This window comes from Apodemus sylvaticus, chromosome 5, assembly GCF_947179515.1.
Source record: "Apodemus sylvaticus chromosome 5, mApoSyl1.1, whole genome shotgun sequence".
NCBI classification, from domain to species: Eukaryota; Metazoa; Chordata; class Mammalia; order Rodentia; family Muridae; genus Apodemus; species Apodemus sylvaticus.
The window spans coordinates 163,715,635-163,787,409 of NC_067476.1; the positions used below are offsets into that span (position 1 = coordinate 163,715,635).

Consider the following 71,775-nt stretch of genomic DNA (forward strand, 5'->3'; position numbering starts at 1 on the left):
GCCCTGCAGGCCTGACTACAAGGAACAGAAACCTTGGGACCCCACAGAAGAAGCAGGGTAAGTCTCAAAACAAAGGGACCGTTTCTGGTCTGGGTAGGCAGAGGAGAGCTTCTGGCATGTCTTGAAGGTAATCAAAGGGTTAGTGGGCTTCCCCACAGAGGGCATTTGGGAAGAGACTACAGACAGAGACTCCAGATTTATCATAGACCTGCAAGATGACTCAGATAATAAAAATACCAAGCTGTTAAACCAGACAGCCTGAGATCAATTCCTTCCCCTGATCCTACACTGTGGATGGAAAGTACCGGCTTCTCACGCACATATGTGAGTGCACATATGCATGAACACACACACACACACACACACACACACACACACACAAGCACTCTACCACTAAACTACAGCCCAGGTACTCCAAGGCTTCTTTAAAAGAAAAGTAAACATCACACCACCTCTGTTTGTCACTGTGCTCATTATAGACGGATGTACAGTCAAAACATCACATTGAGTACACACAGGAGGGAGGGAAGGAGAAGGGAGGAGGTAGGGGAGGAGGGAGGGAGGGAAGGAAGGAGGTAAAGTGAGCCTGCAAGAGCTTAGATTCCTGCAAGATTCCCCCTAGATCCGGCCATTGTAAAGGTAATGGCGTTTGAGTCTCCTGGGCGTGCACTTGAGAATGTATTGGAGGGAAGAGGTGCGATTTCTATGGGCATCGTAATCTGATTTTGTTTTAACTGCTCATTTATTTGGGAACACAGTTTTCTTAAGCGCACTAATGTTCCTTTTCCCCTCCACGGTGATATTTTTAAAAGCCAGATTGTAGAGCCGGGCGGTGCAGAGCCTTGGGGGTGCACTCAGAGATTTCCGAGGGAAACAGGCAGCCGGCAACAGCATCTGCTGCTCCCCCAGAGAAGGGGAGTTGGGTGGGGGAAGAAGTCTGACAAACCTGGGCTTTTTGGACATGCAACTATCCAGCCCCTTGCTCCAACCAATTTGTTCTTCGTGGGTCTGGAACCAAGAGAGGTCCATCTTGCTCCTTGGCACCGAAAGTGGTCCTGTTTATCCTGCATTGGAAGATGGACAAAAGGATTAAATGGAGAATGTACTGACATAGAAGCTCCTGCTGGCTTGAACCACTCAGTCAGAAGATATTTGTCACTAACCACATGTAGATCTAGCAATAGCTCTGGTAGCTAGCTCCACAGCCCCTCTGAGACTGTCACTGAGAGGGTCTTCTCTGATAAAAACGCCCAAGTTCTTTGTGTCTTGAACAAAGGATTGAGCAAGACACAGAGAAGCAGCAAAAAGGGATAGGTCTTTAAATGTGAAAGCAGACCACGCATTCCATAGAGTGGGGGCTGTGCTCACAAGCGAGTCTCAGGAGTCACTGCTCACCTCTGACCCAGGGACTTGCAATTACACAGGGAAGAGAGTGGATCCGTAAGGGCAGACCTTTCCTTGACTAATGTAGGTGACTGACATCCGTGGATTATATCACATTATATTTACTGTGCATAAACCATCCCATGATTCTGTGTTATAATTCCCTTTTCCTTAGTGTATACGTGAGTCTCAAGGGGAATTCCCCACTGGGCTTCCTAACTGTGGTTGGATGTATTTGTTTGCTGGAGGGAATTTGTACAGTTCAAGGGGAGGTCTTTTTATTATTATTTTGGGTTGTTTGTTTGTTTGTTTCTTTTACTTTTACTTTTCTTTTTTCTCTTTCTTTCTTTCTTTCTTTCTTTCTTTCTTTCTTTCTTTCTTTCTTTCTTTCTTTCTTTCTTTCTTTCTTCCTTCCTTTCTTCCTTCCTTCTTTCTTTCCTTTTCTTGTTTGTTTGTTTGTTTGTTTGTTTGTTTTTGAGACAGGGTTTTTCTGTGTAGCTCTGGCTGTCCTGGAACTCACTCTGTAGACCAGGCGGGCCTCAAACTCAGAAATCTGCCTGCCTCTGCCTCTCAAGTGCTGGGATTGTTTGTTTGTTTTTCAAAACAGGGTTTCTCTGTGTAGCCCTAGGCTGTCCTGGAACTCATTCTGTAGACCAGGCTGGCCTTGAGTGCTTGGATTAAATGTACGTACCTCTGCCACCCCACGAGAAGTCTTTTCCAATGGCTGGGTCCTGGGACTAACTTTCATCTGATTCCTAGTCAGTTGTGTTAGTCTGACCCTTCCATTCCAACTCAAGTCCATCCTGGTTGGTACTGGCCTCCTCACAGCTCTGACCCCATTGGTATAAATATTTTGTGTTTGTGTGCTTGGCTACCTTTGACAGGGAGAATCCTCTAAGGTTGCTGGGTTCTTTGATGTTTCTTTGGTTGGTTGGTTGGTTGGTTGGTTGGTTGGCTGGTTCTGTGAGACAGCTTTGTCCAGCTCTGGGTTCCTGTCACCCTTCTGCCTCAGCCTCTCAAGTGCTGGAATCATATAGATGAGGGATTCTATACCCAGCTTCTTGTGTTTTAAGCCTATCCGACAAGGCCGCCAGCCTTCACTGTGGTGGCCCTGAGATGGTCTCCCAGGAGCTGCTGAACAGTTCCAGTTCCTCAGGCAGCCTGTGTGAGAATAGGTCAGGCTCAAGGAGAGATTTAAAAAAAAAAAAAAAAAAGTTTGGCAGGCGCCAGCAGGGGAGCAGAAGCAGATGAAGCCCTGCCTCTGTTTGGCCCAGTGAGGTCTGGAGTCCAAACTACAGCTCAGAACTTGTTCCGTCTTGAGGGATAGGACTGGGCTTTTGACCCATCCCATCAAAGTTAGTTGGGGACTCATCAGACTAGAGCAACAGACTCCAACCTACTGTGCTAGCAGAACCTCCACACTACTGATGTCTAGAAGCTGTGACTAGCAAGGACGGAGAGCCTTAGTCACATGTCACACAGCACTGTTGCTCATGAATGAGAGGCACGCCTCTTGTTACAGACATGGATCTCAGGACAGAGGGCAATCGCTAATCTTCCCATCATCTTGTGCACTGGATAAAAGAAAAAAGATTGGACAGAGACACAGTAATAAAAAGGATAATATTTATTTATTTATTGTATTTTATGAGTGCTCTGTCTTGCATGTACACCTGCATACACCAGAAGATCGTCAGATCCCAGTTGTGAGCCACCACGGGGCTGCTGGAAATTGAACTCAGGAATTCTGGAAGAGCAGATAGTATTTGAAACTGCCAAGCCTGGAAGATAGTTTATTAAGGGAGAAAACCATTTTTTAACTTGGAATTGGGTCTGCACTAGAGAGAGGCCAAGGATCCAGAGAGGCTGGGTGGTGAGGCCATATGATCTTTCTATGAGCATATTTGAGAACATGAGATGTTCATAGGAATAATATTTGCATATTATTCACGTTTTCTCAGATGTCCTGTTTTGTCCAGCCCCTAGTTATAGGATTATTTCCTAAACAAAGATGCTCCGGTTACTGAGGATGTCACAAAAGCCAAGGCTCCATGTGGAAAACTGGGACCAAAGTTCAAATTTCAAACCAAAGACTCTCCATCACTGGGTAGTTACAGGGACTTAGGAGTTCTATGTCAGGCGCTGTGGCTGGAGACCAAACTCGGTTTTCTTACTGTGTCACAGCACCGTGATGTGTCATCATGATAGAATATTTTCAGCTTACAGTTTGGGAGAGAGCAGCACATCACAGTTGGGAGGCCATGCAGAATTCGCAGCACCCAGTAGCTGCTTGCTACGTGGCTCTGAACTTGGTCCAAAAACCTGCAAGGCTTGACGCCCTCAAGCCCAGAAGCAAACTACCATAAAGTACTACACCTTAATGTTCCACAACCTCCCAAAACACAACCATCAACTGGGGACGATGTGTTCAAACAGAAGAGCCCATGGGGACATTTCACATGCAGACCACAGTGGATGGGTGTCCTGGAGGGTTGGGGGGGGTGGAGGTGGAAGGGTGGGGGATGGGCTCTACAATCACAAAGCCCCTTAAGGTGAAGAGTCTCTTCCCTGCACTCAAGTGCTAGAGGAATCAAAGAGGGAGGGGGAGCATGTCAGTGTGCAGAGTGTTGCAGTTGGCACTGAGCTGGTCCTGGGTCAGGATGGGCGGGGTGTTTGGCGTGGTCATCAACAATAGGCAGAGATAGGATCGCAGCCATGCATCTCTTGAAGCAGCTCATTACTTCTGGAGATACGAACATGACAAGCAGGCGCTGTAAACCCCCGACCGGTGGGCTAAGCAGTTTCAGTCTGCAGCCTGAGCCATATCTGAGGGCTAAAGTGCATTAGCAGATTCTGAAGCACGCTGGAGATGTGTGAGGTGGCTTGTTAGTGGTGGCAAGTAGAACCTTGTGGCTCTGAAGCCTGTTCGGGAAAAGCCAAAGAAGTAAGTATGGGGCTCCCAAGAGTCCTCTTCGATAAGTCACAATTTCCCTTATTATTTTCTGAAGCAACCGTTTCCATGAGAAAGTTCCAGAAGTTTGTCAAATGGCGTGTCTATTCACCTAGAGCCATTATTTGACCATGGCTTTGCAAATGTATCTCATGACTTTCTCTTATCAGTGCCTAGTGTATCCTTCTCTGTCTACATGCCAGAGAGTCTGTCCAGTCCCTCCTTTCATAGAAAGACTGAGGTGTGGCAGGTCATGCTGTCTGCCCAGGCTTTGGTCGCAGATAGTAGTGTGGGTGACAGGGCTCAGAGTTTCCAGGCATTTCATACTGGATGACTCTCAGGACAGAGCTCTCTAGGTCAGGTACCACTCTTAGAGGGAGCAAGATTCATCTCTCCAAAGTTTGTCTAAAGAGTAAAGAAGCTGTGGGAGCACTGCTGTGGTCTCATTTCGGAAATGGTAACACGCCAATGTTCAAATAAGGTGAAATGGAAACAAAGTAGTGTAGATGGATACATTAGGGATTCTGTCAATACCACGTGTCTGACCCAGATCCCTTGTGAAAGGACCAGTCCTTATCCACGCAATTATTACAGTGCCACAGCTTACTTTATCTGCATAGCTGCTGCCTGCACCTTACCAGAAGAACTGGTCAGAAGACTGATGAGCCAGCCAGTTGGGCTCTAAGGACGTTACCTGGCCTGACTTCCCTGGAATCAGCAGCACGGGAAGATGGACCTGGCTTGATGGCATTGATACATAGAACCAACCTTGCCTAGAGAAAGGACGGTCTGGAGCAGACTCCTGGGCGGTGGTTGGGAACCTTCCCTTCCCCACTGTCCCGTCTAATAAGCTGATTCTGGTGTGCTTGGGGTGTCGGACACTGCATCATCTCTGTTAATAGGATGTTGTAGACCGTATGGCATCAGTCCAGCCTCAGAGGGGGTTAGAGACCACAGTTAGCCATATGCATGGTTGCTCCTGCCTCTATGGCTGACCCCAATCAAGACCATGGACACCCAAACTTGAAGCCACCCAGGAGAAATGAGTGCTGTCTAGACTCCACGGGTAGAGGAAAAAGGACTATGTTTGGTCTCCCTGGAACTCTGTCCCTGAGCCCCAAAGACCTGTCCATGTTATGGTGACCTGATTTCTCTGTATATGAAGATTAACATGTGTGATTTGTCCCCCAAGGTCCCTAGCTATTTTAACAAGTGACAGTTGTGACTGGGTACTCCTGGACCACAAAGATGATTCTATTTTAAGTATCAGGCAGAACCCACTACCTTAAACACACACAATGTTGTGTCCAGGCAGGATCCACATCGTGGGCATAACCAAGGCTAATCCACATATACCCCACCCCCAGTCCCCAGACAAGCCCGGGGGCCCTTGCAGTGGGTAGTGTGGATAGTCAGGAAGAAGGATCAAGGGGAGTCTAAGAGCCTGGCCAGACAGCTTCAGACCTTTCTTTCTTCTGGAAGGCATGGGAAGAGGCTGCCTGCAGGGTTTAGCACCTGCATGTTATTTTTAGGGAAAGTTTTACACTCAATTATCTATGTTAACTCAACACAATTTATCCCCTGAAAAGAAAACATGCAAAAACTAGACATACCAGCCCTTGAGCATTGCTTGGGTCAGAGTGAGTCAGTGGAGACCCCAGTTTGTATTCTGGAAGGCGGGAGGCAGTGTCCTCTGGGTGGGGCTGCCATGTTGTGCCAAGAACAGATGCCTGGCACCTTTTTTGTTTATTATTACTTTTCAGCCCAGAGGATCAGAACTCAGAGCTCCTGCATATCAAACAAAGGCTCTGTCACTGAGCCATACCCAGCAGGGCAAACCTTTGCTCTGCTGTCCCACTCTGTCAGGCTCTTTGTCTTCCCCAGAGACTCAGTTTATCCTGAGAACATTCTTAGGTCCCTGTCTCTCCTCATCCTGGCTTTCTCTGTCTCTGTCCCTGTTGGGACTGGTCCTTGAGCTTCCTATCCCCTCTCTGTGCCTACCCCTGGTCCTTTCACTATCACCATGTCCTGGAGCTGACATGGGGATGCTTTCTGTATCCAGCCATCCTGGGGCTTTCTCCTAGCATGTGAAACAAGACTGATAGGCTCTCCAGGATGGACAGAGGCAAGAGCAGGAGGGGCCCTGAGCCCCCACGGACCATTCACCCAGGATCTACTCACCCAGGCTCTTCCAGCAAGGCTGAGGACAGAAAACTGGGGCCTCTGGGCTCATCCTTGCTCTTTTGTGTAATCAGCATAGGAGGCCCCAGGGGAGACCCCCTGTCACATTCTACCCTATCCATGTCCTTTCCCATCCCAGCTATCATCTCATCCAAGCACAACCCCAGCCACACCCCACAGCAGCTGCCCTCCTCTCCCACCAATGGCTCTTTGCCGCTCCCTGCACTTACCATGGCTGGAGACTTGCTGGAGACTCCCAGCAAGACTCTCAGCCTGAAAGGAGAGGCCAAGAAGAGTGTTGTGTGTGTACACAGTTGATTCCATCGGCTCCATCAAAATCTTTCATTGTTGGGGGTGGGGTGTGTAGAATGGAGTCTCTTTTTGTAGCTTAGCCTGACCTTGGTCGCCTGATCCTTCTACCTCCGCCATCAGTGCACCACTCCTAGCTTTAAAGCTCCTTCAGAAGCTTCAGTCTGACTGGAGTGTGTAGAGTGCTTATTGGGCAAGAGCCTTATGGGCTTGCTTTACAACAGTGTCTGTTTCCTTACTCTCAAAAGCAAACTTCCCACTGATGCACCTGCTACTTTGTAACTCTGCAATCATAGCCCCTAATAGACCTCGCTGGTCTAGAACCAGGATGTTGGTGAATATGGTCCCTTCTGGAGGTCCCATTGACTCCCATAGTGGTTGATGGGGGTAGCTTCCACAGCTGTCTTCTCCCACCCACCCCCCAATCCCCGTTCTGTCCCCTTTTCAGCTTTTGGGATTTTTTTGGGGGGGGTGGTGTTTTTAATTCATTTGTTTGTTTGCTTATCGTTTGTTTGTTGTTGTTTTGTTCCTGATGACACAGGATAAACTCTTCCGCTAAGGCAGTTAGCAAGCAGCTGCCTCACAGGTCTTCTGGGTGTCTGGAGCCCATCATTTTCCTGACCACATTCCACTGTCCTGAGATAATAGGGCCAGTCCATGAACACCAGGCAGTTGGCACTGCTACTTTGCAGATAAGGAAACCATGGCTCCAGGTACCTAGAGATTCACCCAGTAGCCAAGACTGAAGCCACTAGGTCAGATCCTGACTACTTAGCCTGACCAAGTAGAGCAGTCTTGCCCAGAAGGCAGTGCCAGCCTTAGGTGGTGAGGATCCCCAAGCTCTAGCCAAGGAGAGACACTCTCCAAAACAGTAGGGGATAAAAAAGGAGGGTGGATATGGCATTCCATGTTTATAATTCTAAAAATGCTAAGGCAGGAGGATTGCCTCGAATTCAAACCCCACTTTGCTTACATGATAAAATACCTTGTCTGAAATAAAAACAAACAAAAGAACTTAAGTATCTGCAGGTGGTCAAAGGGACTCCTCTCCCTCTCCATTTTGGTTATTGTTATGGGCAAAGCCAGTGCCCAGCCCTCATGGCAGGGTGTGGGACAAAGCAGCAGGGTCTCTAAGCAGGCTCAGAAGGCCTTGGCCAGCCTATGTCTACCAACCAAGACCCTGGGAAACCCTGGGCTGAAGGCTTAGCCTGGGACACCCATGTGTGCATAGAGGCAGTTCACAGGAAGACGGGAGTGCTAAGGGGACCAGACACTGGACAAGAGAAAACAGCAGTCACAGAGCCTTGAGTTCAGGGGCCAGAGATGTCTTTGAGAGCATAAAAGGTTAGAAGAAGGTAAGCCAATCAGTTGGGGGTGCTCCCATAAGGTGCTCTGTTAACACAAGCCCTGATGAGGAGTGGGGAAGGGCAGGTGTCCACTGCACACTCCAGGCGGACCTTGGGAAACGTGCTGATTTTGGCAGTCACTAAGCAGAGCAGAGCAGAAACACATGATTCAAGTTACAGGCAGTGAGGGCTGGCTGGACGTCCTCAGGTTTGGACTAGAAGGTTCTGAGTGTTTTAGCCACAGGAAATGAAGACTCTCTGGATGTCTTGGGTGGTAGGAGAGATTCAATCTGACTGGAGGTGTACCTGAGTGCTTACTGGGTATAGTGTCTGTTTCCTCTGAAGCAGACTTCCCACAGATGCACCCGATACCTTGTAACTCTGCAGTCACAGCCCAGACTAGACTTCCCTGGTCTAGAACCAGGGTGTTAGTGAATATGGATATATGCACCCGAGTGTAAAGACCAGGGATGAGTAGAAGGAGAGACCAAAGGGTAAACTATTAGGTCTTTAAGATGGGGGTACCAGTACTTTGTGTGCAGTCCCCCCCCACCCCCCGCTATAGCCTCCCTGAGCTAGCATCCCTGTCTGCTTAGTTCTGAAAGGTATCTGGTACAGCTCTAGAATCAGGATGAGGCAGTCATAAGGACCCTCACTGCTCGAAAGCCAATTCCAAAAGGACTTCAGGCATGACGGGAGGGTGACTTCTGGGTATGTGTATAGGATGGCCACGGCAGCATCCTGGGGAAGAGAAAAGGGGTGTGATGTCTCCCTGCCTGGCTTCTCCCAGAGCAGGTGCTTTGTAAATGCTGGTGTTTCCTCGGAGTGACATTCTGTGTTGTTTGAAGAGTGTGTACTCACTGTAAGACACTCTCAGTGACTTCACAGGAAACACGCCATTTGCACTGTACACACAGGGAAACCGAGGTTCAGTGGGTTTATTTACCTCATCAGAGCTGATCAACAGGACTCCAGACCTCTTGGACACAAATCTCATGACACCCTGCCTGCTGTCAGCAACACTCTATATCCTGTGGCCCTGTAGTAGCATGTCTCCTGTAGTCACACGGTGCACTCTGGGCAGCCACCCACTCCCTCTCCTGGTTCCTACCCTGGAATACAGCTTGTGACTCCAGAGAGCTGGCCAAGGCTGAAAGGTGATCTGGGAATTTGAAAAACAAGGGTGACCATTTTACAGCTTGGAGGACCTGGACCTGGACCTTGGGGATCTGCCAGAAACCCTCAGAGATGCTGTGAGCATTGCCAGACCACAGGGAGAGGCGATGGCTACTCCCCACACGCTGTGAGCATTGCCAGACTGCAGGGAGAGGGAGTGGCGGCGGCTACTCCCCACACATGTACATGTGTTGCTCTATTTTTAAGACTCCTCCTTGGAAGGCAGCAGGCTTTGGAACACGTGCAGTTCCAAACTGTGAGATGGAGCATACAGCTCAACTCTTCAGAGTATTCATGCAAATATCCTCAGTGTGTACATACCCCACCCACCCACAACCATGCAGGACACCAAATAATAGCAATAAACATAGCCCAGGTATGGTATACATACCCACAATGGTGGTATTTGAGAGGCTAAGGCAGGAGGATTCTGAGTTCAAGGCCAGCTTCAGTATCTTTGAGAGACTCTGTCTCAAAAATAGAAAATAGGGGCCAGAGAGATTTCTCAGATGGTAAGACACTTGCCATGGAGCTGGACAACCTGAGTCTCATCTACAAGACTCACAGACTGGAAGGTGAGAACTAACTCCCACAAGTTGTCCTCTGGTCTGTGTGTGCAGACACACACAGACACACACAGTGTAGCACATGTGTGCCTGTGTGAATACATACACACAGTGTCACACATGTGCCTGCACAAATATACACAAACACACACACTCAATAAATAAACAAAATGTTGACCAGGGATAGCGACACGCACCTTTGATCCCAGCACAAGGAAGCAGAAACGGATAGATCTCTATGAATCCAAGACCCATCTTCTCTACAAAGTGAGGTCCAGACCAGCAAGGTTACACAATGAGTCTATGTCTCAAAACAACAAAAATATAATCAAAAAATTTAATGAAAATAACTAAATAAGTGGATTAGAGATGTAGCTCAGTGACAGAGTGCTTGCCTGGCATGTGCAAGGTCCTGGGTTCAAGCCACAGCACTACAAAAGCAGAAAAGAAGCAAATAATAAATAGTAAATAAATATTTGCTGGGTTAAGTATCTGAGCTTTAGAGGTTTCTTAGAAAGCAAAAAACAAAAACCAACCAACCAAACAAAAAAACCCAATGTGATATGATTGTAAATGTATTTACCTTTTAAAAAGAATTCTTTTATGTTTAATTATGCATATTGGGGGCAGGGTATGTGCACATGAATCAGACGCCAGTGGAGGCCAGAAGGAGGGGCCAGGTCCTATGAAGCTGGATTACAAACCATTTTCTGTGTTCTTTGGGAACCAAGCTCCAGGGCCCCTGCAGTTAACAATGAACCATCTCTTTAACTTTTTGAACTCATTAAGAAGCTTCCTATCCTAATAGTAGTCTAGGGGCCAGAAAAAGGAGGCATGGAATCTGAGCAGACATGGCCTCTTTTTACTGGGGCCTGTTGGACACAATGAGTAGGTGGCACTGCTGTTGTCTGTGTCTGTGTGAGCAGTGCTGGGGGTCATGGGGTCAGTCATCAAACACATAAACAAGGATATCAGCTCCTAGGAAGGCGCCTGCCACAGCCTTTCTTTGGTGGCTCTTTGAACTTGGCTTTCATACGAAGATAATAGCTTAAAATTCCACATAATGATGGGACTCAGCCTTCCCCATATCACACAAGGGACTTAGGAGGCTGAAATCATCCTGTATTCTAGCTAAGTCTGGAAACCCAGACCCTGTCAATAGACCTTGACTCTTGCCGCAGAGATGGGTCCGCTCTAGCCCTGGAAGTGGGTCCGGACCAGAGCAGCTGAGACTCCCCACAGCCCACCTAGGTTTCCTGATCTCAATGCAGTAGTAATTCATGCTTCTAGAGCTTAGCTTACCCATAACTCTGTAGTACTTTAATCTGTCAGTGTGCAGTTGGAGCCATTGGTGTTAGAACTGGGTCACCTATGGACACATCTGGATCCAGGCTTGCCTCTCGTACAAGGTGCTCAATGACATGTTATTTAGAGAGGAATCCTGTTGGGAAGCATGGATTGAAAATGAAAACGTGCAATTAAAGGTTCTGCGTGAGCCTTCCTGGCTCAGAGCACAAAGAACAATCTAGAAGTATCCAGAGTGGTGGCCACTGGGGAGCCCCTGTGCGGGCCTGCGCCATCTTTATGCACATCCAGGGCTTTTGGGTGGTATTTTCCTAGCTGGTTTTAAGCAAATACCTTGTCATAATATGTGTGCTAAGTTGCCATTTATGATTTTTTTTTAAAGCTTTGACACTATTGGAAAAGAAAGCTTTGGAGACACAAGGCTGGCTTAGCCGAAAGGTCAGGACTAGAAAACTAAACATGAACTCATGCTACCTTTGAGATGGCCTCTCCCATGAGGCCGCAGCTCCTGTTGCCAAATGGATATACGCTGTGGTCATCGTCTAGGACCCTCCTCTGGGGAACCCCCCTGATGGAGGGGGCCAGATGGCACTTGGTGGTGCTTGGGTCTGGGTGAACCAAGGACACCACAGGGGAGTGAGGCATGGGATTGGTAAAGCCTAGTGCTATATCTTCCTAGCCACATAACGACCAGTAGACCCTCCCCACCCCTCCCCACCTCTCCCCACTTTCCCCACCCTTCCCCACCTCTCTCCACCCTTCCTCACCCCTCTTCACCCCTCTCCACCTCTCCCCATGCTCATTCAGTTGGTGCACAGAATCTGTCAGAGAACAAATCTAGTCTCATCTGGGGCAGTTTTCAAGCCCACCTCACCCTCAGTGGATGGGCAATCAGCCAGACCCCATCAGGGCAGATTCTGAGTTCCCTTCCACAAGGGAAGAAGCTGAGGCTTGCCCAAATATTAAAGACCTGTTCAACCCTTACACCCTCAGCCTGCTTTACTGGCTTCTGATAAGAGGACACAGTTGTTTCCTTTGAAAACTAAGTGTTTTGAGCACTGCTTTTCATGTGTTAAGATTCTCTGGTGAGCACCAGCTTTTGTCTGAGAAGGCACTCTTAAAACAGGTTGAGAGCAGAGGTCTGACGGTCTCTGTGCAGGCTGAGCGGGGAGTCTCCGGACATGTCAGGATCCCTGGTCTGGGTCAAAGCCTCACCCACTTCTCTCATTACCCTCCCCCCCCCCCCACACACACACAGTCCACTCAGGATCCCTAGTTCCAGTGCAGCAGGTACAGCCAGCTGGGTCCATGCAGAGACAGCAATCCCTGCGCCTCCCTTCTCCGCTGCCCTGGGACTCCCCAGGATCCAGGAAGGAGTTTTCTGAAAGAAGAGGACAGGAGAAGGGCCAAGAAGGCCAACTGAGGAAATAGAGGCAAGGGCCCTGGGGCAACCAAGGTGGCAGCAGGCCTGGAAGCTCTTGCCAGGGCTCCTGTCAAGAACAAGATGAAAAGACCTTTGTTCCTGGATCCCTGACTGGGGCAGGGTCCCCTGGGAAAAGCTGAGCTGGGCCTGCAGGGTTTTCTGCAAGGACAGAGGTGGCTCTTTGTCACCCACAAACCTGCCGTGCCTCTCTGAAACAGGACAGGGCACCAACTCTAAGTGTCACTGCTAGTGATCAAATCCAGGTGACTACAAGAGGGCAGAGGGGCCCATCATACCCAAAGGCAGCATAAAACCGTGGGATTGCCCCGTCTGCTTGGAGAGATGGGCTGCTCTGCCTTCCTGCTCTATGCTTTCCTTCACCCGACCCTTCACAGGCTAGAGGACCCCCTGGGTGCTTCTGGCACCCCGCAGGCACCCAGAGGGAGGAGGCTGAGGCAGCTGTACAAAGGCCCTGCCCTATCAGCAGGGTGCTGCCTCCTTCTCCGCCTTCCCATTGGAGTATACCCTTGTGTCCCTAAGGGAGCTGAAGGCGACTAAGGTAGCTTCCTTTTTGGGGTGGGAGAAGTTGGGACCAACGATTGGGAAAGATAAGACTGTGCTGTCCAGGAGAGGTTGAAAGGAAAGATCCAATATCCCCTCATTCTCCCTCGCCCTGTAGGGAATCCTGATTCTTGGGCTACTCATCTTAGCCCAGGTGGTCCCCGGGAACGTGCAGGGGCAACCGTCTGCCAGTATCCGGGTAGGGAGGGGACAGTGGCTGTGGCGTCTCTGACTCTCCAACACCCACCCTCCTCCACTGCTGGGCGCGCCCGCGCAGCCGCCAGCTCAGTGGAAGCGCGAGGAGCCCGGCAGGCTCCAGCGCAGCAGGAGGTGTGCGAAGTCGGGTGCGGGAAGAGCTCCAAGCAGAAGAGGGAGAACAGAACGAGGGTGAGCACGCTGGGCAGCCGTGCGTGCGCTCTGCTCTGCGCCACAGGCTCGCCCAACGAAGCACAAGCCAGCAGGGTCGCGGTCCTGAGGACATTGCTGCCACCCAGGAGTGCAGAGAACCAACCACAGAATCTGGAGGTCGGTAGCAGCCCAGATCTAGGAAGGCTCCGGGCCAGGGGTGTGCGGAGGAAGAGCGGAACCGGAACGCAGATTCCAGACTCTGGAGGAGAAAAAAAGAGTGAAATCCTGAGTCGGCACGTCGCGAGCCCCAGAGCTCCCAGGATCCCCTGGATAGCGCGCTTCGCTGCTGGACGGCACGCCCCCCTTAGCTTCCGCGCCCTCTCCTCTGAGTGCCTCCTCATCTGCTCCTGGAGGAACTCTCACCTGCAAAGGTTCAGGACAAAGCCGCGTACCCAGCGCCCACCATGCACCTCAACAGCTCCGCGCCGCAGGGCGCCTCTGGTGAACCGGGTTCCCAGCCCTTTCTGCAGCCACAGTCCGGACTGGAGGCGATGCTCCTGGCTCTCAGCTTGGGCAATGGTTCTAGCAATACCTCGGAATCCGTCCTGGCAGCGCCCAACAGCGACCTGGACGTGAACACTGACATTTATTCCAAGGTGCTGGTGACTGCTGTATACCTGGCACTCTTTGTGGTGGGCACTATGGGCAACTCCGTGACAGCCTTCACTCTAGCGCGCAAGAAGTCAATGCAGAGCCTGCAGAGCACTGTGCATTACCACCTAGGCAGCCTGGCACTGTCTGACCTGCTCATCCTGCTGTTGGCCATGCCCGTGGAGCTGTACAACTTCATCTGGGTGCACCATCCCTGGGCCTTTGGGGATGCTGGCTGCCGTGGCTACTATTTCCTGCGTGATGCCTGCACCTATGCCACAGCCCTCAATGTAGCCAGCCTGAGTGTGGAGCGCTACTTAGCCATCTGCCATCCCTTCAAGGCCAAGACCCTCATGTCCCGTAGCCGCACCAAGAAATTCATCAGTGCCATATGGCTAGCTTCGGCGCTGCTGGCTGTACCAATGCTTTTCACCATGGGCCTGCAGAACCGCAGTGCCGATGGCCAGCACCCTGGTGGCCTGGTGTGCACACCCACTGTGGACACAGCCACCGTCAAGGTCGTCATCCAGGTAAGAGCATCTAAGTGGGGACTCTCTGTACTATGGCACATTAGAGGGCACACCAGGGCAGCTGGTTTCCCATCTGGCTGTTTCTTTTCATTGGAGTCACACAGAGACTTTTAGCAGTGTCACCTCAGAAGCCCCTGTGACTCAAGGCACCACCTGCAGAGACACAGCAGTGTTGTCTTGTGGAAAGAACCGTGCCTCCGAAGCACTTTTTTCTTCTCCCTTGTCCCAATGTAGGTCTCAGCGACATTGAACAACTTATGAAGAGCACTCTGCAAGGTTGCTCTTAGGAGGCTGGGAAGGGGCAGGGCACAGCCATCAACTCTTCTTCCTCAGCCTTTCACTCCCAGTCACCTGCCCCACCCTGCTTCCTCCCCTCCTGGTGAGCCCCAGTCAGTGACTTCTATTTATTGTAAGCCTGCAGGCACTCTTAGGGAAGAGGGCTGCCATCAGCCTTTCAAGAGGGTACAGGAATCCCTGACCTCCTGGGCTGGCTCCCCAATGTCTTCTGGCTGCCTCTCCTGGACCCAAACCCAGGAGCTGGAGTTTTAATCTTGGACTTGTTCTTAGTTGGGTTACACTTTCTCCATCTGCAAAGGGAGGTGATCACAACATGGTCAGGGGGGCTCTGAGAGGGGTTTGTGGGCCCCCAGTCCAAAGCACTCTAGGCCCTTTCTGCTGCTGGTGATGCTATTTCTGCAGAGCGATATGGAGTGTCTTGGTGTGGAAGGGTATGATGAGGTTAAAAAAGATTGGGATGATGGACCACAGTCCTCTGTGGGTCTGAGCATAGTACCAGGGAACCAGATGGGAGCCCTCCTCTGAAGATATGAGCAGAGTAACTCAACTTTGCAGGGACCTCATGAGGAAAGGACCTTGAGGTGGGAAGGGGGTGTCCACAGGGGCAGCCAGAGCAGAAGTGATATTTTAAGCCAGGCATGGTTGTGCCAACACTCTAGAGGCTGAGGCTGGAGGATTACAAGTTTGAGGCAAGCTTGGGTCTCAAACTTGTGAGACTCTGGAAGTCAACGGCAATGAGAGAGAGAGAGAGAGGGAGAGAGAGAGAGAGAGAGAGAGAGAGAGAGAGAGAGAGAGAGAGAGAGGATTTTTGAATAATTTCTTGACTCTACATCCTGGGCACAGGGTGGGCAAGAAAAGCAGAGAACGAGAGGATCTGTCCGGGGCTCTGCCCTGTTAGAGTGTCCTTCAGGGAAGCTGGCAGGGCCATCTTTCTATCGCTTTCCTCACCAAGCCATCTATAGATTCCCAGATAATCACAACAAGATTGTGTGGTCACATGGTATGTCCAGGTGACACCCAGAAATCAGAAATGCTGAATGAAATCCACATTCAGATGTCAGGCAACTCAAAGTTCATCTCTGAGGTGGGCCACAGAGCCAGAAATAATACACGTGTGCTCCCAGTGTCCCTATATCAGGTCCCCCTGTGCTGTCACTCCTTAGCAGAGCTGACTCAGTGCCTGGCATTTCTAGCAAGGCCCAATGTCTGCATTAAGGCAAGCACACATTCATTGGGTGTTCCACGTGACAAGCAGTAGGATTTAAATGGCTCCTTGCTTCCTTTGAGGCAAAAGGCTTCTCCCTTCAAGCTCCTGTCTTTGATGGGCTTTGTAGGAAAGGGGGCTTTCCAGTCCCCACTGTTCCCAGCCCCTTCAGCTGTAGGACCTGGGCCAGAGGCAAGCACAACTCATCCTCATCCACTAGACAAAACCCTTTCTGAGATTCCTGCAGAAACCCTGTTGGAGCCCCAGAGCCGGATCCACGTATGGCAGGGTGTCTCATCCCCCCCAAAGCTCTCTTGTCTGGGGCTTGTCATTGCTTGGCAGCTTCTGGGTCCATTTGACAGGGTCCTGGTCACTGTCCATCAGCGATGCTTTTTGAGCACCCATCCTGGGCGAGGCTCCCTTCGGTAGCTATTGCAGAGTTGGCTGAGTGTTTACTAAGTGCCCGCTGGTGGCCTTTGTGCCCCTGGAGAACAGAGCTTCCATTTTCCCTTAGAAGACTCAGCCTCATTCTTGGAGTGACTGATTACAGTGTGCTGTTCGTCCGTCTCATTTTAACAGCTGACCAGGCCTCTCTGACTGGGAACACAAGCTGTTCTGGGTAGTTGATGAGGCCATTCCTCGGTAGAGGCATGGACACTCCCACCCCTCCTAAACCACTGTCTGCTATCTAAAGATGTGTTTTGTTGCTGGGATCATGAGTTTTGAGGTACCCACCAAGATGTCTGGGTACACCAAGCAAAAGAGAGTGGCTACCTTCCGTTCTCCTTGTGCCCTCCAGTCAGGGCTGGCTATGCCATGGCTCTTGCATCTTCATGGCCATATTTGGAAGTATTCAAGTGCTGGCCTCTTTCCAAAACAGGGATATCCCTCTGCCTTAGTGCCTTCCGTGAGGACTGCTACTCTACACACTTTAAGGATTTCAGCTCAGGCACTTGTAAACAGAAGTTATTCAAAAACGAGCTGAGAGTTAGGTGGTAAACTTCTAAGCAACTGAGAACAGTTTAGAGGCAGGGTGTTTGGGGCATAGCAGTGCAGGGTAGAACCAGGCAGGTGGTGGGAAACAAAAAACAGTAGGTGAACCCTGATGCCCAGCTCCTTCCAAAGACTCGAGATCTGGCTCTGATACCAGTGGACAGGAGAAAGAGCTGGAGACTCAGAGACTTCATGGTGTCCAAGGGTTCCCCAGTATTGTCCCTGAGCCACATGCATCTCTGTCGCTACCCAGGCCAGCTTCTTGCTCTGACTTTGGGTCTTCTAGTACTCTGTTGCTAACCTTGGAGCTTGTGTCCCAGCTCAGACAGGTCCTGTGTTCTCATGTCCAGATCATATGTACTAATGCATAATGAGAAACAGGTGAGCTCGAGGACTGAGTCTGTCCCCCCAGCATCGTCTGCTGAGTTTCCCTTGGAAAGCCTCTTTTCCAATAAAAATGAAAGCATTCCTCTTGCAGTGAGACCCAGCAGCAGTAGCAGCCCTGGATAACTCCCTCCCAGAGGCAGGAGAGGCTAACACAGGGAGAGGTGGTGCCTGAAGTCTACAGCAGACCAAAAGCAAGGTGTCTGACATGTTGAGCAGCTGCTGGGCATGATAGGGAAGGAGAAGCCTTGGCTTCAATAGAGTTTACAGAAACACAGTCTGGGAGAAAGGCCACAGGTGTGTGTGAGAGAAACAATAGTGAATATTGAATGTTGATCTCCTTTATATATGCTTGCAGTGTTTAATGAACAAAGTTTGAATTTTTTAAGTTACTGTGTATGCACACACTCGGGCACACACTTGAGTGAAGGTATATACGTATGATTTTTTTTTTAAATTACTGTGTGTGTGCAATCTCACAGACAGGTATATGCGTGGAGTTCAGTTCCCTCAGTCTATTTTGGATCCCGGTGTCAAATACAGCTTGTCATGTTTCACAGGGAGAATTTTCACCAACCTGATGATTGAAGTTTTTATTTTATTTATTTTTTAACTTGTGAGAGAGAGAGAGAGAGAGAGAGAGAGAGAGGGAGAGAGAGAGAAGGAAGGAGGGAAGGAGGGAGGGAGGTTGTGTGTGTGTGGGGGGGGGGGTTGTGTGTAGCCATATTCTGGGGCTCGAGTTTCAGAGCTGTGAGCTGCCTCATATAGGTGCTAGGAACCAAATTCCATTTCTCTGGAAGAGGGGAAAGTACTCTTTAATACCTAGCCATCTCCCCAGCCCCTGATCAAAGCTTTTAAAAGCACAACATGCTATATATTCCTGGGCATAGTTGTACATGTCTACACACACACACACACACACACCTGGTCAGAGAGGGCCCAGGGTGGGTGGGGTGGAACTTGGCTTATGAAATCTGGTGTCGAGATGGTAGGCCATGATTGAGCATAATGACCAAGACTCTAAAGCTATGGAGAATGAAGGAGACTGAAATAGTCTTCCAGGAGGAGGTAGGCCTCGCCTTGGGAACAGGGTGATCTGGTCTTGTGACTAGCCTGGCCTAGCAAGATAGGACATGGAGAGTGGGGACATGCAGGCAATTTAGGTGGAGTCAGCACTGGGCCCTTGCTTCTCAGAAAGCAACAGGGGCAGGACCACCTATTTAAGCCAACAAGACATGAGAGAGCCGGAGCCCGGGGTACGTGTTCAATGTATGCAGCTGACTGCTGGTGCTTCTCCTGGGGATTAGGATCAGTTTCTCTGCAAAATAGGTGAAGAAAAGGGGACAGGGGAGCCCAGAGCTGGCAAGGGCCCTGGAGGAAGAGCCTGTTCATCAGGAGCTTGGGGGCTGTACATGTAGCTCCTATGGTAGCCAAGTGCTGGGCTCCCAGGTCTCGCCCTCAGAATGATACTTTCTGAAGACTCATCTGGAGCCCTGCAGTACCAAGGACAGTGGGGATTGTCCTCTGAGCAGAACCTCGTGTCATCATCGTGATATGTTGTACTAGGAGGCAGAAACTCTGGCTGATCAAGTCTGATAATGTGACAGAGATGCCCTCATGGTCACACGTAAATATTGGCCCAGGCTGGCATGGAGGGCACTGTCAGTGTTCCTGACCATGCACCAATGTTGAAGTCTGTCCATCTGCATTTCCAAAGCTATAATTATATAACCTTGCAAGATTTTTCTAGCTGTTTGTGTTTAAAAGGAGGAGAAATTCTCAAACCCCTCCCTCCCCAAGTTGCTATCAGTGTTTTATCACAGCTTTCAGAAGTAATCTAGAACAGGTCAAGCTGTTGGTCAGTGTCTTAGGGTTTTACTGCTGTGAACAGACACCATAACCAAGGCAACTCTTTTAAGGACAACATTTAACTGGGACTGGCTTACAGGTTCAGAGGTTCAGTCCATTATCATCAAGGCGGGAACATGAGCTGAGAGTTCTGCATCTTCATCTGAAGGCAGCTAGCAGAATTTTGACTTCCAGGCAGCTAGGATGAGGGTCTTAAAGCCCACACCCACAGTGACACACCTACTTCAACAAGGCCTCACCTTCTAATAGTGCCATTCCTTAAGTTGAGCATATACAGACCATCACAGTCAAACTGGCTAAATTGAAACTGCACTCTTTAAGCCAGACACCTGTTCCAGGGCTGGTTTAGATGTTAACCAACCAAAACCTGAGCCATCATTCAGGAATAGACAGTTTGGGGCCATCCCAGTGCAGCAGTCCAGGGCTGGGTTCAAATCTCAGCTCTATAGATGTCCTGCCACAAGTCTCAGGACACAGCTTCCTCACCTGCCAACCGCAGATGAGTTAATTCATATTAGATGCTTGCAACTGCCAGAGCCTGGAGTAGCTCTCAATTCACAACCTGCATGATTCCTTCCACTCCAGGGAACAACAAAGAATCATCGGCAGGCGAAGCCTCTTTGTAGAACAGCAGGAGCACAAGACACTATTACCCCAGACTGCTTTCTCTCCCAGAGCCTTAGAGTGCTTCCATCATCCGTCTTTAACACCCCCACAGTTCGCAGGACACTAGGTCAGGAATCTGGCCAGCTGGCCAGCACCTGACTACCTCCTTTGAGAGATACTTGCTGTCTGAGGCAGAGAGTCCAGGACAGGTCTCTCCAACAGCAGCTTGCTCTGAGGAATCTTCCTCTGAGAATGTAGAGGCCTTAAGATTGCAGACACAGTTTGGTAGGTCAAAGGTCTCTCTCAGGCCCCCAGAGAGTCCTGTGCATCTCAGGAAAGAGGGAGGGACAAGCAGAGGCTCTGGGACAGACCTGTGCTGTGTGAGCCTGAGGAACTGGGAGAGAGCTGGGGCGGCTGGAGCCACAAGCATTAGTGGACAGACGACGACGATGTGGCTCTTACTCCAGGAAATGAACAGTGCCAAGCTTCCCAGCAGAACCGTATGGAGGCGTAATGTTTTAAGAGTACAGATCTGTCTTTCTGCCTTTCAGGAAACAATGTAGGGAACAGTAAGCGCAATGAGGAAACAGCTGCCTTATTCCATTATTCCAGAAGAGTGGCTTAGACTGGGGCCGGGAGGGAGCAAACAGAGACCTGACGTGCACCCACAGGGCAGCTCACAGCTGTCTGTTACTCAGTCCTAGGGCATCTGGCAGCCTCCTGGTCCCCTCAGCTACTGCATGCGTAGGGCGCCTAGGTATGCACTCAGGCAAATGCTCATGCACATAACACTTCCAGCCTCCCTGAGTTTCTCTATTGTGTCTTTAATTTAATTTATATTAATGTTTTCATTTCCTAAGTCTGTTTCCTTTGAGTTTAATTTGTTCTTCTTTCCCTAGACTGACTGAGTGCTTTTCTTGTTTTGTTTTTCTGAGATAGGGTCTCACTCTGTAACCCAGGCTGATCTTGAGTTTGTAACAATCGTCCAGCTTTAACCTGGTATTACATTATAAACCCCACACTCCCAGTTTATTAGTCTAGATTTCTTATGATAAAATCTTACATTTATTGTTGGTTTAAGAATTTCACCGTTGTCGTCGTCATTATTATTAATTATTATTATTATTATTATTATTATTATTAGTTATTGGGACATGGCTTTTCTGTGTAGTCCTGGCTGTCCTGGAACTTACTCTGTAGACCAAGCTGACCTTAAAATCACAGAGGTCCACCTGCCTCTGCCTCCCCAGTCCTAGGTTAAAGGCGCAGGCCACAGCATCCAGCATGAACTTCATTATTTATCATATAAACAATTAATGCTCCAAAATTTCTCCTAAATACTGCTTTAGTGGCATCTCTCTCTCTCTCTCTCTCTCTCTCTCTCTCTCTCTCTCTCTCTCTCTGGAGAATGTATCATTTCTTGTTCAAATATTTTCTTATTTCGCTCATGGGTTATTTAGAAGTGTTTCTACTTCCTAGATGCTTGGATATCTCTCTAGAATTTGTTGTGCTACCTCCATTTCTAACCCAACCATATTGTCTTTGACGGATATGCTCACAGGATATAAATTTAATTTGTTAGAGACTGTTTTATACCCAAGGTAATAGATTATATTGGTAGATATTGCACAAGAATGTAATGTAATGTAATGTAAAGCGGCAGAATGTTGTTACCAACAGATTATTCTGTAAGGGCTGATGGTTGTTGCTGGTCTCGAACCACTAAGTTTCTGTTGGTCTTCTAATACAGTCTTTTTCTTTTATGAGCTCTTTTCTTCCCATTCATTGCAGACAGTTCTTTACCTAGGGCAATGTGGTCACACTGCTGGCTTTTTTGTTGTTGTTTTTGTCTTGACCTAAGATCTTACTGTATAGCCCAGGCTATCCCCAAATGAGCATACTCCTGCCCCAGCATCTCAAGTGTTGGGATACCACCATGCCTGCTTCACTCCCCATTAAAGCCTTGGCATTTGCTTCTTTCAGGTCATCCTTTTAGGTTTCTCTGTGATCACCAGATGATACAGGGGATTCTTGGTCTCACTAACAAAAGAATTTAAGAATGGATTCAGATTCAACTAGAAGCTCAAGGATGATTCCATTAAAGTTTAAAGAGAAAAACTCCCAGGGCAGGCCCAATGTCAATCTCAGCAGATGCCTGGAGAAAACAGAGGGGGAAAAAGCCATTTAAGCCTTCAGGGGAGCCAGACAAGTGGCAGACACATGGGCACATAGCTCTCTCTCTCTCTCTCTCTCTCTCTCTCTCTCTCTCTCTCTCTCTGTGTGTGTGTGTGTGTGTGTGTGTGTGTGTGTGTGTGCGTGTAAAAGGAAGCTTTGGTTCTGGCCAGCATCCAAAAGAGACAGAAAAAGGAAAGGGGGCTGGGAAGAATCTTGATTTGAAGCTTCAGGAAACCGAGATCATACAGCTGGACCTTATGGTGGGTTATGGGATCCATGCAATTCTGGAAAGGAAAATTACAGTATCTCTCTAAAGGGAAAAATTATTCCCTCTATCCTTTAGCACAGTTTAAGGTGAGCCCACCTTCCTAACGGTGGTCCCTTGGGCAGGCGATTGATCAGGCCCATCAGGAATTTTAGGTGTTCGCCCAGGCCAGAGATCCCAAGCTTGTGGCCAGAAGGAGTTGGGGTTTGCTGTTGTTTGTTTTTTCTCAATGGGCCTTCATTGTGACTGTAACAATCACATGTATGGATCTAATGATTGTCTTTTCCTTTGGAGGGAATGATATAACTGGCTCTTTCAGTAGTAACTTTAGATTGTTTCCTGAGCATTTTTAACTTTGTTGTGGTATTTTGGATTATGTTAATCCCCTGGAGAATGCTGGTGTTTTCTCAAGGTGGGCAGGCAGTGAGCTGCACCTTCGGTTGTACCATCTGTTGATGATGGTGCCGACATCAGCTCTGCTACTAAGTCCCCAGTTCTTCCCTGGATCAGCTTAGTCTTGGCTCATGGCTGTGGTTCAGTTCTCAGACCCTTTATTGTGTGTTACACGCATGTACCATTTGAAGACAATCCCAGGACTCATGATGGGTCAGACATAGATTCGGTGAGTGTTTCTATCTCCTCTAAGATTTCTTCTCATGATCATCAGTTTCTTGGGCTCCTTTTCTCCATTCTGTATCCAGGTACGTCACAGTCTTTCATCTAATCTTTGCTGGATTTTCAGGGTCACCTCTCTATTTGGTGCTGTGGTAAATGCTCTAGAAGGGCTGTCCTTGCACTTCCCCCAAGCTTCCAGAATCTGGCAAAGACCTGCTGGTGGTGAGGCCCATAAGTGCCTCCCACTTCTACCTTGGTCTACCTTGGGATCAGCTCCAAGTGACATGTCTTCTTGTCAGTTCTTGTCCTTGGGGTCAGTTCCAAGTGACATGTCTTCTTGTCAGTTCTTGTCAGTGGTCACCTTTTTCTATTTCTCTGTGTATTTGATTGTTTTTAAGTTAATGATAAATACTGTAGATGACACATTACAGCTATACACACACACACACTATATATATATATATATATATATATATATATATCATTCAATGAATATATATATATATGCCTTCATTGTGACTGTAACAATCCCATGGATGGATCTAATGATCGTCTTTTCCTTTGGAAAGAATGATAGTTCTGTATCCTTCAATAGTAACTTTAGATTGTCTCATGTATATATATATATATATATATATATATATGCTTGCATATATATGCTTACATATATGTATATGCTTGCTTAAACTTGTTAGGGTAAGGTCCAAGTAGGTAATCAATCCTCTGTTGAAAGATCAGTGTGATAATAGCCCCTCCCCTCTAGTTTTACTCTCTAAGGAGTCTTCTGAGTTCTGTCTGCACCTAAGCCTACACAAAGCAGAGAATCCACAGAGAAGCCCTGTGTGGATTCACAGCCCAGTCCATGAACTCAGCCCTGTCAGCTTAAGGAGCTGTCCTGACAGAGACTTCAGCTGCCAAAGACTCTGACACAAAAGTATCCCCAAACAGAGGGCTGGTGAAGAGCCTGTGGTGCTGGGAATGGTCCACAGCCTGCCAGGACAGGGGGCCTAAGCACCTGGTGATGGTTTATGGGTGTTTAGAGCAGCAGATCTTGTCTAGTATCTCAAACAAAAGCCTTCTCCAGACTTTAAACACTGCCTACATGGACAAATATCCCAGGCAGCAGAGATGCAAAACTTTGGCTTGAAGGAATTAGTACAACAATGTTGTAAAGAGGACATAACAAAGGGACTTCTTTGACAAATGTGCAGCAACTCTCACACTAAGGCTTATAAAAGGAGCAGAATTGTTTGGATTTCGACATGTTTAGCCAGTTGTCTGCAAAAAGGTGAATTTATTGTAAATCCCAGTATCTCTCCTTTGGTGTATTTAAAGGTTAAGAGCATTCTTTGGAGAGCTTTGTTTTCTTGTAACTCAACATCGGTTCTTCTCTTTAAAGACACTACACTTACAGCCCCTCAAGGTTCAGAGAGCCCTGGAGCTGTTTGGGAATAATCTCTCCCTGGGAACTGTTAGGACTAAATGCTCACAGTCAGACATCGGTCCAGCACACAGTTTCTAAGAGTTCAGTAGAACCACACATCCCCAGCCCCTGAGAGTTCGTGAGAATGCTGCAAAGCACATCTGGGTCATGTCATTTGGGAAGCCGAGGAGCCGGTATCCGGACCTTCTAGCTGGTCTGGATCCAGGTGGGACTAGCTCATTTATAAACCTGTCTGCTGCAAGCGGGATCTACACAGTAGGAAGCAACTGTCCAGAGTCTAATTTATGGCCTTGGGGAGAGGAGAAGCCATTCTGCCTGGCTGATAGCCCTCTAGGACCTGCCTCTGGGACCCTGGGTCCAGCTCATTGCAGGACCGCAGCTGCTGGCCTCTGCCAGACACCTTTGAAAACACAAAACAAGGTGAGCAGGACTCTTCCCACCCCGAGGATCCTCAGGCTCGGCTACCTGAAATTTCCTTGTCTGGGCTACCTTCAGTCTGAGAGCTCTGACATTGCCTCATAATCTCCTGTTCTACTGATAATCCTGGAGCCCAGCACTACACTCAGGAAAAGCATTCAGAATGCTATGAAGCCAGCTTTAAAGGCCATTCCACCCCTGCATGGTCCCCAGGGGAGTCCTCCTAAGGCAGCAGGTCAGGAGTAAGACACCAGTGCCCCTTAGATGAAGAGTAAGGAAAAACTGAGGAAGAAGCTTGAAGCAGGGGCCTAGCTATAGTCTCTGTACCAGCTGATGTACTTTTGGGGACAGGAACAGAATGACCACCCCGAAAGCCTCCTCTGTCCCTACGACCTCAAACAAGTTTGAGACCCAAGATTTTGCCTAACTTCAGAATCCATTTCGCTGAGGTGGACTGCACCCCTAAAGGGCCTTCCCTCGTTAGGGCTGAACTAAATTCCAGGAGATGAAGATGGTGATATGCCTTGTACCAGATTCTGATTTGGATACTGCATTTCTGATCAAAGCAGGGGAGGGTTGTCTGGACTCTGCACCTTAGAGGCTCCCAAATTACTCAGATGCTGGAGCAGTGATGTGGGGTCACCAGGGTCACACCCCTAGCAGAAGAAAGCATTTCTGGAGCCCTAAGCACTCCTAGGGCCCCCAGGCTGTCAAATGAGCCTGAACACTGGAAGCGGGTAATTGCAGGGCTCTTAGGCACGTTAGCGCCTGTTAAACTTCCTGCAATTAATTTTCCTGACAGCTTGTTTAAAAGGAGCCATATAATGTATTAAAAATACCTGTGTTTGTGGCAGATCATCCAGGCAGTGCTCACTGAGCTTCTAAAGAAAATCACCAGGGGTAGATGTCCACGCTTTAAACTGCTCTAACCTCAAACAAGTTTGTGCCTGCTGTGAGAGCCCAAAGCCTCCCAAAGCCTCTAGAGCATGCCTGAGATCTGTGGCTGTCATAACCCATGGCTTGGTGACACTGATGACTCACAGCTGTGAGATATATTCTCTTATGGTCCCAGAGACCAGAGATCCAAATTCCATGGTGTCCCTCAGAGCCACGTTCCCTTCAGGGGCTTTAGGAGGCTCCTTCCATTTCTTACAGGAATGATGGACTCAAGCGTCCCTGGCTCACAACCATATCCCTTCAGTCTTGCCTTGGTCTTCACACCACCTTTTTCTCTGAATATCTGCTTTCTAGTAGCATTTATCGTGATATTTAGGACCCACCCTGAGCCAGGACAATTGCATCATCTCAAGATTATATCAGCACAAATAAGTACAACTATAGTCATGTGTACATGCACACACACACACACACACACAGAGCCACCATTGTGTTATCTCAGTGTACCTTAAAGAGAGAGGCAGAGACTGGATTCCAGATCTGGTCTTGCTGGTCCCAGGGCATGGCCACTGCTGATCCTTGAGCTATGCCTAACCAGTACACTAGGGACCTTCATAATAGGAAGAGAAAAACAAACTGGAAGGATCTGGATACAACCTCACAAATTCCTACCTCGGTCCACAAATGTTGAAGATGACTCCTAAGGCCAGCAAGTCAGGGCCTCAAGCTGGACTTCTTTTTAGACTCCCCTGCTAGGACAAGTTGGGACACAGGGAGGGCAAGCTGTAAACCCTTACCATACAGTCTCTGCCTTTTGAGTGACCGCTGGGCTGGAACAGCCCCATTAACTTCTGTTCTGTCGCATCCTGTGCTGAGATGTTAACCACTGTTCTTATTCTCTCTGGGCTTCTGGATAAACGCCAGCGAGCCCCCCCACCCCCCACCCAGAGAAGGCAGGCAGGCTCCTCGCTTGGTTTCATCTTCCCCAGTGCTATCTGACTCCCCACAGCTGCCTCTGGATTCCATCACAACCCACACCTCTCATGGGCCTGGGGTGGAAAGGGCTCCCCTCCACTTGCCTTATCTGTCTGGCTTTCCTAGTTGCCAAGGGGAATGTGCTAGTTAATCCCAGCAGAATCCCGGACCGTGGTATAATAACCAACTCAGGAACAGAGTGATCCTAGTGACAGCATAGAGAGTTGTCACTGCCGCACCATCAGTGGCTTGGGTCCTACCTATTGGCTCCTGCTGTGTTGTAACTTGAATCATGTCCCAAAGAATCTCTGCTAGGGCCCACATCGGTGAAGGTACCACTATGGTGACACTGAAGGCCATCCGTGCTGGACATTACTGGGCTCAGTTCCCAAGAAGGAAGGAAGAAGGAAGAACTGAGGCTGGTCTGTGGTTGGGCTGCTCAGCTTCAGGGTATCGTCAGGCACAGGCTAGAGAGCCAGGCTCTAGGACCATGTAGCAGGGCAGCTGGCTCTGGTCAGGAGGCTGGATGTTCTTTCTTGCACACCTGAATGCAGTTCTGTCTCCTAGGCCTTGTGGCTCCCCAAGAGACTCACTGACCTGTTCCTGTTGTGGGGCAGGACTAGAACATGTTCTGAGTGGTATAAAATAGGCCTACCCAACCCACCCTGTGGCCTGGGACCTGACCTAGACCATTGCAGCATTATCCTACAGACGTCAAGCAGCTGTGATTGACACCAGAAAACATTTCAACCCTCCCCATGCCCTCCCACTGGGTTTTAATGGCATTTTTCCTTGACCTTTGGAACTAATTCACAACACAAATGGGTATCCTGGTGGGCCCTCTGATCCTGGCCAAAACTGTCAGGGTTGCCTTGAGGGCAGTTGAATCTCAAGCACAAGGATACATAGCAATACCCTATCTCAAAAATCAAAATTAAAACAAAATCTGAGCACGGGAAGTGGAGGGAGTCAAGCCAGGAGGCTGTGTGGAGGCCTGGGTTCTCAGGAACCTGTGAGGCAGATTTCTGCTGCAGGAGCTGCTCCAGTTCATTCCTCCTGCTCTAGAAAGGGTCCTGTCAGAGTTTAAAGTGAGGAGGGCAAACTGTTTAAGAAAGAACCTGAAGATGTGCCCATGGGACCCAGCTCTACAGTCCTTGGGCAATGGACGCCATGCTAGCTGCCTGCCTGTAGTTTCCCAAAACCTGCAGGCCTGTTCCTCTCAGAAGTGTACAGGCTTTCCTCAGTACTTAGCTGTTTGGGGGGGGAGGAGGAGGGAGGGATAGGGAAGGGGGGAGGGTTAAGCAGTTCCGTTCTGTACAAAGAGTGGTGTGCTCCTTGCTGCCTTTTTTGAATATGGTACAGACTCTCTAACATGCTTCTAAGTCCAGCTCCATTTGCCCATCAGCACTGGGGCTGTTGGAAACAGATCACTGTCTCTCTGGGTCTGTCTGTCTCTCTGGGTATGTCAGGAAACTGGACTCCTTAGGGAACAAGTAGGTTCAAGAACCAGAGTTCAGCAAGTAGTGAACTTTGGAATTAAACAGGGCTTTCGTTGCCTGGAACTATGGTCCTCCTCCCTCAGAGACAAGGCCCAGCCAGCAGACAGACCTGCTCTCCTGGTGAAGCTACTGAGCACTAGCTGAGCCTCTAATCCCACATGGCAGACCATGCCTCTTCCTTCCTCAGCTGCTTCTGTGTATGCATCCTGAGAATTTCATGAGGATGAAGGACCACATCGACTGAGGGGCACTGGGGTCTGGATAGTAGGACAGGTTTCAGGAGGAGGTGGGAATCTGATCTGAAGGCAGAAAAGCAAATGCCTTAAGGAGTACAATGATCTCAGCATCTGACCCATGATCCAATAATGATCCCAACATCTGATCCATAATCAATAATGATCTCAGCATCTGACCCACGATCTAATAATAACCCCAGTATCTGATCCATGATCAATAAAGATCCCAGCATCTGATCCATGATCAATAAAGATCCCAGCATCTGATCCATGATCAATAAAGATCCCAGCATCTGATCCATGATCAATAAAGATCCCAGCATCTGATCCATGATCAGTAATGATCCCAGTGTTTGGCCCTCACCTGCTCAGAAGGACCCCAGGCTTCCCTCCTCCTCTGCCATGTGTTTAGTGCACTCGTGAGCTTGAATCCATTGTATGTACAAACAGAAAGCACTCTGTGAGCAAGAAAGCCTCCTCTCCAACATTTAGCAGCCTTGGTCCTGAGAATTCTCATGGTTCTGTTTCTAACGAGGGAGAGAGCTCATCCTTGATGTCCCTTAACCAGAGCTGTGTAGATGTGGTACAACTAAGCTGTTGTGCTCTCGTTGAGCTGCTGCCACCAGCCCTGCTCAAGTCCTCTGTGGAAGACAGCACATTCTCAACTGGATCATGCCCCTGTGGCTTGCTCAAAAACAGAAAAGGAAAACGAAACACTGTGCTGCGGAGGGAGCAGCTCCCAGAGAGTTTCCACCAAGCAGAGTTATAAGTGGAATTGAATCCACCCTGTCACCTGGTCAGTCTGGTGAAGACCCCTGTCATGTAGCACCTGCACCCAAAACCAGCCTTCACTGGATCCTTACTCAGGACAGTGGGACTTTGGGGGATACTGAATTGTCAGGTTTATTTTGAAATAACTGTACCTGTCCACTTAGCAGGAGATGAACCCCCCAAGATCTCCTTGGCTCACCTCAGTTTTCCAAACTAGATCCAGAGAAAGCCATATACAAAAGTGAAAGACAAATGTCAGGACCTGTCGAGACCCAGCTGCAGGCCTGTGGGTAACAGAGAATCGGAGGTGCCTGTTGGTCCCCAATCCATACACAGTTTAAATGTTCCTTCCCTGGCCTGTCATCTATAGAGTCACCCTGACCAGCCTCTCTGCTGTGGCCCTGAAAGGACTGTATGCATTTCTGAAGCAGCTGGTTCCAATGAGGGAGGCTGGGAAAGAGGCTAAAACAGAGACGCAGGAACTGAGGTGTTTCTCAGTCCTTGAGGAAAGATGAAACACAGGAAGTACAGGAAGCCAGGCACTCCTTTTGCTTGAGGGGAGGTATATCAGAAGCACACAGTACTGAGGGTAGCCTCTGATTAGAAGGACCTCCAGTTGAGCTCAAAACAGGGCTTGTGCAAAATGCAGGCAGGCCCTAAGACTTCTGTAAAGCAGCAACCAAACAACCCAACAAGCCAAAATCCTGACACACATGCTACTCACAAGGCCAAAGAACAATTGGGATAGCTATCACTGCTAGTGGGATGCAAGAGTACAGCTGGGAAGCTAAGGGGTTGAGAATTACAACATTAATAATAATGATAATAATAATAATAATAATAATAAATATGTGCAACACAATATGCCTTTGTGTGCATTTATGTCAGTGCACCACATGCACGCAGTGCCTGAGGAAGTCAGAAGAGGGTGTTAGAGCCCTTGGCACTATAGTTACAGATGGTTGTAAGCCACCATGTGGATGCTGGGAGCAGAGTCTGGATCCTCTGGAAAAGCAGCCAGTGCTCTTAACCAAGGAACCAGCCTCAGGAGTTACGACTCTTAAAGAAAAAAATTTAGAGCAGATTTTTGTAATTTGTTTGAGACAATGTCTCAGGAGACACCCCCACTTGTTAATTTCCTCTGCTGGAGAAATCTTGTATTGTGAGGTTTATTGTCACAATTAACAAGTGTTGACAAATTAGTCAAAATTGACAGCTCATGCCAGGTTCTCATTGGAGTTTCACATTCTGTGGCTTTGGATAGATGCATGGTACCCAGACAATAGCTGTACACAGACAATAGAGCCCATCCAATGCTCTGAGCTCTACCCCAGCCCTGGGCAACCTTTTTTTTTTAAAAAGCCAACTCCATGGTTTGTTTTCCGGAAGATCATACAGCTAGAGTCAAGGCATTCTTTCAGGTAAGCCTCTTTCCTTTGCTGACGCTCATTCAAAGTCCTTCATATCTTTTCCTGGCTTGGAAGCTCATTTCTTTGTATCGCTGAATTAGATGCCATTACTGTTTAGTTAATGAAGAACATCTCATTTGCGATTATGACTAAAGCTTTTATAAATGTATCCGTGCAGGTTTTTGTGTGAACATAAGCTTTCAGATCCCGTAGGTTAAAAAAAACAAAGACAGCAATCGTGGAACCTTAGGTTATGAATAGGTTAGTGGTGTAAGACAGGCACCTGTTTCCCACAACAGCTGTGCTCTTTTGTGTTCTGCCAGCCATGATGAGCATTCCAGGTGCCCTTCTATGGGATTTGGGGGTGGGGGAGTTGTTTTAGAACATTCCTGTTTTATTCCATTGCTGTATTGGTTATTTTTTTCTCAGTGCTATGACCAAATACTTGACAGGAAGCAATGTAATGGAGGAAGGGCTTATTCAGTTCACCGTTTGAGGGTAGACCCCATCGCAAAGTGGAAGAATGGCTCTGAGAGTGGCTGTGCATTCAGCCCTAGGAATGTAAGGCAGCTGGTTACATTGTATCCAGAGTCAAGAAGGGGAAAGTTTGTCTGCTGCGGCTCTGATTGCTGCTTTTTGCCTCCATGTTACTCAGTTCAGCATTCTAGATACTGAGATGCGCCCTCCACATCTCTTTCCTCCATTAAATCTCTCTAGAAACACCCTCACAGGCATCCCCACAGATGTGTCTCTCCTGTGAGTCTAAACCCAGTGGAGTTGAGGTGGTAATCAAGGTTTTCCATCCTGAAGTGTAACACACAGCACCACATCAGATGCATAGTTTTTCATTAGTGGACATTCTTACAAGCGGTTCCTGTTTAGACTTTTGTCCATTTTTTCTTTGTTTTCTTATTTATTTTTAAGAGTTCTGTATATTTTGGATCAGCCTATCTGATGTGTCGTTTGCAAGTAATGCCTCCCGGGCTGTGGCTTCTTACTTAATCTTTGTTACGGTTTTATGAGAGGAATTTACAATATAGCCAGGGTTGGCCTCTAACTTCCCATCCTCCTGCCTCAGGCTTCTAATGCTAATATAGATGTTACAATATCATGCTCAGTTTTGTCTTATTCTTTTAACAATATTATTAATTTTAATAAGATCCAGTTTATTGGTTTTTTCTTTCATGGAACATTCTTCTGTTTCAAAATTCAGCTGGTTGTGGTGGCTTACATTTGTAATCTCAGCATTTGGGATGAAGGGGCAGAAGGATCTAGAATTCAAGTAGTATGAGGCCACGAGAGACCCTGTCTCAAGAAAACTAAACAAATAATTAAATATTCATCATTAAATGTGGGGCTAGTCAACTTGTCTTAATTATTGTCCTGAGCTTTATACATAGGTTTGTGATCAGTTCTGATTAGTTTTTGGAAGGTGTAGGGCCCATCCTTTCACATATGGTTGTCAAGGGTGACCCTTCCTCCACAGTTTACCTTGGTCACAGAGTCCTGTGTGGGTCCATTTCTGGGCTTTCTCTTGGCTTCACTGACCACACCATCTTGACTGTGTAGCTTTGTTGAAAGTTTTGGACTTAGTGGTGTTAATGTGAGCATATACCAAGTGTGCACACATCTTTGGAGGTCAGAGGAGGACATAAAATTCCCTGAAGCTGATGTTACCATGTTGTGAGCTGCCCAACATGGGTGATGGGAACTGAACTTATGTCCTCTTCAAGAGCATAGAGGACCCTTAACCACCAACCCATCCCTCCAATCCCCTCATCTGTTTCTCTGTGTAGCCTGGCTGTTTTGGAACTCACTCTATAGACCACACTGGCCTCAAGATCCATCTGCCTCTGCTGAGATTAAAGGCATGCATCACCACCACCCAACAGGATTCCTTTATCCTTTTTTTGTTTTTTGTTTTTGTTATTTTTGTTGTTGTTGTTGTTGTTTGAGATAGGGTTTCTCTGTGTAGCCCTGGCTGTCCTGGGCTTTTAAAAACAAAATCAAGGGGTTTTTTGGAGGGGGGTGATACTAGGGATAGTTAGGCAAGTGTTTTGCCACTGAGCCACACCCAGTCCATATTTCATTTTCTATGATATAAATAGTATTTTATTTTTAAAATTTTTACATTAATTACTTAGTGTACAAATACTGTATTGTGGGGATGGACAGATGGCTCAGTTAAGAACTTACACTTCTCTGGCAGAAGGGACCCAAGTTCAGTTCCCAGAATTCTCATTGAGTAGCTCACACCTCTCTGTAGTTCCAGGTCCATATGATCCAACACCTCTTCTGGCTTCCGCACATGCACATGTATGTATGAACAAGTTCTCACGTGCACACATGCACACAAACACTAAAATATTTAAAAACAAACACAGTATTGCATTTTTTAAACTTCAATTATTCATTGTTGGCATACAGAAAAGCAATTGGATTTTGTTTATTAACCTTTTATCTTACTTTCCCATAATCACACTAGTTTCAAGACTGTCAGTTCTTTGGTATTTTCTACATATATGGCTATCTACACACAAAGCTCTCTCTTTTTTCCCAATGCACATACCCCCCCCCTTTTCCTGTCTTAACTTATTGGCTAGGGTTTCTTATACAAGGTTAAGTTGGCACGGTTCTGGGCATATGTTGCTCCTTATCTTAGTGGAGTTATAATCTTACTAGCAATATTTCTAGCTTGGTAAGAGTTGAGTCATGAATAGGCTTTGGATTTTGTCAAAAGCCTCTCTTGCAATTACTAAAGTGGTTGTGTGAATGGTAATCAGAGGAACCATCCTTGCATGCCTGGGGGTGGGAGGATCCCATTTAATCATAATGTATAATTCTCGCTATGTTGTTTGGGTCTCTTTTGTGCTTATCTTAGTCAGGTTTACTATTGCTGTGAGGAAACACCATGGCCAAAGCTCTGGAACGGAAAAGTTTGTTTGGCTTACACTTCCACATCATAGCACATCATCAAAGGAAGTCAGGACAGGGACTCAAGCATGGCAGGAACCTGGAGTCAGGAACTGATGCAGAGGCTGATGAAGGGGTGCTGCTTAGTAGCTTGCTTCCCAAGGCTTCCTCAGCTCTCAGAACCATTTGCCTGGGGACACCCCCCCACACACACACACAATGGGCTGGACCTTTCCCCATCAATCATTAATTTAAAAAAAAATGTCCTTAAGAACTAGGCGTGGTGGCACATGTCTTTAATCCCAGCACTTGAGAGGCAGATGCAGGTAGATCTCTGAGTTTAAGGATAGCCATGTCTACAAAATGAGTTTCAGGACATCCAGAGCTGTTACACAGAGAAACCCTGTCTAGAAAAAAACAAAAGATAGATGATAGATATAGATGATAGATAGATAGATAGATAGATAGATAGATAGATAGATAGATAAAGCATTTTCTCAGTTGAGGCTTCCTCCTCTCTGATGAGTTTAGCCTGTGTCACAGTGACGTAAAGTAGTCAGGACAGAGCTGTTACGACAACTGCCGCAGACTAGGTGCTTTACAATGAACAGGGACTTTGTCGGCTTCATGGCCCTGAAAATGAGAGATCAAGATCCAGGGACTACATTTCCTGCTAGCTTCTTTTGTTTGCTTTTGTTTTGAGACAGGGTGTCTCTGTGTAGCCCTAGTTGTCCCAGACCTCGATATGTAGAACAGGCTGGCCTCAAACTCACAGAGATCCACCTGCTTCTGCTTTCCCAGTGTTGGGATTGAAGGCATGTGCCACCAGGTGTCTGGCTTGGTGACGACCTTCTTGTGCTTGTAATGGGGCAGAAGGCATCACAGGGTAAGAGAGAGGGAAAGGGGACCAGACTTGCTTTTATAGCAAAGTCACTCCATAGATAATTAATCTATCTCTTTCTCAGGACTTAAACCCTCTTACTGGGTCCTACCTCTCAACCCTGTTGACTATTAAATTTCCAACCCATGGACTTTGGGGAACACTATCATGCATGTGTTAGTGTATTTGAATCACTAATATTTTCTTAAGGGTTTTTGCATCTGTGTCCCATCTACATTTTGTGTGTGTGTGTGTGTGCACGTGTGCGCGCGCATGTCTGGTTCTAGGGTAACACTGGCCTCACTGAGTGGACTTGAGGTCTGCCCTGAGCTTCTGTCTTCTCAGAGAGACTACAGAGAGCTCTGTCACTTTCATGTGTTTGGCAGGATTCACCAATGAGCTATCTGGGCCTGATGCTTCCTGTTTTAGAAGGCTATTGAATATTGATTAGATTTCTTTAATAAAGACTTCTAATTGTTTCTTCTTTGGGAGTTCTGGTGGATTCAGCATTTGCCCATTTCATCTACGCCAGGGATCTTCAATCTGTGGTCTGTGGGCCATATGCCTTTCAGGATAGCCCAGCCCTGAGTGTCTGGGGCAGTTGGCAGACTTCAGGTTCTGGAATGTTCTTTTATGGGAAGCCACCATGGAAAAAATGGGACTTGTCACCTCACCACACAGACAAGGCACCCCAAGCAGACTGTGTTCTGAATGCCATGAACAGAGTGTGTGTGTGTGTGTGTGTGTGTGTGTGAATATTCATGTAAACGTCTGACTTGCAAATTCAAGCGATTTAAATGTCATGAGCACCTGTGGCTGCCTTGTGAAGAAGATCTGTCAGAAAAAATGTGTCTTGACTATAACCACAGCAGGAGGAGCCTCCAGCCCTCTGCACAGCCTTCAGTCATCCCTCCATGCCTTCACAGCCCCAGGAGGGTGAGAATTAGCGCTAACTCGGTGAAACTGCAGTTGTGATGCTATGGTTTCCTCCAAAGGCCACAAGAATCTTGGGGACAGCTGTGTTTTTCATGGGCAGGCGGCTCCTTCAGATGGATTCTAGCCCAGTCTTCTCTTACTTGGTTCACAAAAAATTCTAGAAAGCTCATGTTCTCCCGTTCACCTGCAGCTCTGGGGGAGTCCCAGTGGGAAATAAAAGGGGATATAAGATAGGGTGGGTCTCCCTTAATACTGTTCATTTTGGTTAAAACAAACAAAGAAACAAACAAACAAACAAACAAAAAACAAAAGACAAGGCATGGGTGCTGAAAAGATGGCTCAGTGGTTAAGAGCACTGACTGTTTGCTCTTCCAGAGGTCCTGAGTTCAATTTCCAGCAACCACATGTTAGCTCACAACCATCTGTAATGGGATCTGACACCCTCTTCTGGTGTGTCTGAAGACAGCTACAGTGAACTCACATACATAAAATAAATAAATCTTACACAAAGCAAACAAACAAAACAAGGTGAGGAGGGTTGTTTTTCTCAGGTTGCTCGTTTGTTTTTGGTTTTTAATAGTTTCTCACAGAACTCAGACTGGCTTCAAATTGCTCTATACACAAGGCAGGCCTTGAACTCTTGATTTTCCTGCCTCTGCTTCTCTAGCATTAGAATTACAAGTATATACCATCACATCTAGCTTCAGTTCCCACAGTTGACTGGGGTCTCAACTATGTCAGACTGAAAGTTCTGAGCTGAGTAAGCAAAGCTCCCATGACAAGCAGTTACTGTAAGGATTAATAGCTGTGCTGTTAGCCTAATTACTGCATGTCAACTAATGGCTCACTTGGGAAAGAGTCCTGAGCTCAGTCCCAACCCAGAGGCTCCATTGACCTTCTTCATTTTTCAGATGAGGAAGAGTAGAGCTAAGTAGGGAAGATGAACACAACTATGTGTACTGGGACCTGTTCCCTGACCAGCCTGTGAGGGTAAACCCCATGCTCTCCTCCCATCCCGTGCTCCTCTCCCATCCCCATGCTCCTCTCCCATCTCCAAGTCACTCTTCCATCCCTGTGCTCCTCTCCCATCCCTATACTCCTCTCCTATTCCTGGCTCCCCTCCTATACCGTGCTCTTCTCCCATCCTCATGCTCCTCTCTCATCCCCATGTTCCTACCCCATCTCCTCTCCTATCCCCATGCTCCTCCCCTATCCCTGGCTCCTCTCTCATCCCGTGCTCCTCTTCCATCGCTGGGCTCCTTTCCCATTCCCATGTTCCTCTCCCATTCCCGTGCTCCTCTCCCATCCCCATGCTACTCACCCATCCCTGTGCTCCTCTCTCATCCCCATGCTACTCACCCATCCCCATGCTCCTCTCCCATCCCCATGCTCCTCTCCCATCCCTGTGCTCCTCTCCCATCCAGCCCTAAGGCTTGGCCTTGCCTTAGTACATGCCATTTTTAAGGTTTGACAAGGAAGACCTCAAGAGGTAGGGAGAGAACCTCCACTAAGACTTTGAAGCATCCCTCTGGAGGGTGAGCCCTATTCGTACCCAGTGAAATCTTGGTGCAGCTGGCTAGGTTTGCACAAGCTCTGATGATGGGGACTTGCAGAGACAAAAAGGGAGGTAGAGCCCATTTCTGGAAGATGTAGCACCTGCTCCTTACCCAGTACATATGTTTTATAAGTGGCTTTAAGATGGATGTCCCATCCTTGGTCTTGTTCAGAGTCATATATCCTGACAGGAGAAACCTGGGAGCCCAGGGTCTCAAATGACCAGACATGGGTCAAGGAAACTCTGTAGGAATTGCAGGAAGATGATATGCTGACCTGTGGTCCCATAGGATGGATACCTTAAAAGTTTCCCTGCAAGTCCTTGCAGAAGAGCAGATAGCTGTCTGTCCGTGGCTTCATCCAGATGCCCGCCTAAGAAGGGTGAGCATTGAGTGTATGTTACTAATACTCTCACATTTTGAAATAATATTTTGGGTATATTTAATTAAATTAAATGTTATTAAAATTATTTAAAGCCAGTCATGGAGACACACATTTACAATTCCAATGCTTCAGAGACAGAGGCAGGAAGATCAACAGTTAAGGCCATCCTGGGGTGCACAGTAACAGTCTATTTCAACAAAACAACAAAATATTTTCACCTGTTTCTAGATACACACCCCATGTGCGTGTGTGTGTGTGTGTGTGTGTGTGTGCACCTGTATGTGTGTGTCTATCTGTGTGTGTGTGCCCATGTGTAGATGTCTCTGTATGTGTGTGTATGTGCGTATATACAGCCTCTGGTGTCATTCCTCAGGGACCATCCACATTGTTCTGTTTCATGGTCTCTTGCTGGTCAAAAACTCACCAGTTGGCAAGGTGGCTGGCCAGTGAGTCTTGGAAATCTTCCTGCCTCCATCTCCCCAGTGATGGAATTGCTTGCATGCTTCACACCAGAATTTTTGTTTGTTTGTTTAAATAGGGTTTTCAGCATCAAACTCAAATCCTCATACTTGCAAGTAAAGCATTGTACCAACTGAGCCTCCTCTCTACGGTCACTACCTTTAAAATTGCTGTTCATTCCTTACCACCTGCTTCCTGTTTCTCCCAGCCCCGGAAAGGGCACTTTGTAGATACTCTCCTGCATACCTGGGGAGGTCCAGGGCCTGTTCCACTCATTCAGGGCAGGATGTCCTCTTTTGAGGACTCCTTATCAGCTCTGGGGAATCCAGCATTGACTAAAACTGACTGTCAGTCCTGGGGAAGGGTATTAACTCAGAACAACCAGCCTGCTCTCATGAACAGTGTAGTAGAGAAGCCAGAAGACCAAGACCAGCTCCAATCCCTGCTGCTCAGTGCCAGTCCTGACAGGTTACCAGGGGCTCCATTCCTACTCAAGTCTTAGAGATCTAGGAGCATCAGATGCTCAGAGGAAGTTGCACGGGAAGGTCAGCCTGTCCCCACGGGAACTGCCAAACAGACCCAGCACCCTGGACAGCCCAATTCACAACTACACAAATCCCCAGACTCCAGTGATTGCAGAGGAGGAATCAGGAGGAACTCCCAGCAGGGAAGGATGAGTGCCTTATTCACCTCAAAGCCCAGTGGCATTTGAGTGGGACTATTTCTGTACAACAACAACAACAAATCCTCCATGTTTACCCTGGAAACACTCAGTCTAACAAATGAACCAATTATGTCATTGTGACAAAGTCGTTATTGGAAGGAAGATGAGATTTCTTTTGAAATATGATGGAGGATTCAGAGTGGAACAATCTAAACCCAGGGAACACATCTTCCTTAACCCCTCCTTTCAGGGTCCCTCCCCTATGCCCATCCTGAGGGACAACGGAGTACAGGCTCCACCCTGCCGGTTCCCTGCTTCCGATAGATAATGGAGGGTTATGGTACTTGTAATTAGCAGTGATAGAGGTATCCTTTATCAGAAGGGATGTTGGCTCCGGGCTGGAGAGCAGCCCTCACACCTTCACCCAAAGCCCCATGGCGAAGGATGTAAGATCATCACTAGCTGAGGTTTTCTCCCACGGGGTTTGGTCTGGATTCTGTATCCGACCATCCACCCCTTTACCAAGTCCCCAGTTACAGGCAGGTGACTCCCAAATTAATCTCCTGATCTTCGTCCATCCACGGGAACCACTGCGTGGTGACCGGAAACTGCCGTTGCTTCCGTGGAAAGTTTGCTCTATATCTCATCCCTGCGTAACTGGTCAGGGATAGGTGTTGGGGCCTGAGGAGGCAACTGAGGCACAGGGCTCTGGGGGCTGCCCTTAGGTACCCAGTTTCAGTGGAGCCAGACAGGTATGGCGGTTCCTGGCCCTGGGCTGGGTGACTATAGTTGGCATGAGGGAGGCCTTCAGAGCTGAGAGCTTCAGAGCTCTCCCTTAATTCTTGAGCACTATGGAAAGGTGTAAGGCAAACTGCCTCTCCTGCCTCAACAGGAAGCCTACATTGTAGGAGCTGGGAGAACGGTAGAAAAGAGGTCAGGCCCAGGCACTGGAGACTCACACTCACCCTGAAAATCCCTGCTTCTGTTTGTATGTAACTATCCAGCAGTCATGGGCAAACTGGGTTTACCTGAAAGGGAGGCTGAAATCAAGGGGGGGGGGCAGGACAAGAGAAGAATGGAGCCAAGACAAAAGTTCTGATCAAGGCTCAAAGTTTAATCTCCAGTTCTGTGTTTATATAGGTAAGGATCCATCCTGCATTTCAGCTGGATTCTTGTTTCAAAACAAGCTTCAGCAGGCTGTCTTGTTTTTGCAGGAATACTGTGGATGTGGTAAACAGGAGACTTCCACCTGGTTGGAAGGCTCCATTCCAGGTGGGCTAGGCAACTGCGGCAAACAGGTCTGATTAGCCTGCTCAAGACCGGGGGAAGAGTACAGTTATAGGGCAATGCCACACAACTCCCAGGGAACAATCTAAAACCTTTACCAAAAGGGCATGGACCACACATCTTCCCCAGGGTCATGGTGGGGGTCCAGGTCCCAGGACCGTACAACACCTGGCATCCCTTTCATGTCTTCAAGTGCTTTAAGTGCTAGATGGGCCAGCAGCAAAACAGGAGCAGAAGCAGAAACCATTCAGTCACACGTGCATACACCACACACACACACACACACACACATTCATGCACAGAGACACATGTGTATAAGCATATGTGATACAAAATGGGCACATCTTAAACACAGCCGCATACACGTTCACACCTGCAGACACAGACACACAGATGTATACCCAGATACATGCTCATGCCAATGTAGCTGAGCCAGAACTTGTGAATTGCTGGTGCCTCTGGGAAAGCCTAATGAATACAGTCATCCCTTAGACCTCTAGGGAGCAGGGGACACAGTCTTACCTTGGCCCAGTACCACAGAATCACTTTGCCTGATTCCACCCAAGTACAAACAGCAGCAAAAGCCAAGCTCTTCTCTACCAGGGCTTACAGAGAAGCTGCCAAGTCTTTGGGGGAACCTGAGGGTTGGGTCCAGTGATGAAGTCCTTTCTCAAGAAATGTGTGTGAAAGTTCTGTTCTCCGAGCTCTGTAGAAGCCCCAGTGTGACCTACACAGTGCACTGACTTATCCAAACCCAGCCCTAAACCTCAGGCTGATGATTGGGACCCTCCCATCCCCCATACCCCTTTTCCTTCTTATTACTGGAAGCATTAGAAAGTCCTGCTAGAGTTGTCATGTTACTGGGGAAGGGAGAGAGAGTCCTATCTTGGCGTTATTAGTCTCAACAGTAAGAATTTAAGAATGGATTCAAAAGCTTAAGAATAATTTTTATGATCTTTTAAAAGAAAAACTCCAGGACGGGCAAGGTATAATACTTGGCAACTTCCCAAAGGAGAGGAGGTTTTTTGTTTGTTTGTTTGTTTGTTTTTTGTTTTTTTAACTTAGGCATGGAGGTTTGGCAAGCAGGCTGCCACGTGGTGACTGAATGGCCAAAGGATGTATGTCTTCAGAGAAAGGATGAGGAAGCCTGTGTGACAAAGGAAGTGTAGGGAGGGAGGTTCCGGCCAGCATTCGAAGGAGAGGCAGAAGAAGGGGAAGTTAAACCTTTCTGTCTTGGGACTCAAGCTGGCCGATCTAACAGACCCTAATGACGGTTATGCAGCCATTACGTTAATAGCAGGAATTCTGGGAAGGAAAAGTACATTATATCATTAAAGGGATAGATAGTCTTCCCATCTCTTTAGCACATCCTCAAGTGAATCTGCCTTCCAGAGGGGTGTTCCCTTAGCCAGGCAACTCACCTGCCCCACTGGAATGACTATTAGAAGAGACATGGCATGTCTACCCGAGAGGAAGATGTGATCTTTTAGTCTAGGAGACACCGGCTTTCCCTTAATGAACTTTCGGCGCTACTGTAATGTTTCTTTCAGTCCATACAGCTAAGGATCATGTGTGCTTGTTCGTGTCGAGCATGAATGAGAAGCCAGGACCATTTTCTCATGTGCTTGTCTCCAAGATCAGTTTAGTCATCTCCTTGAGGGCTGAGACTCTCAGGGCCCAGGAGGCCCTGGTGTCTGCAGCATGTCTGTGTCTGTGTACCTATGTGCATCTGCGTCTCTGTCCACAGTCTTTCCATGTGTGCTTGAGAGCCTCTGCATGTGTGCAGCCTCCAGGACACAGAATCATTGTGCAGATATGACTGAGCGAGCCAGATCCCCCAGTGTATAGAACACCGACTGGGGACAGACCTGACTCTCTAAGGTCTCAGAGAAATGGCCGTAAGGATGTTCTCTCTCCCACCTGCAGCTGACCTTGACTCCATTTCAATCATGAGAATTTGCCTCAACACTAAGCCTAGCCCTGAGGTGGATTTTCTCCTGCGGCTGTTATGGTCGGGAGATTTTATAGACCAAGGCCTGAGTGCCTTCAAGTGGCCATTTCAAAGCCATCAAAGGAGACTCATCTAGCCTTCAGGAATGAGATTGGTAGGGCAGGCAATGCTGTCCTGCAGGAGCCCGGCTGGATGGCTAGATGCAGCTGGTGAATTCCAATACCTGGAACAAGGCTTCCTACTGGTGCAGTTAGCATCCAGGTCAATGACAGAGCCCAGCAGCAGCAGCAGCAGCAGCAGCATTGAGAATAGACCTCTGACTCTGATGAGGACTCAGCTCAGCCTGCCCAGTGGGTGCAACTCAGCCTGCCCAGTGGGTGCATTCACCTTCCAACAGAATAGAGGCAAGGAACCACCCTTCCTTCTCTCCCCATTCTCCCCCTCTCCTCTCCTTTCCCTTCTTCCCCTTCTCTTTCCCTTTCCCCTCCTCCTTCCCCCTCCTCTTTCCCTTCCCCCTCCTCCTTCCCCCTCCTCCTTCCCCCTCCTCCTTCCCTTCTCCCTTCTCTTCCTCTCCTCCCCCTCCCCTTTCCCTCCAGTATCTCTTACGTGCTTGTCTGAGACAGGCAGGAGGAAGGCGAGGAGAAGGTTTACTCTGAATAGGACTGGAATGAAACAAATCTCATTCCACGTACACCTTGAACGTGCCTGACAAGGCATCCTAGTGTGGGTGACTGACAGATCATTGCATTCAACAGAATGTGAATCAGGATGCCAAGTACCTGTAGAAGGAGGGACTTGTCCCGGGAATAGGTGCTGCAGGGACATTTCTGAGGGGAGAAAGCTCCGGCTGTCAGGTGGAAGGTGTCCAGAGGAGCCACTGGCTTGGGACATGGGTGTCAATGGAGACATGTTTGGGGAGATTAGTGTAAATGCAGTAAACTCACCCCTCTTCACACTCTGTGCACAACTATAGGGGTGTTGCCTTCAGAGCCTACGGAACCAGGCAATGGCCACCTTGGCAGAAGGCTGGATTAAACCATGAGAGGGTTCTTGCCTCTGCCAAAGCATAAGCCCTCCTTGGGGCTGTTTTAAGCTACTTTGGATGTGAAATAAAAGAGTCTAGGAGATGGTTTCTCTTCAGATTCCCTAGGAATAGAGCAGGTCCTCAGCTAAGCATGCCACCAGCCCATTGGCCACCCTGGAACCGGAAGCCATGAACAAAGGCTTATGGTGGGGAGGACAGAAGACACGGACAGATGGCATTCTGCTCCCTGTAGATGGGATCTTGCTTATCACAGGCAAACATATGTCTTGATATCTCCTCTTGCTCCTTCAAGCTCTTCCTACACACTGAGCACTGGTGTGCGAACACAGTCCCAATGGTTATATTGCTCCCCACTTATCTAAAATCGACTGTGACATGACCGGCACTCAGTGTGTGTTCCATGGCCGTAAGCTTGCGTCTTTCAGGCAGGAGTCAGCAGGCTGGGACAATGATCTATCGGATCTATCATCGGCAGCGTAGACATGGGCCTACTGTTTATTAACATGTTGTTTATGGCTAGTTTGGGCTGTGTTGGCCAAGCTGAACAGTTTTGACAGAGACCATCTGGCCCACAAAGCAGCCACTCACTCTCTGACCCCTTACTGAAGACATCTGTGGACTTTTGCTCCAGGACATCTGAGGATGGAGAGGATGGACCTCATGGCAGGATTCAAATGGTCCCCACTGTCAGGTTAGAGCTAGTGATCACCCACCTCCTTTTTAACGCAGGCTTCTTTGCTTTGTGAGCACAATGGCAGGGCCCACAATGGTCACTGTGGGGGCTTTTCGCTGCAAGACAGGACCCAGTGCTGGACACAGCACAGGAGCCATACTGTGCGGTTGCAAAGCCAGGACTCCACAACCCCTGGCCCATGGCAGAGCAAGTGAAAAGTCGGGGAGCTCGGGGAGCTTGTGCTGCAACCGGTGTGGGGAGCTCGGTCCGCCCCCCCCCCCGGCCGAAGAGGGAGGGGGAGGGGAGGAAGGCGTGCTGGGCACGGGATAGTTGGACTGTGTGTGCTCCCCACGCCACCTGGGATGGGGGTGGGGCTGCCAGCAGGGGGAGCGCTGTCCACCCTGGGGTCGAAGGGGAAGGGGCAGCAAGGGAAGGCGTAGTGGGCAGGGTTTGTGCGCATGGGCGAGTATGTCCCAAGTTGTGGGCGCCAGATGTAAGCCTATTCTGATGCAGGCCCAGGTACCTGTGGAGGAAGCCCAGCAGGGCGGGCGGGGGAGTCCTCGGTCTGTTCTGGAGGATGGAGACGCTGAAAGGCCTGTTCCATTGCTCCAACACGTCGGATTTAGATAAGAAGAGACAGCCCATGATTTTAAAGTTTTATGATAGAAAAGCAGAGGGAAAGAAAAGAGATAGAAAAGTAAAGAGAGAAAGAAGAGATAGAGAGGTTAGAGCCAGCCATGGGCGCATGGAAAGAGATGGGGAGAGAAGGGGAGTGTGGACAAGAGAGAAGGGCAAGAGAGAGCAAGGAAGGGGCCACACAGTCCTTTTTATAATGGACCCTATCTGGCTGTTGCTAGGTAACTGTGGGGCAGGGCAAACCTGACTGTGGGGGGCGGCGTCCAGCCAGAACACTAGGGGCCTGGCCCTACTGATGGCCACAGGATTATGGAGTTGAGTCAGGAGTACGGAGCTGGTGTCAGGAGCCTAAGTATCTGGGAGTGTGGCTCACTGGTTCCTACCCTTGTAGAATATTCTACTTGGTCTCTGGAGTAAGCCTTGTACAACCAGGCCACAGATGGCCTTTCCCGGTCCCACATCCTACCAAGGCTCCTCCCTCTCACTGTCCGGCTCCTCCGACTTCTACAAATAGTGCACCTTGTAAACATGAGGTGTTTGATAAGTGACCTTGCATAAAGGAGCTTGGAATATGCAATGCCTTACACCGTGCCAGAGGATATAGGCTGGAGGAGAGATGGACAGGCACAGACATAAGTCATGGAAGTTCCAGAAAAAGCCAGGTTGTACCACCTCAGGTCTGCAGCCTGCAACACAGCCTACCACTGAGCTGGGGACAGTAACCAGAAATCGCCTGACAGCTGGGGTCAGCCAATGTTAAAATGACCAAGGTTCCTTCTGCTGGCTGTGGCAGAAGATCAAGGCTGGCAAGCTAATCTGAGACTGTGGGAGAGCTGCGAGCCTGGGGGAGGGGAGGATCCCCAAACTCCTGGCTCTCAAGACCCAGAATGTTGACTGTTGCCGGCAGTGGGTGAATAAGCCCTATAGGCTGGTCTCTGTCCCCACCCCACCCCGAGCTGCCCTAGAAGCAGATAGGGTAGAAGAAGTGATAGCATGCCAGGCCCACCCTGTCCTCAGAGGGTAGACCAGCCCTTAGGCTGTGACTTCAAAGCTCACGAGGGATCACCAGGGGAATGGTCAGGACAGGACAGGACAGCGTAGGGTGATCTGTGCCTCCCTCTCCTGCATGGGGGTTTGGGGGATGGCAGCCCCAGAGTAGACAGGATCCAGTTCAGGGTCACTTGATGAGATCAATTCTGGCTTTCCTTCCCCTCCACCCCACTTTCTCCCCCATCTAGAGAGAAAATCAAAGAGCTTACACCCAGGGCTCTCTGATTCCCACTCTGGAGAGTGTGAATTTGCATGCTGTGCCATTCATAAAACAAAACAAAAAAAAGCCTCTTTGTTATTGTAAAGAAAAGCTCCATGTGGGTGTAAAGGACAAATGGATGTGGGACTAATGAGGTAATGGGACCTGGGCAGGGCTTGCAGATTGAGGGGTAGCAGAGCCACCTAACTAACAGAGAAGTGCTTTGTTCCCCCTCAAGCCCCCTTCCCACTAGGTAGCATTTGGGCCACAGGTTACAGTTTAATGGTGTGTGTGTGTGTGTGTGTGTGTGTGTGTGTGTGTGTGTGTGTGTAGTGTATGTGTGTGTGCATGTGCACACACTAGGGTATGTATGTGAATGTTCACATACATGAGCATGTGTGTGCCTGTGTGTATGTGTGAGTATGTGTGTGTGTATGGTATGTGTTTGTGTGTGTACTTATGTGTGTATGTATGTGTGTGTGGGATATGTATATGTGTGGTATGTGTGTGTACTCATGCTAGTGTATATATGTGAATATTCACATACATGTGCATGTGTGTATGTGTGTATGTGTTTGGTATGTATTGTATGTGTGTGATATTTGTGTGTCTATGTGTTTGGTGTGTGTGTATGTGTGTTTGGTGTTTATGTGCATTTGTGGTGTGTATGTATATATGGTGTTTGTGTGAGTGCATGTGCTCATGCTAGTGTATGTGTGAATGTTCACTACCTGTGCATGTGTGTGCCTGTGTGCATGATGTGTGTGTATATGTATGTGGTGTGGTGTGTGTATGGTATGTGGTGTGTATGTGTGTGGTGTGTGGGGGTGGCATGTGTGCATGTGGTGTGTGTGTATGTATGTATGTGTGGTATGTGTGTGCGGTATATATGTGTGTGCGGTATGTGTGTGCAGTATGTGTGTGTATGTGACATATGTGTATTTGTGTGGTATGTGTAGTATGTGTGTGTATGTGCATGGTATGTGTGTGTAGTGTGTGTGTGCATGTGGTGTGTGTGTATATGTGGTATGTGTGCAGTATGTGAGTGTATGTATGGTGTGTGTGTATAATGTGTGTGTGTGTGTGTATGTGTGTGTAGGTTAATGGTTGATGTCAGATGATTTCCTCTATCACTGTTCACATTGTTTTTTGACGTGGCCTCTCACTGACTCTATAGCTTACCAACTGGCCAGACGGACGGCCAGCAAGTCTCCCCAGTGTTGGGATTACAGGCTTACATCTCTATGCCTGAATTTTTAAATGGGTGTTTAAAAAGCAAATGCTTTCCTGGTGAATCTGTCTCTCTGGCCCTCTGCTGCCCTTTCAGAGCATTTATTTCTGCCACCCTCAGATGTCCTACAGTCCTACCCAGCAGGAAGCTGTCTCAAGGCAGTGTCCCCTAGCCAGAGGTGAGGCCCAGAGCCTGGAGTCCTCAGTCATGCCTGAGGCTCTGTGGTAGGGAATGGAAGACTTCTACAAGAGTCTTCCCTCACACTGGCCGACCGTCTCTAAATCCTCTTCCTGTGGGTGAGGACACGCCCTTCTGTGCTCACTGTAATCAGATTTGTTGAGCAGGGACACAGCACTAATCCCATTGAGACTCCGATGTTGAAGAGCCAGATGTCCACGGGGAAGCGCAGTGGCCAGCTTTGGCAGTGGGTGGTAATTACAAACTGGGAGAAACAGGCAGGATATCCGCTGCACTACCCACACAATTACATGGCGAGAAACCACACAGCAAATTGTAGGGCTGGAGATTCCGCTGCAACGGGTGTCCTGTACAGCCCACACTCAACGTACACTCTGAGATGCATGTGCGTCCTGCTTACAACCACTGAGCCCCAGCAGCCAACCTTGTCCCAGGCTTGCAAAGACTTTCTCTGAAGCCCAGCTGAGGGCTTTACATGGTCACTGGAACTATGAAGCTAATGTCTATCAGTCCCAAGCTTCCTTGGCATGGAACAGAGAGCTCTTTTGGATGGCACAACCTCTGTCAAGGGCTCCAAATGCGCTGTGCTGAGCATTTGGCCCAGTGTTTAATCCTTCAGTGTCAAATTAGCGCCCTGCATCTTAGGAAAATGCAAACAAAAGGCGTACCGGCAAACCTGATTGAATTGGCTTAGGTTTTCGAAGTAGAGACACAGCAGATGCATCTTAGCAAGTAGTAGCTGCTGTTCAGGGCACTCTTACCCATGAGAGTAAAGGCAACTGTCCTAGTCTGACGTGGATACAACCATGGAATCTGTTTAGCCAAGCACTGCCTCTCTGACTGCAGTATAGAGTGAGCCATAGGCACAAGCTGGGGCTTCTTCCTGCTCCCACGGCTGTTGGGTACAGAGGTGGGGTGTGGGCCCAGCAATACATAACCCACCCACTCTCCACTGTACTGCCACTGAAATTGCTGGGGATTTTGAAGTCACTTGCTGCTGCTCAGGAGATGTCCCACAGATTTGAGCATTCTAATAGGCTTTTTGGCTGACATATATTTGAAGGCGTGGCAGACAGACTTCAGTCCTCCCTGCCCCAGAGACTTACTCCCTTACCCAGATAGTTTGGGGCCAATTTTGAGAGAGGCTAGAAACATGGAAACATCTTGTTACCTGTTTCTGCCCTCCACCCAGTTAAAAAAAAAAAATCCTACCCCACCAGCTGTGCTGAGGGTTCTGGACCAAGGCCAGGCCCTGCACCCACCCTGCTGTGCTAAGCTTTCTCCAGGGATTTAGGGCCTGGCACAGGTGGACAAGTGCAGAGCTGTCAAGAAGGCCATGTCTGTAATCCGATTGAGGCCTCCAGGCTGAGTCTGTGGTCTCCTGACAGCCAAACTGGTGCCAGGCCTGCTACACAGCCAGACACTGGCAGGATGTGGATGTTCAGGGCTTTCTGTCGCCAATTTCTCAATCAGATGGCAGCCTCTGCACCTCTGGACAGCAGGAGGGAAGAGTCTGGCTCTCACACTGAAGGTGCCCAATACACAGAGGTGGGGGGTCAGATGTGCCAGCTACTGGGAGCGGAAGGCTAAGTGGGCCCTGCGTACTTTGGTCACAGCCCTCACAGCTGTCTGTGGTCATGTCTTTCTATCTGGGACTTGAGAATCACCCAGCAAATCTGCTGTTTGGACTCTGTCTGAGGAGGTCCAGCCTCTTCCAGTAATCCCAAACCAGAGAAGAAGGACAGGGGCCTACGGTGGAGTAGAGAGAGGCAAAGTAAAGAAGGAAGCAGAAGCTGCCCCAAGAGGTGCCGCCCAGGGAAGTAGAAGGGTGCGTTCTTATGCTCACTCAGGAAAGTGAAGAGCCTGTATTTCATCTGGCCAGAGTCGGATCCACGTGGAGAGGGGAAGCAGGGCATCCTAGACCTGTCTCTCTTTGGGACATTGCAGAAGAAGTTGCTCCAACAATTTTTTCCTCTACATTTTTTTATTAGATATCTTCTTTATTTACATTTCAAATGTTATCCCCTTTCCTGGTTTCCCTTCCAAAAGTACCCCATCCCATCCCCTCCCCCTGCTCACCAACCTGCCCACTCCGGATTCCCTGTCCTGGCATTCCCCTTCTCGGGACCAAGGGCCTCTCCTCCCTTTGATGTCTGACAAGGCCATCCTCTACTACATATGCAGCTGGAGTCATGGGTTCCTCCATGTGTACTCTTTGGTTGGTGGTTTAATCCTTGGGAGCTCTGGGGGTACTAGTTGGTTCATATTGTTGTTCCTCCTATGGGAATAACGTACCTTTAGCTCTCTCCTCCTTGTTGAACAGAACCCTGGTCTCAAGCATCCTGTGGGATCAGATGTCTCTTTGTCTTTTCCACAATCCTGTCCTGAGGACAAATGCAGTGCAGTTACTCTCCTGTGAAATTCTGGGCCGTGTCACTTTAAGAGACCCCCCCCTTTGTGTTCTGGGCTCTGTCAGCCCACCTGTGAGATGAGAATAGGCCCACAAGACACAGGCTTCTTTTGTCCCTAACATTTCCCACATCTGGGAAAAAACTGGTGGCTTTTGCTTGACATGGGGGCTCTTGTTCACAACTGGGCATCTGCTGCAGGGCACAAGACGTAGAGTTGGTGTGGCGAGACTGTGGTTTCAGTTTGAAGGGGGCACCTGCCAGCCCCTGTACAGGTTGATCAGGTTTTCTTCAGAGCCAAGCTGGGCCTTAGAGGAACTTGGGGAGCCACACACACCCCACTTCCCTTTATTTCCTTGGATACTCTCCATAAGCTGTTATCTTGGGGTGCTCGGTATCAACCAGTGCCCCTGGAGCAGATTCATGGGGACTGGCCAGCTGCCTCAGTGGTAGGCATTTAGGTTTGTTTTGGTTTTGTTATTTCAAAGAAGGCTGCACTGGAAACCTTTGATATCGGGTGATTTTGATGTGCTTTATGCCATCATCCCTGGTCTCAGCAGAAGTGGAAAGGGGGGCCAGAAAATGTGAGGACATGGGAACCTGCTGGTCTTCTATCTGCACTCTGTCCAAGGCTAGCCCATTGCTGTACTTGTTCTATGCCAGAGCTCATCAGCCACCCTTACAGGAAACAAGCCCCTGTAGGGCTAGCACAGGCTGGTCCAGAAGGTCACAGAGGGACTTCTTCACCCTGCTGTTTTTTGCAGCTCTTAGGCTTCACAGCCTCTTCCGCTCCTTCCCATTCTTTGTGGTCTGCTGGCTGAAGTGAGTGAGTGCAGTTTTTTATCTAAACACAACGGGCTTAACTAGGAGCAGGGAAAGACCCCAGTATTGCAGGGGAAATGCAGATGAGGGTCAGAGCTGCAGTTCAGGGATCTGCAGCCAAGGCCACCTCCTGGTGACCTGGAGTGGGGGAGGTATACTTCACCGGCGCATGCACACCCATCTGTTGACACACACACATACTACACATCTCCCCCATCCGTGTTCAAGCTTGAACCCACCATCCCTGACCATTGTATCTTTTCTAGACAAACCCTCCATTCTGCCTTCCTTCTTCTCCACAAAAATGTACACTTACAGAGGGCAGCGACTGAACTACCCCTGTTCCTCACAGGTGCCATCCCAGCTTCCTGACAAGAAATCTAAGCTCGCTTCTTTTGCCCATCCTGATGGTGATCATGGGTGCTACTGAAGGCACCCAATAGTGGGGACACTTATGACCAGTCTAAGGTTTCTTGTTGAGGTGTGAAGTCTCTCTGGGACCTGGTTGAGGTCACACCTACCCAAGGATACAGGACTCCTGTCTGTCTAAGGTTCAAGTCTACACCCCGACCTCCAGCCCCCAATCAACCCCCATGCATTCCAGAGAGCCTTCCTCGTGCACGGCAATTTCCAGCACTGAGAGGAACAGTAGCTGTCAGGGTGGAACAGAAGGCAAGAACTCCAAAGGTTGGCATGCTCTTGGGGTCCACAGTCCTCCCAGCACCCTGATCCAGCTTTGTAAGTGTGACCAATAAGCTGGCTGGTGGCCCAGAGTACCCTGACACGTAACTGGTCTTAGGTCCTGTCACCCATGGGAGTTGGTGCATATATCTAAAACAGAAGGAGATAAAACAAAGACAGATACCAGAAGAGACAGACATACAGAAGGGGAGACAGGTAGAGACACTGCGTGGTATGTGCTGTCCCTCCATAAGACCAGCAACACTGAGTCTGGCTTCTCTCCCCAGTATGTATGCATCCTAGCTATGTCAAGACAGGTCTTCCCTCTGCAAGTATCAGTACCCTTCTTGCTTTGCTGTTCTCAGCCATGTCCTTCCCTCCCCATTGCCCAGGCTCTCAGATCAGGGTGATCTGGAGTCAGCTGCCTGCATGTCCCCCAGCCGGGGTCCATTTGTATTAAAGGATGCTGTGGGTGCTTCCAGCACTGACGCATCCTGCTGTGAACTCAGCATGATCCTCAAGCTGACAGAGGTGATAAATGTTTCTCAGGCTATCCCGTGTGGCTAGGGCTGCTATGCCTGTGCAAGTTGGAAGTAGACAACTCGATTGCTGGGGCCACACACTTGGTGAGGATCAGAAAAGAGGTGAGCCTGGGAACTTTGGGTGTAGGAGCGATGACCAGCCCCTTCATCTTGCTGCTTTGTTCCAGCTCTGGTCAGTCCTAGAGGTAGCTGTCTGCTGCCTGTGTTCATCGAGGTGTGGTATTTTAAATGTTTTGACATTTTAAATCCGTGTTGGATACATCCAGTGCATTTAATTCCACTGTGACTCACCAGGAAATCAAATTAGTTTATCTCCTGGGATGGGACACAGCTGGGCTCGTGACAGACAGAGGACTTCTTGCTTGCCCTCCGTGGGCTTCCAATGGAGTGAGCTAAGCGCATGCAGGAGCAGCTCCTGGCTCCTGACCCCCTGGGAAGAGATGGAATACCGCTATTCTCAAGGTCAGAGGAGATGCAGCTTGGGGAGGGCATGAAAGCCCCAAGAGGGAGATGATGCTGACTTTCTCCCGAGTGGTATGTACCTTGACTGTTGAGCAGAGATTTGTGCAAATGGCAGCTTGAACCGCCTCTTTCCCAGGACCTCCCAGGGGTGGTCTGGGATACCTGGGAGTGGAGGAAAGGCCTTCGCAGGTGCTTCAACTAAGTCCAAAACAGGCTTGGGAAGTCTAAGCCAACTCCAGTGCCCTGGATCCTCACGCCCCTCATTCCCAGCATCTGGTCATGGTTGTCCTCACACAAGTCATGAGCTTTGCAAGTCATGAGCTTTTTTTGGCCATGTTCTCCATGTGCTTCAACTAGGATTTGTGTACATTTCTGTTATTTTTTTTCTCCAAGAAGCCTCCTGAAGGCAAGAGTCAGCTGGACATTGCTGAAAGGGCTGGGCTGAACTCATACAGACCAGGAAACAAATCCATGCCCTACCATTTGAGTTATTGGCCACAAGAACCTCAGTTTTCCCAAATGTAGAGTGTGTATAAGGTTCAAGTCTACAGCCCAACCTTGAGACCCCAACCAATCCCCCATGTATTCTGACCCTTTCTGGAGGTCTGGGCTAATGTGTAGGCCTAGCTGTCCCCAGAGCTTGCTAGCCATACCCAGAGCTCTGAAAGGCACACATGGGTGGGAGATTGTATGAAGGCTTCACCGTGAATTGTTTGTGTGCAGAGTGGGGGCCAGGGTTCAGTCTCACTGGACAGGCCATGCTGAGGTCTAGAGTCCTAGACATGATATTCTCAGACCCAGGACTCAGAGCCTGGCCCTTTGTCAGAATACCTAAGGTCTTTCCCAGTAGACCCAGGTAGCAGAGGCTATGCTTATCTCTTCGAAGCACGTTGGAGTGGAATGTGGTGCAGGTGGAGAGCCGAACTTGAGGAAGAGTTCCAGGGGAGGGCCCGGTCTGGTGGGCGGACCAGATGGAGTACCTCCCCAACTCCAGCTCTGAGCACATATGGTGATAGTCCCCGGGTCTGGTGGCTAAACATCTGTGCCTGACAGCCGCCTCTTGCTCTCTGCAGGTTAACACTTTCATGTCCTTCCTGTTTCCTATGCTGGTCATCTCCATCCTAAACACTGTGATTGCCAACAAACTGACCGTCATGGTGCACCAGGCTGCCGAGCAGGCCCGTGGCGTGTGCACCGTGGGCACCCACAACAGTTTAGAGCACAGCACGTTCAACATGTCCATCGAGCCCGGCCGTGTCCAGGCCCTGCGCCATGGAGTCCTCGTCTTACGTACGTAACCGAAGACCTGGGGGAGCAGACAATGCTGTGGGAGCTCAACCCAGAGCCGAGTGTAAAGATATGGGATAGAATGTGGGTCCAAGCTCAGCATCAGTGCCCTGTCCTCTTGGTTACTGCTTCACATCTTCACTTAATCAACCAGAGGCCAGGTGCCAACTCTCAAGCCTTACTAACACACATGGGTAAACTTTCTTGCTGTCAATCAAGGCTCTGTCAAGGAAACAAGTATACCCCAGGCACACTCATAAACAAAGTCACACAACTCATCCTGACAGCTGGGGACCTCCCTGGAGCAGAGGCAGCATCTAACTATTTGGGACTAGAAGGTCCTGGTAACAGACAGGCAGGCAGAAGGCATGCTGCAGATGTCTGGTGGTTAGACAGTTCTCGGCCACAATGCTGAGTCAAGGAGTAGGCTTGAATCCTGCAGCTGATGCAACCTTGGGAACCATTCATCAGGGGTGGTGGATGGTAAAGACTCAGGACAGAAGTCTTTTTATCCTCCAGACCCATATCTTGCATTTTTTTTCTGTGGCTATGGCTCCTTCCTGGTCCTGCCCCCTTTCAGGTTTGCTTCCCAGAAGCTTCAGATGCAATCTCAGGGCAAACCACGTGACAGTCAGAAGTCCCCCACACCTGCCCCCAGAGCCCAGAGTGGCTGGCACCAGACCTGAGTGGGTCTAGATGGCCTTCCTCACAGATGTCCTCATCTATACACAAAGGTACCAACTGTAATAAGCGTTCATTCTCAAACACCTCCTCCCAAGGACATTGCTGGATCCCAGAGCGACCTCACGTCCCTCACTAACCTAGTGTTTCTCAGAGTAACTGGAAGAGTGAGTGGTGAGTCCTGTCCTGGTCCCAGGAGGAGGCTGAGGTTGAAAGTAGAGAGGATCTCCTAAGACCTCAAGCAGAGGTATGTCTAGGGACATCAGTGGCCATTACCACCAGCTAGGGCCATCTGAGTCGGGGCACCTATCAACTGCATTTTCCATCCTGCCACAAAAGGCTCAGGCCCACCCTACTGAGCTGCCTTATGGCCTTGTGTGGGCCCTGCCTAGCAATGTCAGTAATGAGAGAGAGAGAGAGAGAGAGAGAGAGAGAGAGAGAGAGAGAGAGAGACTGCAGATGCAATCTCAGGGCAAACCATGTGATAGTAAGAAGTCTTCCAGAGCCCAGAGTGGCTGGCACCAGACCAGAAACAGAGACAGAGACAGAGAGACAGACAGAAAGAGACAGAGACAGAGACAAAGAGACAGAGAGACAGGGAGACAGAGGAGAGATGAAAGAGAGAATGAGCTGAATGAGCTGACCCTTTCTATCCTGAGCAAGGAACATCACCCAGAAAGGGTGGCCTGGTTGGCATTCTTTGTGCCAGGCCTATTCACTGTTGGCTCAAAGTAATACAGTGCTCAGCTCGCTTGTGTCAGCCCAGGCTGGGGATACCATGACAGTGCTTCAGGGGACTTAGAGACAGCCACTGGGTGCTCTTTAGAGACCCAAGAAAGTACAGGTCCGCTTCTAGCAAATTTGACAGTGTGATGAAAACTGAAGACCTCAGGGGTTCATATTATACCAAAAAGGAAACTGAGGCCAGCAAGCTGAAGGCAAGCACCAGCACCTTGGAACAGTCCTTGTAGTGACTACCTTAGTAAGACCCCAGATTCAGGCTTCCTGGTGACTGCTAACCTCCAAGGTTGTCCCAACTAGGATGAACTCTACATAGCCTGATTGGTTCTCCACCAAGTCTCTGCAAGGCAAGGCTGCAGTGTAGGTGGGCCAGAGTACATAGACATGCTCAAGTGGCCCTGTTCATCACTGTCCAATAGAACGGTTTCTAGGGTACCCATCACCAACCCTGTTGACTGAGAAACCCAAAGGGGCCTCGGAGATTCCTTCTCTGCAAGTGCATCCTTGACCATGGCTCCTTCAAGGCTCACCTCTCATGGTGACTGAATCACTGCTGGCTATTGCCTCTTTCATCCTATCCTTTCCTCCACAGTGACTGCAGTGGAGTAGGACAGGGTCTTGGTGGAAGGAGGGGAAGCTAGAACTGTGTACCATAGTGACTGGGAAGACCACAGGTGAGCTGCCCAGAAGGCAGGTTAAAAAAAAAAAAGAGGGAGTGGAGATGTCTAAATTGGTGTCCTTCAGAGCACCTGTTCTAGGGGTTCTCTGGGGACCTGGGGGTCTTCACCACAGGGTTCAGATGATTCTGTCTCAGCACCCTTGGTAGGTGGTCCATCCCAGACTTGATGGTTCATCTCAGCCTTGCTGCCTGGTGCTTCCCCTCTGGCCTGAGTCAGGCAGGCACCCTGTAGTTGCTTCCTCCACAGGACCAGGCTGGGCTTGCTCAGCTCTGTGACTCAAATGCCCAGCCTGTCACTCTCCACCAGAAGCCTGCAATTAGCCCTGCCCCTTCCTGGCCATTAGGTTGCAGTCAGTCTGCCTGCCCATCATCAATGAGTAACTGACTGGCAAGGGTATACACAGTATCTCAGACCTACCTCTGTCTGAACGTCCACTTGCACCACTGTGCTATACCGTTCTGAAATCTCATATTGCCAATTCACCTCCAGCCCTGGAAGATTCACCCAGGGCGAGCAGTTGAATTGAAAAGGAGAAAACTACTAGATACCACCCAGGACCCCAAGGTACCCAATTCTGCTTCCAGTGACTTTGGGGATCTGCACCCTCAATGGAACAAAACTGAAAACCTTGAAGACTCACAAACCTTGAAGATTCATGATGTATTGTGTCTTAGTCATGGTTTCTATTCCTACACAAACATCATGGCCAAGAAGTAAGTTGGGGAGGAAAGGGTTTATTCAGCTTACACTTTCCACATTGCTGTTCATCACCAAAAGAAGTCAGGACTGGAACTCAAGCAGGTCAGGAAGCTGGAGCTGATGCAGAGGCTATGGAGGGATGTTTATTACTGACTTGCTTCCCCTGGCTTGCTCAGCTTGCTTTCTCATAGAACCCAAGACTACCAGCCCAAGGATGGCACCACCCACAATGGGCCCTCCCCCACTTGATCACTAATTGAGAAAATGCCTTATAGCTGGATCTCACAGAGGCATTTCCTCAAGGGAGGCTCCCTTCTCTGTGATAACTCCAGCCTGTGACAAGTTGACACACAAAATCAGCCAGTACATATAGTTAAAGAGATTGAGGCCAAGAAGCCAAACACCCCACACACACGACCCAATCAATGTCAAGCCAAATGCAGAGCCATCTTGATGGTCAACTACTGGGCTGCTCCTCTGGATCCTGTATTCTCTGCTTGGAGGGAGGTTTCCCAAGTGCATTTTCAGTTTTTTAATTTTGTACCAAAAATTCATAGCATAAAACATTCTGTCATAATCATTGTTATATGTACAGTCCTGGGACACTAAGCAATTCATACTGCTAAGCAGTAATTTCAGCCCACTATCTATGTACAGGACTCTACACCTGTCCCCTAGTCCATCCTATGAGTCTCCTTGTATAAACAGAATCATACGAGATTTGGTGACTTGTGTGCCCATTATACAAAACATCTTCCAAGCTTGTCCCTTTTGGAGCATATACTAGAATCTCCTGGCTATTTAATGCTGCATGATACTCCTCTGTACAGTGCTCACTGGTCCAAGTTCCTATTGTGCACATGGACCACATGACCACAGACCAGTGTGGCAACAGATCCACCTGTCTGTTCACAGGCTCCCAGCTCTCTTCTGTGATTGGCTAGGAAAGATACTATTGTGAAATGGAATGCACGTATTCTTTTCTATTTCTATTTTTAATACTTCCAGGTTGATTCCTAGAAAAGGGGGTGATGAATCATGCAATGCTTTTTTTTTAATTGAAATTTGTTGCATGGCTACAACATGTAACATTGTTGCATTTGTTGTTTGGTCATTATGTGTGTGTTTGCTTTGTGTATCCAAGTGTGCATGCACATGTGTGTGGAGGCCAGAGGTCAACAGGGGGTGTCTTCCTTTTTTGATACTCACCTTCTCTTTTGAGCTGTGTTTCACACTGAACCTGGAACTGACTGATTCTGCTGTGATCACTTGCCTGTAAACTCTGGGCATCCACAAGTCTCTGTATCAGCCTGCAGTCTCCTAGCACTAGGTTACAGACACACACTGTTCACCAGGTGGTTTGTGGTTTGTTGCTATGTTTTGTTTTACTACAAAAGAAGAAAAAGGCTCATAGCCTCAGGATGTCATCTTTCTCCCTGTGGCTCTCTACGTATTTCTGAGGGCAATGACTGTCTTACAGGTGCTGTGGTCATCGCCTTTGTGGTCTGCTGGCTACCCTACCATGTGCGGCGCCTCATGTTCTGCTATATCTCGGATGAACAGTGGACTACGTGAGTACTAGAACTCTAGCAGACAGGGACAGGGCTACCATGAACCCCATAATCCACAAGCCTGTCTGGAATGAGGGCCGGGCTGCTCTGAGCCTGTGGCTTCAGGGAGGATGATTATAGCCAAGAGGTCAGAGCAGGCAGCAGACCCTCAAAATTATGCCTGAGACATTTGTGTCAGAGCTGAAGGTTGTTTCGGTCAAAGCTACTCCAGGCCATACTGGGGGGGGGGGGGCTCAACAGAGTCACAGAAGGAGCTGTGAGTTGTCACACAAAGGGAAAAGACAGGGAGACAAGTTCAACCTCCAGCTTCCAGCCACTTGTGAAGGTAGTCACCTGGGCAAATTATAGGAGACTCAGTCGGTGTCCACGTTCTTGATGAGACTGGTCATAGAGCCCCTTCTGCTAAGCATGACTCAGGCTCCCAGATGGAAAGTAAGTAATCAGCATGAACCTTGTTTGCACAAATGAGTCAGCCTATGGTGAGAGCAGTCCTGAGCACCAGTTAGCCAGTGAACCTACTTTGTAGCAGAGCAGGGCTCCCTAGAAAGTGAGAAACATCACCGTCAGGGTAATAGGCACATGACATAGTTGCTGCTCTCAGAGATATTAAAGAGCAGAGGAGCAGACCTAAGTGAAGGGTTTGGGAAGGTCATGGATGCCTGGGGATGGGAGTTAAGATCATCATGAATAGACGTAACATGCACAAACACCAGGCGCCTTACATACAAGGCGTCCCTGTCCTTTTATGGTTTGGGACTAGTGGACCCTGAAGCCTTAAGACACTGAGAACAGGACTCTATATAGACAATCAAGGTGGGCAGCGGTGAGAGAGAGGGCATGCCCAACTGGGGCTGCGATCAAAGCCAGGTCCTCCAGATACCCTAGGAAAAAGGCTTTCCAGATGCTTTGGCACCCCGAAGCTGCCGCACTGTGCATGCCTGGCCCCTGCGCATGCCTGGCTCCTGCACATGCCTGGCTCCTGCGCATGCCTGGCCCCTGCGCATGCCTGGCCCCTGCGCATGCCTGGCTCCTGCGCATGCCTGGTGAGAGCCATTGGAGTCTAAACTCCCTCCCTTCCCTCAACAGGTTCCTCTTCGACTTCTACCATTATTTCTACATGCTCACCAATGCTCTCTTCTACGTCAGCTCCGCCATCAATCCCATCCTCTACAACCTGGTCTCTGCCAACTTTCGCCAGGTCTTCCTGTCCACGCTGTCCTGCCTCTGTCCTGGGTGGCGCCGCCGCCGAAAGAAGAGGCCAACGTTTTCCAGGAAGCCAAACAGCATGTCCAGCAACCATGCCTTTTCCACCAGCGCCACCCGGGAGACCCTGTACTAGGCCTTGAGGAGGTTGAGAGGAGGCCTCAGCCTGTGCACAGGGCAGCAATCCCCAGCCCCACCCCCTCAAAGCCTCCAAGGGTTAAGTAGTGGCCCATCTAAGCCATGCAGGTGAGGCTGGGACACCTCTATGAAGGCTTCTTTCTTCCCTTCCTCTGGTCCTCCCTCCCTAGTCCTTTATTCTTGGTCCCTTATCCTGCTCCTACCTCCACCTTAAAAAACAGAACAGAGGCTGTTTCTCTCCCCGCCCTGCAAAAGGCCTTTAACAAGAAGAAATTAGCACTCACCAAGGACAGCCTCCTTTGTTCCCAGACTAATGGATGTTTTAGAAGGAAGAAATGAAAGCACCACCTTGAGCCAGCCTGGGCTCTGGACAGATGGGTTGTTGTAATCATAACAGCACCTTGTAACTGCACTGACCAGGCGAGACAGTGTCTAAAGTTGGACTTGGGCTCAGAGGCACAGGCTCCATCTCAGCCCCCTTATGCAGAGCTCTGCTCCTGCCCTGGTCCAGCAGATACTGTGGCTCTCTCAGTCCTCACGTCCAGACCCGTCCCTGGCAGGCTGGCACACTGCCTCTCCCAGGGTGGTCCAGAGAAGCCCCAAAAATTCTCTTTAAGGCCCAGAGTCCACAGCTGAAAGCTTAGGAAATCCATGCCCTGCCTAGACAGCTGTGGCCCACTAAAGAGACTCCAAACCCCACATGCTCAGGAAGGACAAAAGGGCTGGCCTGGAATCACCCAGGACAAGCTTCAAGTGGCTTTGCAGGGAGGGATCCCTGCAGCACTGGGACCTTGACCTCTTGGATCTGCAGAAGGATGACGGATAAGGAGGGTCCAGCCTCTCCTGTCCAGGTGGCTTTGCTGGGGACATGCACGGTTCTGCATCTCTCATACAGCTGTATAGACTGAGGTCTGGCAGCTGCTGGCTTCTGGCTGGGACTCCTGAGAAGGGGCACTGAGCCAGGTCCTCAGCAAGATGCCAGTGTCTGAGACTCTACAGGTAAGGGGAAGCCAAGCACCCCAGCATCCAGCTGGCCAGCAGCCCTGGACTAAGGCATAATGTCAATTTGTTACCAGCTGCCAAGCAGCCACCCTGGCCCAGGTTCTAGGCGCCTGGAAAAGCAGGCACCCTTCATCTCTGGGAGCTGTCTCCAAACAATACAGGACCATCTAGCGTCCAGCCAACACGGCTGGCTGAACAAGCGCTTGGAGACAGTCCCAGGATGCCATGGACCAGCAGGGTAGAAGTAGCAGGAGGGTCAAGTTCAGCCTTGTTGTCTGGAAGAGAAATGACTAGATGGGCAGCTGCTCTGTGAGAACCGTATTGCCATGGAACATGGGAGGCTCAGTCATGGCCCAGGGCTAGCCTCTGCTCCCTCTGAACTATAAAACAATGGGTTAAAAGTCAGGGTATCTGTGGTCACCCAGAGATATGGGGAGGGTGTTCAAGTACTTGAACCCCACAAAACACCACTGCTAGTAACACGACCCTCAGGTCATCAGGGGCAGGACCTGGGTGAGTCAGGGTTAGGGCTGACACCAGGACAATGTGATCACCCAAGAGGGAGGCCTCTCCTTCTAAGAATTGTCTGCATGGGAGCCCCTCTCAGCCCTATGGAGCCACCCTGCCCAGTGAGTGGGTCACAGGCCAGTGGTTGGTCATAAGGATTTTGACTTAGACTTAAGCCTGGCAGCCCAGCCCCAGGATGCTACCCTGGGTTTCTAGACCTTGGGCAAGCCATTCTTCTGAGCCTTGATTTCCTCATCTCACCTGACTGGGACTGTCTTGAAGGGCTCAGCCTGGAGTAAGCAGAAAGGAGACACCTGAGGCCGGGTAGAGCCAACGCCCTAGTACATGATTCCTCAGAAATGCCATGGCCTCATTATAGGGGTGGTCCAGGCAGTCACCAGAAGTCTCTGCTGTAGTCTGTAGCATCCTATCTGTGTGCTTGATGTAATTAGATACATACTTCCATGCACCACCAGATGTACCTATGACCCTGGCTGGGTATCATGCTCTGGGCCAAGTGAAGATGAAAATAGCTCTGGAAGCTGTCCTGAGCATCCTGGCTAGAGTCTCATGAGCCCAGTCGTGGTGTGGGAACAGGTTGTGTGCCCCAAACATCTGTCAGAATGCTACCCACCCTCCACGCTTCAATGAAAGAACACCCTCCTTGTATCTCTCAATAAAGAATAAAGGAAGCTGTGTTTATCCAGTTTGGGCCTTTGTATTATGCATCCACTCACACATCTGTTCATTCAGGCAGGCACAGCTGATGAACATAAGCCATGGTGAGGATCATGTCTTCTTAAGACTAAAGGGATCCTGTCCACTTCTCTGCCCTCTTCCTTGTCCCCCACACATACCTTTGCTGCCACAGTTCACACCTATTCACACCTACTGCTGGGGTTCACACCTGTTCATACCTGCTGCTGGGGTTCATACCTATTCACACCTGCTGCAGGGGTTCACATCTGTTCACACCTGCTGCTGGGCTTCACATCTGTTCACACCTGCTGCTGGGGTTCACACCTGCTGCCAGGCTTCACACTTGCTCTCAGCAGACAGGGCACCACAGACAAGCTGAACGATGGCTGTTTTAAAACTCTGATTAAACACTGAAAAACAAAATTTCAGCATTTTAAACAATATAATTTTCCTCAACACTAAGAAGTCTATGTCCAGAATAAAGAAGAAGGAGCAATGCTTCCAGCTTTCACACACATGTCCAGTCTGAGAAGGGCTGTACTCAGGGTAGACAGGCACCAGAGAGGACATGGTGATGGCAGGTGTCAACCGTGAATATGTCCCAGTCTTGCCTCCAGGACAGTAAAGGAGACTCAAAGCCAGCAGGACCCCTTCCCTCAGCCTCAGAAGCTGACACCCTCCTGTCCATCCCTAAAGCTGACTCCCAGCCGCCTGACTCTTTGGACCCTCCGGCCTGAGCTGCACTATCACTAGCCTGCCTAGATTCTCTCTCTGCCTTGGGATTATAGTCTGTTTTAGTTAGGGTAACCATTGCTGTGATGAAACACTATGACCAAAAGCAACTTGGGGAGGGAAAATTTTTTCACTCACAGCTCCGTGAAACAGTTCACCAAAAGCAGTGAGGGCAGGAACTCAAGCAGGGCAGGAGCCTAGGGGCAGGAGCTGATGCTGAGGCCATGGAGAGTGCTGCTGACTGGCTTGCCCCACATGGCTTGCTCAGCCTGCTTTCTTGTAGATTCCAGGACTTCCATCCCAGGATGGCCCCACCCATGCTGAGCTTGTTCCTCCCCATCAATCAGTAATTAAGAAAATGATCAACAGTCTGGCCTCAGCCCAGTCTTACAGAGGCATTTTCTCAGAGGTTCCCTCCACTCAGAAAACTGTAGTTTGTGTCAGGTTGACATAAATATAGTCAGCACGTTATTGCACACAGTGTTCTCTGCCACAGAGGTTCATCTGCCCAGCTCCATCATCCTGCTCGTTGAGCAGAGAGGAAACTTGCCTTCTTCCCAGGTCGAGCATGGAGGGAGACCAGTGGTATGACGAGACCTGAGGACAGAGAAGAGAATTGTGTCTGCTTGCTTAAATATTGGATGACGTGGGTAGGTATGGGCACACATGTGTTATCTACATCCACACACTTTAAATACACTGAACACCCAGGGCCCCTGGCTTTGGAACCACTTAGATGCTTTGGGACTCAGGCATGCCCTTTTCTGCCTCCTCCTGCCACAGACAGGGGTCCATACTGCCCAGGACACCAGGGCAGGGGCACACATGAAGAAAGGTTCTAAGATGGCTTCCAGGATTTCTTTCCTTCTGGAGTCGTAGTGGACCTCATGAACTCAGAAGCATGTAAGTCTGCTGCCCTCACCCTCCCAGCCCTGCCTTGCCCTGTGGAACCAGGAACTCAGACCTAGGAATCTGTGCTCCTAATCTACTAACAACTGCTCCAACAGGATTCTCCCTGGAGTCTGAGAGTCACCACATCCTCCCCGGCCTCTCATTCATTCATTCGTTCACCCACTCACTCATTGATCCTGTCTGGCATCCTGGGCCAACTCCCTCTCCTTTCTGATGAAAGTGTGAGGCTTCCACATATTACAAAGAAGTTCTTCCCTCTCGTGGGGAACTGGCTGGCATACTGATCCAACAGAACAGACAGACAGACAGGAACACCAAAGGAATGAAAACTAATGCAACTCCAGGCTGGTCACAAAAGTGAGACTTGGGGACAACCAGCATGTAGCCTTGACACCCACCCTACTCTAGACCTAGCCCCTCCCCACTCTGATCATGTGAGTTTGTCTCTCATTCTGTGCCCTGGACAGAGGAGGAGGAGGCTGCCAGCTCCGTCACCATTGCTAGGCAACAGGGCAGGACTTGGGAGTGAATCCTACCGTCTAAACACGTTTGAAAGAAGAAAGAATGCCAAGCTTCCTGTGTCTGCAAAGCTCCCCTCCCCATGCCCTCCCCTATACCCCCCCTCTCCCTGCAATTATGTTCTGAATTCCAGTTTTTATCAAAACACCATAGAAACCATGTCCAGGCTGAGTTTACAAAAGAATGCTGCTGCGTACAGGAGGGAGCTGGGGGGTATGGCGGGTGGGGGCAGGGAACCTAAGGCAGAAGAGCAGGCAAGGAACAAGTAAGAGGCAGGCAGAGATGGAAGAGGTCAGAGGTGTGCTGTCCTAGGATGGAAGGGGCTGTCAGCTCCCACGAGTAGAGTAAGAAAGCCTACCCAGCACAGGCACACGTGCACACGCATACCACATACACTTGTACACACATAGATAGCATGTACACATACCATACACATGCCACTGTGTGAGAATACATACTTAAATGAAAACCTCACTTTCCCTAGCACAGAGGCTGAAGAGCTTGATGGGCCCAGGGCCAGCACTAGGGAAAGGGCCCCTGGGACCTCTATCCCATGGGACAGCCTCGTTCTCTGGGTGGCCGAGGGGTGATGAAGGTGGCTGAGACTAAGCTAGGACAGGAATGGAGCAGGGAGGGCAGAGACTGCTGTATGTGCCACCCATGTCTCTTCCTGGCCAGACGTTGAGGAGCCAAGCCCAGGCATCCATCCCTTACCTGACTCTTTCCAGAGAAGAAGTAACACAAACATCTGTGCTTACTGCCTCAGCCTCCTCATTCCCAGGGACTCATCCCAGCTGAAGGACCTTCCTCCTTGGGGATCACTGTGCTCTGTGGGATGACTGGGTCTTCCAAATCCCAGCCTTGCCCTTTCCCAGACAGCCTCCGGGTATGGCAGGGCACTCAGGAAATGGAGGATCGGGAGTTCCAGGCCAGCCTTGGCTATAGAGGAAACTTGGGGCCAACCTGGGTTACTTAAGATCCTGCCTCAAAAAGAAAAAACAAAAAGCAAATGACAGATGGGTTTGGAGCTGTGGGTCACGTGACGGACACACAAGCACGAGGACCTGAGTCTGGATCCCCAACACCCACTTTTGCCAGGAGCAGCATGGCTTGTGTCTGAAAACCCAGCACTGGGTGAGCAGATACAGGGGGATCACAGCAGCTTGCTAACCAAAAAACCGAGCTCCAGGTTCAGTGAGAGACCTTGTTATTTAAAAAAAAAAAAAAAAAAAAAAAAAAAAAGGATATTAGTGTGGCAACACACACAACCTTTAATCCTAGCACTCAGGAGACAAGGGTAGGGGATCTCTATGAGCTGGAGGCCAGCCTGTTTTCCATAGACTTCAGGCAAGCTAGGGCTGCACAGTAAGACCTTGAATCCAAAAGAAATTATATACATACATGTAACTGCCCAGCAGCCACAGGCAAACTGGGTTTACCTGAAAGGGAGAGTGGAATTAAGATGGGGAGGGGGGCAGTGAGAGAAGAATGGAGCCAAGACAAAAGTTCTGATCAAGGCTCAAAGTTTAATTTTCCGTTCTGCATTTATATAGGTAAAGACCCATCCTGCGTTTCAGTTGGGTTCTTGTTTCAAAACAAGCTGCAGCAGACAGTCCTGTTTTTGCAGGAATACTGTGGATGTGGTAAACAGGAGACTTCCACCTGGTCTGAAGACTCCACCCCAGGTGGGCTAGGCAACTGTGGCAAACAAGGTCTGTTAGCCAGCTCAAGGCTGAGGGAAGGGTACACATACATATATGTACATATATACAGACATCATATATATCATGCATACATATATCACATATATCATACATATATGCATATATCATATATAACACACATATATACATTCTATACCATGCATACATGTATACATTATATGTATCATATATACACATTTAAATATCATGCATACATCATATATAATGCATAATCATATATCATGCATATATCTATATATCATACAAACATCATATGTATCATACATATATATACACCATGTGTGTCATATATACACATATCTACATATCATACATATATCATATATGTCATGCATATACCATATATCATACATGCATGTACATACTTATTATTTACATGCAGTATATATGCATGAAAGAGAACGAAAGAGATGGTCCAGTGGTTAGGAGCACACAGTTCTCTTGCAGAGGGTCTAAATTCAGCGCACCACATTTATGTCAGGTAGTTCACAATCCCCTGTAACTTCAGCTCCTGGAGGACCCAAGGTTCTTGCCCAGTAAGCACAGTCATTTGTGTGCACAGACCCAACACATACACATAAATAACAATAATAAATCTCTCTAAAAAAATAAGGTAGAAACCTATCAAGGAAGATAATGGGGGGTTGGGGACAGAGGATAAAACATCCTCTTGCCCAAGGCTGAAGCTTTCTCACAAATCCGCAGCCTGCACAAAAGATGTACACTTTCATAGCCTGGATGACCAGATGATCACTCACCAAGTAGACTGTGCTTCCTGGCTCAAGGGACATCAGACAGGAGACAAACGTGTTTCCAATACCTCTCCTGCCTGCTAAAGAGCTTATGAAAGGAGGAACTGAATCCAGGCAAAGTTAGCCCCAGCAAGCATCCAAGCTCCAGCCGTGATTGCTTGTAAGCAGACCAGGCAGAGGCTGGTGGTACTTAATAGATACTTGGCTCTATTGATCAAATAAATAGAAGAACGGCCACTTCCTTTGACAGTGCCACGGATGGAAGGGCTGGGCAGTCTAATCAATAATCCTCCGTGCACAGCATGGAGGTGCATCCCTAATGCGGGACCAGCAGACAGGGAATCAGGGTTCCACTTCTGTCCCTGACATTTCCTAGGACAGGAGAGCCCAGGGTGCCAGGATAGAGATGAACTCAAAGCCTCCATAATGACCTCTGGGTAGATGTTTGTGTATCCTAAGCTGCGGCCACCTGCACAGTTCTGAATAGAGCGGACATACTTAGACGTGCATGTAGTAGTCAGCTACATGCTGGGAACTGGCAGCACCTGCAAAAAACCCTGTGCACGCGTTCCTACTCGGCAGTCATGCTGCAGACAGGCATGGACAGGTTCCCCAGAGAATTAGCAGTTCCAGGTGTTCCAGGTTGGGGCTGGTGGAAAGAGGAGAGCAGGTAGAAGCTTGAGTTTTCTGTGCTTGGCAGTCTCTCCCACAGCACTGTCTACACCTCATGGGTCCTCTCAGTCTCCTGGGACTCAGGGATGTCAGAAGTTCCATGGTTCCTAGAGCTGCTGTCTCTTGAGGCCAGACAGATGCCCTGAGCTCTGCCTCCTGGTTTCCTATCATGACATTTTACCAGCTGTCCAACACTGTGCTTCATTTGCCCCCAAGGCCCATAGCTCTTCTGCAAGCTGTTAATTCTGGGGCTGTGTATGCCAGATGCAGATACCATGGCCGAGACTGTGCCAGAGTGCCACTCTTTGGGAGTAGACTCAGATTCTCATCTCCCAAAACGAAGCCAAGCAGGGGAGTCACCTGGAAATACGTGATTTTCACAGCAGCCCACTGTTGCAGGATTTCCCAGGTCCAATCATATTAGGGCAGTAGGAGGCCTGTGATTGAACAGGAAAAGGGAGGCGGAGCTAGGAGTTGGAGAGACAGAGGTCGCAGGAGAAGGTAGAAGAACTGAGATGGCTTTGGATGTGGACCTGTGTGGCACAAATAGCTAAGTTTTTATGAGGTTAGAAATATTGGGATAAGGCTGAAGAGATGGCTCAGTGGTTAAGAGCACTGACTGCTCTTTCGAAGGTCCTGAGTTCAAATCCCAGCAACCACATGGTGGCTCACAACCATCTGTAATGAGATTGGATACCCTCTTCTGGAGTGTCTGAAGACAGCTACAATGTACTTACATATAATAAATAAATAAATCTTGCTGGGCGGTTGTGATACACCCCTGTAATCCCAGTACTCTGGCAGGCAGAAGCAGGCAGGTTTCTGAATTTGAGGCCAGCCTGGTCTACAGAGTGAGTTCCAGGACAGCCAGGGCTATACAGGCTATTTCCCTGTCTTGGAAAAAAAACAAAAAACAAAAAAACAAAAAAAAAAAATTTTTAAAAATCTTTTTAAAAAAAGAAAGAAATATTGGAATAAAGCTTTTATCATTATCAATTGCCTCTTAAATTACTGTATTGACATCTTGTAAATTGTAATATAATTTATACATAAATCTAATTAATTAACTAAGACCTAAGAGTTTTGATTTATTTGGTTACTGGAGTGTGGGTCCGTCGATTACAGGGGTTTATGGCGGAGAGAGAACACAGCTGAGGTGCTGTGGGAACTAGTTGGGAGAGAATAGCTCAGTGCCAATGGAACCCTGTTGGGACATGGTGTTGTGGCCTGGTGGGGCAGGAAAGTTGGCAGGATCGTTTTTTAATATTTCCCAACATCCCACAAACAACTGTGGGAATCAGAGGGAGGTTCAAGAGCCCAGCTCCCTCCCCTGTGCCAACATCACAGAGGTAACAAGAGCCCAAAGCCCAGAGCCCCAAGTCAGAGGAAGCTCCAGCTGCCCTTGTTTTATCAGAGGATTTTTCTGTGGTGTGGCAGCCTTCAGTGACCCTCACTCCTGTTAGCAACACCAATGAACTCCGCGTTCTCCAAGGCAGATGTGGATGGAGGGCTGTCTTTAGTTTGTCAGTTGTCTGACATCCACAGATGTTTCTGTGTCTCATGGGACATATACCCCAAATCCACACTGTAGAATCAGTTCATGTGCTCATCAGGGTTTGTAAGTGAGAGTGTAGCTCCTCTTTAAAGTTGCCAGCCAAATATTCCACAATATCTTCCTCCCTTGCTGTCCTAGTCACCAGGAGCTCAGAGGAAACCTTGAATCCCTAAACTGAGGGTTTCCTCTCTTAGCACTTGCGGTTTGACCTGACACAGCACCCAAACATGGCTGTCACAGGTGATCGAGCATACCGACTTCTACTGCTCAGTGGATTCCAGTCATAGCACTTCTCTCAGCCCACCCACACACCACTGGGGATCAGAGGGACCAGATCATGTGTGTCACTTACTTCTTGGACCAGAAGACCCACAGCTCTGTTTGAAACAATTCTCTTGCCTTCAGCCCTTCAACCCTAGACTCTCTGACCATCTGGCAAAGCCCAAAACCCTGAAGACCAAGCAGAACTGTTTTCCATCTCTGTCCCCCAGGGTATCCTAGATGTCCAGTGGAGACCTATAGCAGACATTACAAAGATACTCTATCTTGATAGGGGAGGGGGTTCCCTCGAGGCTCCAAGCACATTGTTTTGTACCAACAGTGAGCTCAGCCATCAGTTGCAGTCTCTGCTCCTGAAAATAACTGCACACAGACACCTAACTGCCATCCTCAGGCCACTCACAGACCTCTTCTCTCTCCCTTTGACTAAGGAGTCATTCGCTGGGCCCCCGTACTGAGGGGTGCCCGAGCCTGCTTCCCCACCCCAGCCTTCTCTGGCTTCCTAGCTTGCTGTGTGCTTTCTTATTCTCTAGTAAAAGCATTCATTCCACCGTGAAAATGCTAAATATGCAGGAGTATTCCATGCAACTGAAGTCTTACTAACCCTACCCAGAGCTAATCACCACGAACAGATGGGCAAGCATGCTGCCTGGCGTTCTCCGCAGCTGCAGAAATGTATATATACACACACATATATATCTAACTTGGGAGCAGCTCTCTCTCTTTCACACACACACACACACACACACACACACTCGCGCTTGCTTGCCATGGTTCAGACTGCTCCTACTAACAGCCCCATCTCAGCAGCTCACACAGCACTTCCTTCCCAGTGTGCAATAGCAAACCCTCATTCAGATTCTGAGATAAGATGGCTTGGTGACATCTGAAAGCAGAGACACCCCGTCTTGCCTTGTGTGGTGGTATGCACCTTTAATCCTAGCACTTAGTAGGGAGGGTAGGTGGGTTTCTGTGAATTTGAGGCAAGCCTGGTTTACATAGTGAGTTCCAGGATGCATAATGAGACTCTTGTCTAAAAATAAAACAAAACAAAAAGCCTGTGTCTCATGTAATGCAGAGAAGCCTCCTGTCCCCACAGCATCCAAGCAGAGAACCACACCCCTTTATTAGGGACACGGTTGGGTAGCAGGGGCACCCTGTCTGGTGGTTTGTTGATTAAGGAGCAATAGGTAGAGCTGGGAAGATAGCTCAGCCGAAGGAAAACTTTTGCTATACAAGTGTGAGGACCTGGGTTCTAATCCCAGGACCCTCATAAACCTGGTTGAAAATCTGCAACCTCAGAGCTCCTGGGTGCGATAGGAAGCAAGATCCTGAGAGAATCTCCCGAAGCTTGCGGACCAGCTAGGATGACAAACATAGTGGACAGCTGCCGGGGGTCTTGGGGTCAGTAAGCTTCCCCAGCAAGGAGAAGAGAGTCGGGGGTCCTTCCTGACAGGGCACCTCAGAGAAGATAAGGAGCCTGCGAGGGGAGGGAGTGGCGGGAGGGAGCCAGGGAAATCTCATAGCTGACTAACAATCAGCCCACTTCTGCTGCTCTGACTGACTAGCAAACAGGTGCTTCTCTATTTATACAGGTTTCACAGAACAAAGACAGACTAATGGTTATCCAAGAAGTGAGGATTATGTGTCTGAGTTTTTATTACATGTCCAGGGTTACAAGTTCAGTCAAAATTAGAAAATACAAACAGAACAGAGTAGTCTTCTTCTTATTAGACCTATAACTCCAATTTAAAGAATCTAAAGACTGTCTCCTACAAAGCAAACACATTTGTCATATGACAGCCCGCTTTTAGGCTGGCAGAATTTGTTGTTTGAAAGCACTCCAGAGAAAGAAAAAAATATCTGCACTGGTCTTGTTGTGAATAGCAAATACTAATGCCTAAATTCTTTTACTATATGTTTCATTATCTACACTCTAAAGTAGGAAAAGCTTATTTTAGTCCATCTATCTATTTACTGAGTTTTATTCCTTCAGGGGTGTACCCTGTATGACCCCTTAACTACATTTATAGAGATTTCTAAGCTATAATAAAAAGAGGACTTGAATCTGTAACCTGTTCTCCTGGCTAATCAGAGTATGTCAATTGTCTGTTTGCCCTTTATCAAGTATACTGTTTGAGTTAGCTCAGGGGCAAACACCCCAAGAAGATCCCTGGAGTTATGGCCTCATCTAGCTCTGTGCTTACTGATACTTAATGATCTCCAGGGCATAAGGAAGACTCCCATATAGTGGCTAGATAGTTATATTTAGGGATTTCCTAAGAAAACTCAGACATAATTTTTTCTCAGAAAAAGGTACAAAATTAATCATAATGCAGAAAGTCCCCAGTAATTCAGCACACAGAGTCCAAACCCCAAAGGCTAGCGCTAGAAGCACAGCAATTGCAGTATTCAGCTCAGCTTTGCTGAAACTGTGTCACGAAGCTGTGCTGGCTTCATGATTCTCACTGTTCCTAGTGGATATGACTGTACCAGGGAACATCAAAGAGGAAGGTGAGGACCATAGAACCTGAGGTTGTCCTCTGACCTCAACATGAGTGTCATGGCATGTATGCACCTACATCCATGTACAAACACATGCATACATGTATGCACACACATTACATGTATACATGTATGCACATGCATCACACACATGCATGCATGTACATATACCATACCTATATACACATACTTCATACACGTACATGTATGCACATTTATTACAAACATTCATGTGTGCACATATACCACACCTACATGTGTGTACATGCATCATACATGTGTGCATATATCACCTATGTGTGCACATATACACAAATGCATGCATGTGCACATATGCACACACATACTTGTATGCATATGCACCATACACACATACCACCACCACCAAACTAAAAGGAGGTGAAGAAGGAAAAGGGAGCACCATCAAGATGGCTCTGTGGGTCAAGGCACTTACCTCCACCATGACAACCTGAGTTCAATCCCTAGGACCAGCACCACAGGCTATCCCCTGACCTCCACAAACATCCTCATACATGCATATGCACACACAAATAAATATGTAAATAAAAAAAGAACAGACAAATAAACAAATGTAAGCTCTCCAGTAATTACCCAGTACCAATTGGTTAGCTCTGAGATCATATGCATACAAAGTAACATACAGATTGAACAAGTTATATTTATGTATTTAAGAATATACATATATGCACACATATGTAACAATAATTTAAAAAAAAGAGGCCATGTGTCTGGGAGAGGAGCTGCATGGATGGGGTTGGAAAAGGGAAGAGAAAAATGATGTAATTATGTTTAATTTCAAAACTATTATAATAAATATTTTATGTTAAAGAAGGAGGAGAAAGAGACAAAGGAGAAGAAGACATAGATAGCTGTATTCCCAGCTCTGGTGAGGCTAAGGCAGAGGATTGCTATGAATTTGAGGCCATCCTGAGCCACAAAGCAAGATCAAATCTCAAAAAAGTTAAGTATGTGTATGTGACTCAGCTGATAGAGTACTTGGCTAGAATGACCACAAACCAGGCATGGTGAGCCATGCCCTGGGAGGTGGAGCAGGAGGATGAGAAGCTCATGGCCACCTTCAGTTGAACAAGGACTTGGAGACTAACCTCACTACAAGATGCTCTGTTGTGAGCTGG

The 71,775-nt window shown here is 48.7% G+C and overlaps 1 protein-coding gene across 1 annotated transcript; it reads left to right on the plus strand.

The window, feature by feature from the left end:
• The first annotated feature begins 14,012 nt into the window (after positions 1-14,012).
• Ntsr1 (neurotensin receptor 1) lies at positions 14,013-58,758 on the plus strand. Its single transcript, XM_052181601.1, has 4 exons — positions 14,013-14,729; positions 52,834-53,050; positions 57,329-57,419; positions 58,506-58,758. The coding sequence occupies exons 1-4, from the start codon at positions 14,013-14,015 to the stop codon at positions 58,756-58,758; spliced, it is 1,278 nt and encodes a 425-aa protein (XP_052037561.1).
• Positions 58,759-71,775: the final 13,017 nt, after the last annotated feature.

What these genes read in the sequence shown, in the direction of transcription:
- Ntsr1 (XM_052181601.1), top strand. Translation starts at nt 14,013, where the DNA reads ATGCACCTCAACAGCTCCGCGCCGCAGGGCGCCTCTGGTGAACCGGGT. An exon ending in CCATGGAGTCCTCGTCTTAC is followed by an intron (nt 53,051 to 57,328) that starts GTACGTAACCGA and finishes ACTGTCTTACAG; the next exon opens with GTGCTGTGGTCATCGCCTTT. An exon ending in TCGGATGAACAGTGGACTAC is followed by an intron (nt 57,420 to 58,505) that starts GTGAGTACTAGA and finishes TTCCCTCAACAG; the next exon opens with GTTCCTCTTCGACTTCTACC.